The 72,089-nt window shown below is 33.3% G+C and overlaps 2 protein-coding genes across 2 annotated transcripts; one reads left to right on the top strand and one right to left on the bottom strand.

Moving 5' to 3' along the window:
• Nucleotides 1-31,084: 31,084 nt before the first annotated feature.
• On the bottom strand, nucleotides 31,085-34,171 carry LOC124354929 (GATA zinc finger domain-containing protein 1). Its single transcript, XM_046805741.1, has one exon. The coding sequence runs from the start codon at nucleotides 33,806-33,808 to the stop codon at nucleotides 33,071-33,073; it is 738 nt and encodes a 245-aa protein (XP_046661697.1). The 5' UTR covers nucleotides 33,809-34,171; the 3' UTR covers nucleotides 31,085-33,070.
• Nucleotides 34,172-48,705: 14,534 nt separating this feature from the next.
• Nucleotides 48,706-58,798, top strand: LOC124355865 (neurogenic protein mastermind-like). Its single transcript, XM_046807020.1, has 5 exons — nucleotides 48,706-48,933; nucleotides 54,593-54,785; nucleotides 55,925-56,235; nucleotides 58,029-58,204; nucleotides 58,625-58,798. Exons 2-5 carry the CDS (start codon nucleotides 54,622-54,624, stop codon nucleotides 58,796-58,798), a joined length of 825 nt encoding a protein of 274 aa, XP_046662976.1. The 5' UTR covers nucleotides 48,706-48,933; nucleotides 54,593-54,621.
• Nucleotides 58,799-72,089: the final 13,291 nt, after the last annotated feature.

The following is a 72,089-nucleotide window of genomic DNA, read 5'->3' as shown; positions in this document are numbered from 1 at the left end:
AACTTTTAGATAGTATTATTCTGAAAGAAATTGTGGAAATAAAGTACACAGACAATATTTAATTAAATTTATTTCTATTCCAAAACAGTACAAACTAAAATTAACAGAAAAAATTAATTGTATTAATTAATTCAAACAAATTTGTATGAGATTTTCAAAATTATCTCCCCCGGTTATAATGCATATTGCTGTTCGTGTAAGGATGGCTCTTATTACTTTCCTCAGTTAAACGCAAGACTTTTTTTAACCGCGTAAAAGATTTTTTTTAGTATTACGAGTATTGCAAATAAAACATTTAACTTGACTTTTAAATATATTGATTTTTTTATCTATTTTTATCTATTTGACAAATTATTGCTATTATTTTGTAAAGAAGGTTGTTTCACTACGTTCTCTCTTCCGGTGGAACGTTGCAACATGACACTGATGGAGTACTACAAGGTATACCCAATGTCATTGTCAAGGTGTTCCATCACTATCGCTATCACCTCTCAAAGTTCAACGACCATTGGATGGAAGGCCATACAAAAATGACTTACATGTTCCAAAAGTGGTTTCATGTTTAATAAAAAAATGTATTGTCTCTTCACCACATTTTATCACTGGATGTTGTATGTAATTATTAGTGCAATGAATGTCATAGGTAACATATACAAATATACTTATCATATCATAGTAACGTAACACATTATAGAATGTTTTGTACTATTTTAACAACCAGATACTTATAAAGTTTGAGACATACTAATCCATTGCTAAAAGAATTGCAAAAAATGTGTTGCTATAATGAACACTTTATCGTCTCTTATTTTAATATGATTGCATTACGGAGAGACCACTACTATCAGATAGAAAATCCTCGTTTTCCCCCTAATAATATATACGTATATACATGACGCCTCTCATATTGTTATTACATTCAAAGTTCTGAGAGCTTAGTGTAAAGATAAGGTCCTTATTTGTCATTTTGTACATAAAGTAAGAAATAATCATCCTAACCTGATTTATTGTTTAAATAATTAAATTAAATTCGTAAATATCAAGCTTGTCAGGAAATTCGTAACTGGAATTTCTTACTGGTTATAGAAACCGTTTCCAGCATTACCGAACACTGTCTTGTAAATTTATATGCTAAAAGTATAAATTAATGCTTGTTATCAAGATTTCCTCTATGAGTATTATGGAAAATCTGTTATTAAAAATTTAAATAAGGTGGCAATATGCATATATTTTTTTGGATTTTGTTCTGTATTATAAAAATAATTATTAATGATTATAGAATAATTTATTTCATACATTATAAATATTGTAACATAACAATTGTGAACTAATTACAAAAGAAATTAATTTAAACTTATTTACTTCAAGTACAAGAATGTTTAATCGGATATAACAGAAAAATTCTTACGGAACCAAGGAGGAATATTTAAGATTCACACAGAATACAATCAACCGCTAAATTATTGGTTCTAACTGAAATATTCATTAAAACGCTTTCATAAAAAGGAATATCTTTTCAAAAACTAGACGCTTACGAACTAGTAATTTGATCACGGAAATAAATTACATAATCTTTGTTGGTTTATGCAATTTTGAAGGTTATTACTTACTACAACGTTTGATAATAGAAGTTTGCGTGAACTTGTCGATGTGAAATGAAATGAAATGAAAATTTGTTTATTTAAACAGGCAAAGTTAGGGCCTCATGGCCCTTTCTTACACTTAACCTGTCTGATAAATAAGCAGAACAATAAACAACATGACAAATATTAACCAAATTAATATTGACACTAATATACCTTACTAAATACATTAAATCAAACATTAATCTAAACACTAAAAAAATTATAAATATGATACTTCTAAATAAAAATAAATAAAAATATAAGTATACAATCATGACACAAAATAATACTACAACTTCCATCTTTAATAATAACCAAAAAAACTATAATTAATACCTAATAACAATAATTTTATAAATATATAATAAGAATATTTTTGAAATAAATAATATATATGCGGTTTGCCTTACTCACACTCCTCACACACAATGCCAGCACCACACCCAAAGACCCCTAGGACGGACCCGCCCCGACCAACCGTTCATGGTACAAACGTTTCAGTGCCGCCACAACCGCCGATCTTCCTCAATGGAAGTGATTTCTTGGGGGAGGGAGTTCCACAGACGACAACCCATCACTTGAAAAAGATCTATCAAATACTACAGTCCTGTGTTGGGGCATTCTTAAGGTACGAGAACCAGAGCGAGTGCTTCTTACACTATCATGAGATATAAATTGGAAATAGTTTGAAAAATATTTTGGAAATCCAGATTGTAAAATTGAATGAACTAAATTTAGTATTTTGATTGATCGTTGTTCTTTTTAATTTCAAAATATTTCCCTGAATATAGTACGGTGTAATGTGTTGGTCTCGTCTCACATCATAAACGTAACGTAAACAGTAGTTTTCAGTCCTTTGCAGCTTCTCACTAAGTGCTACCGTCATGTCATTCATCACAGAGTTGCAGTAATTGAAGTGTGGAAGTACTAGTGATTTTGTCAACAGTAGTTTGATCCGTTCAGGTAGAAATCTTTGTAAGCGTTTCAGTGAGTGGACAGATGCGAAGACTTTTTTACATATATCCCTCACCGCTTCCGTCCAAGTCAAATTCGAGTTAAATGTCAAACCAAGATTTTTCACTGTTTCGTAGTATGGTAGAGTAGTTCCGTCAATAATTAAGGATTCAATAGTGTTCGGGTCCAGAAAGTTCCGTAAACGTGTGTGGCATATAAGTATTGGTTTGGTTTTTGCATGGTTTAGTGTAAGCCCATGGTTTCCACACACCATAAAACAATATTTTTAATGTCGTCATTCATCCTGTTGATGCAGTCATTAATGGAGTTAACGTCGAAGTGCAAGTAGATTTTGTAGGTCATCAGCGTACATGTGATACCTGCAGTATTTGAGAACTCTGTGAATGTCATTTACATACAGTACAAAGAGTAGGGGGACCCAGGATAGAACCCTGAGGCACCCCACAAGTAACACACACCCCCCAGTCCGAAGTCACGTCAGTGTACACAAAGGAAGAAAGTTATTGTGCTTGTTGGAATTTAATTAAATAAGTAGGAGACAGTCATTTCCGGAAAAGAAAAATGCGAAAATGTTTTTGTCTTTGTGAGTTACACCCAAGGGGAAAATGTGTTATTCTAGAGTTAATCACAATTTGAAATAAAATATGTAATTCTAATTAAAAAACCCATTTATATTTACCCGACATTTCCGGTATCAACATATTCAAATTTGCCGTTTACTTGTTTTAGCAGCTACCCAAACCTTGCACTTTTTATTGAATAACAGATATTTCGTATGCACAACGCGTTTGAAAATAGCGTTATGAAAACTCCTAAATTGTTGAGTAGAAATTTCAGCCTCCTGATTTCACTTCATCTAAGTACTAATGTTTAGATGTGCTGCAGTAGGAGAGTGAAACAGTATTTATGAGATGAATGCCAATGAAATACACAAATTTGCGTTTAACAGCCTATAGTTTTTGAACGAATAGCTCAAAAAACTCAGTAATAATTGAAATGTGCTAGTTAAAATTTGAGGAGTCAATTCGTCTAAGTAATTTTATTAAAAGCAGTTCCATTTAGAAAATGGTGCCTTGTAGTATCATTTGCTTCGAAAATAAATTTGTATAAACGTAAATTATTACTGTTTGGATTGGTAAGAGATTGTAAAAATGAAAAAAATTGCCATTGATTCTTATTTCATGTGTTGTTTGAAATAACTTGTGGTTTTTAAAAATCAATAAAAGTTTCACTCAACAGTAGAGATAGCCTTCTTGCCACCACAAAAAAATTCTGTCTTGGAATACCAATGCCAGGAAGTCTCTACTATTGGTACTTGTGATCCCTATACACTATATAAGATACTCCCAGTGCCCTATTAGCGTTTGCTTTATTTTCCCCATTTACAAAATATATATATACTAGAAGACCCGACAGACGTTGTCCTGTACACGTTATAAGAATTTTAATTATAGTTTAATTAAAATTACAGTATAGTATCGGAACTGGCCAACAGAATTTAATGTATCTAAAAATACTAAATAAGTATTCCGTATAAGGGTGAAGTATAATAAGTGGCCACCATCACAATCGAATTATAGATATTTCTGAATAGCCTATCTAAACTACTAAAATGACAAACTGAATTAGATTATAGTTATTTAAAGGCTGAATTATAATAAGCGGCCAACATCGCAATCAAATTATTGATATTTCTAATTAGCCTATTTAAACTACCGAATTTTATTATCTTTATATTTCTTGTGTGCGTGTGTATGGAGCTGAACTCCTCCTAAATGGGTGGACCATCTTGGAATGTTTTACATTGTATCCAGCAGAATGCGCTACGATCACAGTTTCAAATGTTTTCTATTTTAATTCCAGGTTTTCCTGACAGTTTGTGCTGCTATCAAATATGTGTGTTGCTTTGTAACATTGTGTAATTATTGTGTGAGTGCTAATTGTAATAATACATTAATAGAGATTGAAGATTGTTTGAAGTACATAAAAAACTATAGTCATTCAATGAGTTATTGAACTAATTTTGAAAATTTATTGAACGAAGTGAGTATATTGGTCGCATAACCTAAGTAGCATACAAATCAAAAAAGGTTGTTTTTCTATGTGTGAATAACTATTGTTAACAGTTTGGTCACATAAGTTCAAATTAAGTAGCATATAAATCACATGATTGAATAACAATTCGTCCTCTTCCACGAAGACGTGGCATTTTTTCTGTAAAAATAAAATTCTGTATAATAGTACACAATGAATATGAGTAACTTATTCAATATGTAATTTTAATTAAGTAACTTCTAGATAAAAAAGTATAACAACATAGACTACAGTATCTAAAATACTAAAGAAGTATTCCCTATAGGTCTGAAGTACAATAAGTGGCCACCATCACAATCAAATTATTGATATTACTGATTAATCTATCTAAACTACCGAATTACATTATAATTATTTAAAATTACAGTATAGTATCGGAACTGGCCAACAGAATTTAATTTATCTAAATAAACTAAATAAGATTCCCTATAGGTCTGAAGTACAATAAGTGGCCACCATCACAATCGAATTATTGATATATCTGAAATAGCCTATCTAAAGTACTAAAATGACGATTCCAAATTTGATTATAATTATTTAAAAGGGAGAAATATAATAAGCGGCCACCATCTCAATCGAATTGATATTTCTGAATAGCTTATCTAAACTACTAAAATGATGATTTGAATTAGATTATAGTTATTTAAAGGCTGAAGTATGTATATATATATATATATATATATATCTAATATATTAAATAAGTATTCCCTATAGGTCAGAAGTACAATAAGTGGCCACCATCACATTCAAATTATTGATATATCTGAATAGCCTATCTAAACTACTAAAATGACGATCCAAATTATAGTTATTTAAAGGCTGAAGTATAATAAGCAGCCACCATCTCAATCGAATTATTGATATTTCTGATTAGCCCTATCTAAACTACTGAATTTCATTATAGATATTTAAAATTACAGTATAGTATCAGAACTGGCCAACAGAATTTAATTTAAAAACCAATTCCTACATTATTAACAATAGTTATTGACACATGTGATTCTCTATTAATTTAATATTACAATTAGCACTCACACAATAATTACACGATGGTACAAAACAACACACAAATTCGATAGCAGCACAAACTGTCGGAAAAACCTGGAATTAAAATAGAAAAACATTTGAAACTGCGATCGTAGCGCATTCTGCTGGATCCAATTTAAAACATACCAAGATAAAAAAACAATTTATTTATAAACCAAAAATTAACTGATCAATCACTGCACACTTAATATTTACCAATTTCAGTTAAAAGTGTATTTTACTAAAAACTTCCAATTTTATATCTAGATAATCTCTATTGATATTCCTGATTAGCCTAATCTAAACTACCGAATTTCATTATAGTTATTTAAAATTACAGTATAGTATCAGAACTGGCCAACAGAATTTAATTTAAAACCAATTTCCTACACTAATAGTTATTCACACATGTGATTTGTATGCTACTTAATTTGAACTTATCTGACCAATTTTGACTGCAGATTAAAAATGTAAATTACAAACAAATTATTTGAAATCCATTAGTTTTAAAACTTGATTATCTAAAATGTCAACAATAGTTATTCACACATAGAAACACAACCTTTTTGATTTGTATGCTACTTAGGTTATTTGAGGTAATGCGACAATAATCTCTATTAATGTACTATTACAATTTTAGCACTCACAAATAATTACACAATGTTTTATTTTTTATTTTCTTCCTTTTGCCTGTTGGCTGGCCTTTATAAACTTATAACGCGGCCACGTAGTACACTTTTTATAACTTTATTCTATTATATTTTAATGTTATTTGCCGCCGTATTTACTTTTGAAACATGAACCTTACAAAACAACACACACACATTGATAGCAGCACAAACTGTCGGGAAAACCTGGAATTAAAATAGAAAAACATTTGAAACTCCGATCGTAGCGCATTCTTCCAAGATCAACACTTAATAATTTACTAAGAATTTCACTTAAAAGCTAAAACTTCCAATTTTATATCTGGATAATCTCTATCCTCCAAAGTGAGTACAGAATATATTGAAATAAGAAGTGGTGTTATTTTTATATGTTTATGCTTACTCTATGCTTTCAAGACTATAATTGATTAAAAAACGTATGGCTGTGTTGTAATATTATAATGTTTACATAGAACAACTGGTGAAAATTTAACTTTGCAATCTGCATTAGACTACTGATTCAAGCACTTCATAATAACGTAATCTAAATGTAAACAAATGTTTCTGCCTCTTTTGGTGAACTTCAGCTGAAAATATTCACAGCTGTTAAGTATCAGTTCACTTTGAATTACGTGTCGTAGCACAGTCTGTCGGATCCAATATAAAACACTCCAACATCAACAATTTATAATTAAAAATTTAATTAAATTTGACCGAATAACTATAATGAAATTCAGTAGTTTGGATAGGCTATTCAGAAATATCAATAATTCGATTGTGATGGAGGCCACTTATTATACTTCAGCCCTATTGGAAAACCATCTTATTTGTTTATGTACACTCCTGAAGGATTAACAAAAAATATTGTACATTCAATAGCATTACGATAAATTAAGTTGTAAATTAAAAAATATACTTGTTCTAAAAATTAGTAATTTAAAATTACAGTATAATGTCGGAACTGGCCAACAGAATTTAATTTAAAACCAATTCCTACACTATTTAACAATAAGTAGTTATTCACACATGTGATTTGTATGCTACTTAATTTGAACTTATGTAACCAATTCTGACTGCAGATTAAAAATGTAAATTACAACAAATTATTTTAAATCCAATTAGTTTAAAACTTGATTATCTAAACTGTTAACAATACTCACACATATAAACACAACCTTTTGATTTGTATGCTACTAAGGTTATTTGAGGTATGCGACAATATACTCACTTCAATGTGCAAAATGAGTTCAATAACTTTAATAAATAAGTATAGTTTTTTATGCACTTTAAACATCTTCAATCTCTATTAATGTATTATAAACAATTAGCACTCACACAATAATTACAGAATGTTACAAAACAACACACAAATTGATAGCAGCACAAAATGTCGGGAAAACCTGGAATTAAAATAGAAAAAAAACATTATGGCTGTGTTGTAATATTAAGCCTATAATGTTTACGTAGAACAATTGGTGAAACTTCATCTTTGCAATCTGCATTACACTACTGATCAAGCACTTTACAAATTTAAAATATTAACTTTCTAAATTTTTAATGTGAACAAATGTTCCTGCCTCTTTTGATGAACTTCAGCTGAAAATATTCACAGCTGTTAAGTATTTGTTCACTTTGTATTACGTGTCGTTCGTGGCGCAGTCTGGCGGATCCAATGTCAAACACTCCACCATCAACAACAATTTATTATTAAAAAATTAATTAAATTAATAAACTATTAAAACTTGACCGAATTATGAATCTAAACCATTCTCGGATCCAACTGAAGACACACAAAAAGTTTCATTAAAATCGGTCCAACCCGTTTAGGAGGAGTTTAGGACCATACACAACGCACACAAGAAATATATATATATAAGATATATTCGTTAGTCAGAAAAGGCAACTTTGGTTATTAAAAATATGTTTCCACCCATAGTAATTACAACAGTCCATTTTCACGGGTAGTAATAGCGTAGCTTTATTGTTCCCATCGAGAAGGTATATATATATATATATATATATATATATATATATATATACTAGAAGTAGATATGTAAATATATATGTATATATATATATATATATATATATATATATATATATATATATATATATGTTAAGTTTTCTTTATTAAAAAAGAGTGTATTTCCAGCCTATATAGTGACTATTTCCGGCCATTATAATATAACAACGCTCAAAATATTTCGGGCACCTTTTTCAGTATAGTGTATAGGTACGTTGATCCAAATTTTTACTTTTGTTAAAAATCGACTACTTCCAGTTTTTTTAATCTATTTCTAGTCTTAGATATCTAAACTGTCAGTAGTGTATTGAGAGTATAAGGGACATTCGTTTTTTATTTCGCCGTTTCGAAACCCACGAGAATTTAAATCTATAGATATTTTCTTTACTTTCATCTCCATTAAAACCCCTCATGAGTAAAATTAGTATTTTCAATTTTACTCAATTTTATTCGGAGACGTTAATATAAGTATTTACAGTTATATGGTGATGGTAAGCGGTGAGAAACAAGCCTTTTGTATAAATTCGGAATTATATCCTGAGCCCGTTATAATGTTTATTTTAACGGATTTCTTAGAAAATAAAATACACTTTAGAATTTCAAAGTTTCAAGGTTATATATGCTATATATACCACTGATACTATAAGATTTTCCTATAGCATTGCATGGATATCGGGCCTAGCACGAGTAGACAATAACGTTGGAGAGAAAATTGTTAACTTATAACGTGTTTCCAGCAGGCAATCTTATATTCCACCACAAACTCCTCAGTTTTGCACGAACATTCATATGAAGGAATAACGCAAATCATCATGGGTAAATTTTTATTACATCATAATTATGTATACTCAGATATATCAAATAATAACTGAGATATAATGAATGGTGATTTTACGTATTGTAATATACGCAAAGAAAATGAGAGCAATTGTTTTGAATATGTATATATATATATATATATATATAATATATATATATATATAATATATGTGTGTGTGTGTGTGTGTGTGTGTGTGTGTGTGTGTGTGTGTGTGTACAAGCGTAAAAAAATTAAAACTAAATGGGATTATTGGTACGCAAACGTAATAAAAAAAAACTGTGATTGGGTAATTAAAGTTTCCTTTCTGCGGTAGCTGCTATTAAAGAGAGGAGTTAAAATGCTGACTTTTTCACTTGAAATGAGCTAGAATAAGTATTCATGTGCATTATCATTAGTATAAATTAGTACATTATAGGTAGCAACGCATGATATATTTAAAGCCAAACACTAATAAAAATAATTTAAATATTAGATTAATATTATCTTTGACTTCCAGTCATACTAAAATATACATTGTCTAAGTGACATTGAGTCAAAACTGATTGAAATTTTCTCTTTTAATATTCTGATTAATTAATGACAGTAGCACTTCCATATTGTTTACATTAAATACTCCTCAACAAAACTGTAGGTATGTGTGACATACTGATACAGTATGAAATAAATAAACGTGATTTGACCTGTAACTAATTTTATCTTATATCTTTTAATCTTGTTTGTTTGTAATAAATTTAAATAATAAAATTTTATTAAATAAAATAATATAACATTTTAGTAATATTGTGTACATACTATTAAAAATCCCAAAGAATACTTCTTAAGATCTTAAAAATTCACCCTAAAAACTGTAATTCATGACTTATAACATTTTACCATTCACACAATTGACGCAGAAGAAAAATCTATGATATCTATCATGCAATACAAAATACATAAAATATATGTTGGTTTTAAGTAGTCAGTCCTGTATGATCGAAACCTGCAACGTAACTTATATTCGTGCGAGGACGTCGAAGATGTATTATCAGTGGTATAAGATGTCATACGATATATACACTTGCATATGTATTTCTGGTTTTTTTCGGCCTAGAGATCCAAGAGATACAATGACTTTTGGAAGTTTATAAAATCAACAGCCCTCAGGAATCTATGCTAGAGAAAAGCCAAATCGTTACGATATATGGGAATTTTATTTTTAAAGAGAAGGTAAATTCCCATTGAGCTTTATTCTGTCTATACTCATAGGCCACCGGACTGTGTATGGCGTATATTATGAATCAGAACATTAAATATAGTCCATTGGTAGAAGGTAATAATAAAAGGTTCCACGCTGACAGACAGGATTTGACAGTGCGCCACGTCTTATATCGTAAGCTTTTCCAAACAAAATGTCCTGCCTGTAAAATAATAATGGTCCAAAACGTTAGATTAAGTATTCATATTATAAAACTAATTTTATATATGGATTTAACATATTCACCATTAACCGTATCCCTGCCCGTTAAATAAAAATAATGGATAATTTATGAATTTTAAAACATTTTTTCGGGATAAATTTTCTATGAGTCATGAGACTCTTTAGGGTTCTTTAGGTGGGATAATTATTTGTACCATTGGTGTTTTTGACTTAGAGATCTTTATTAATTCTTGATTCTTGAATGTCAACAAAAGTATTATCCTGGTAGTCTCCATATACCTATAGGACCACAAGACTCTTAAACTTCCCAGGGTCTCAGCTACTTTAGGAGTGTAAAAGATCTTGGTTGTAAGGAACTACCTCTTTTCTGTGGTTCCTGGTCTCTGAAAAAAGTAACTATTTACAACGGGGAATCTTCCGTCTTTATTGTCAACTATAGAATATACTACTATATACAAGCTTTATGTTTACAAAATATTGTATCTTCTAAAACATCAATACCTTAATATCTTTAAAATGTTATAGTTTATAGGTATATCACCACCAGACAAATGAGCAATGATACAAAAAATTTCCCACTTGCCCGGACTAGACATTTATTTCGTGTATGCAGTTGGTATAAAATGTCAGTTCAGAACTAATAAGATATATGTAGTAATAATATGCTCGTCTCTCGCATTTCGATACGGCAAGTCTGAATGAAATCGATAAATATTTATCGTTTGTTTTGTAATTTTAATAATATTTGATGATTTGTACTGTAATTTTCTATTTATTTTATCTACTCTAACTTCATTTCAGATTTAACCTACATTTGTTCGTTATATAAGTAGGACTCTAAATAAATCTAAAGTATAATATAAAAAGTAAAAATTTTACGGCATACATTTCGTTCCCCATCATGCAAAAAACCATAAAATCCTTCATTATAGTGTAACAATTCTTATTACTTATTTATTTACCATTAATAATTCGTACATGTAGATTTTGTAGATCACTGAGAATCACAATTTCTATTTTTACTATACATCAGCCTAAAATATGACGATTCCTTTAAGCAAGCTTATTCATGAGGATAAAAAAGTAATGTGAATTTTAAGCTATATTAGTCTAATGTATGTTATGTTATCAATAGGGTTTTGCAGTTCTGTAAAGAAGGAAAAATTAATATGAAAAACAGCTTGGTTAAAAAACATTCAATATCATTAGAAATGTAGTCGTCTCAAGTCACGTGAGCAGCCTGATTGGTTTTTATTGTCAAGAACAGCCAACCTCGTGTTTCTGTGGTGAGTGAACTACCACGTGACCTCCTACTCGTGTTGCAAAATTGCGCAGCTAAATTTAGATTATTTAGGTATGTCTTTAGAATGTGTCTGTGTGGGGGTGCGCATGTACATGCGTACCTGTAGTATTTAAAATATATAAATAGTTAGATTAAATTTTAACTTTTCATAATCAAACAAGCAAATTTGCAATTGATCAAAACTCCACTATAATGTAAGGGAATTTATGAAAATAAAATTAAAATATTATACATAAAATAAATAAATTCATGTTCAATAAATTTGACAGTACATTTAAAAAGCACTATTATTGCAAGCATTCTTTGATGTAGCCACTGAGTGTTGGATAGAAAATGAACTAATAATAAAGAAAACTCTAAATAGGCTGAAGCCACGTAGCTGAGGAAAATGAATATATATATATATATATATATATATATATATATATATATATATATATAATTATATATAAATATATATGTATATATATGAATAAATTTTATTCAAGTAAATTATGCATTTCTGAGGCCCCGCCTAAGTAAAAAATACTAAATCCGTGAGTGTTGTTCCGTGGTGTGTGTTCGTTTTCCCGTGTGATGGACTACGGAAATATATACACCACGCTACTCTAGAACGCAGTGCTTCCAGAATTGCGCGAAGAGTCAACTGATACTAATAAGAAGATGATACGCCTTTACACGCTGGTTGAGAGTTTAGTAGTAAAAACTTCTTTAGCATTCGACTCCTACACTGACACAACATTTAACATAGCAATTGTAACTGCGTATAAGAATAAATTTTTAAAAATATTCTTATTTATAAAGTTTTAATTAATAATATTATAACATTTTGATATTCATTAAACATGAATATGTTTTAAGCAAACGTGTCAGTATATTTACAGTTATTTATTTAAAAAAAAACCATTAAATCAGAAAATTGGTCTTTTATAGTTCCTTGAAGGCGAAATCAGTATTGGTTCTTTCAAAAACAGCGATGGAATTCAATTATTATCAGGTGAACTAGTTTTCCTGATAATATAAATTTTATTTCATAAAATAATTATATAAATATATTACATATTACCTGTTTTAATGGTTATCAAATACGTTTTAATATCTCAAAAACTAAGTGATATTTACTAGGCTCAAGTTTAGTTATATGGTCCCTTTGGCTGGTATATCACCCTTATGAATGTAATCACTGACTCATTTGACACACTGTATATACTTTTGTATGCAGTAAACAAACACACAAACACAAACACACACACACACACACACACACACACACACACACATACACACACACACACAATACTTTTGGTTATAATGCGTAAACATCTAATTATAATGTCAAAGGACGGATTGTCATATATGCAGTTGTCTAATTAAAATCAAATCCTGGTTTTTGGATTGATTTCATTTTTTTAGTATTGTATTTTTATTATTCTCCTAAACAAAATGCGTCTAAATTACCTACTAAAAATCATCAATGGAGATCAGAAAAGCTGACATGAACAAGCATAGGATATAATAATTGTATAAATACAGTTCAATTCAATTGTATTAAATTGCCTGCAACAGTGTTCTTTAACAGGTAGATTATAATGGTTCAGTAAATCCTTATTGTAGTACATAATTGTAAAGTTTATGTCGAGAATAAAGCCGTAAGATGTTTCGTACTTTTTTATTTTTTATTAATGATAGTAGTTAAGTATACCACCATATTGCTAAAAGTTGTAAGATATTCATGTAAAAACATTAAATCTATGATTAGAAACTCTTGGTAGTATAAATATTTTAATGTATTTGTCATAACTGGATGCTGCTAAGTAGTGATCAACTTAGCAGTGCTTAAATGTATGTTATTTTGCAAGTGTATTAACATTTCTGGTTTTAATTCATAACTTTTAAAACGGCCAAGCTGAGTCTGCCTTATTACAATGATAAGTCTCGGAACCTCACCTGTTTTTTCTGTTTAACTAAATTTACTTGAACTTTGGGTTGAATTGTGAGGAAACACTATAGCTTCTGGTTTTGTGGTAGTAGTAGTGCACCAAATATACGTTAGTTGTTTTTTGCGGTTACCAAAAATTTTCCATATCTCGAGTCTAATACTAAGCGATGTTTACTAGATACGTGTTTTGGCTATTTTTGGTTAATCCGTGACTGGTCTATCCTCCTTTGACTATTATCGTTTATTTATTGTACACCCGAAATATGTCTCGGCTAATTTTGATTAGCCGCTTGGTTCCCGATTTCATTTCGGTATAGCGTTCTCTTAGAATAAAACAATTACAACTCCGTCATTTATAAACACACATAAAAAACTAAAACATTTAAAATATTTAAATAACAATTTGTAAATTTATTTGCTCTCTTGAACCTTTAGAGAGATAATATTTAAATGTAAATCCTACAAAGACTGTTATATAACTAAGAACTATTAATTGGATTAAATTGATTCTAAAATATAACTTTTATACGATTTAACTACATTTCTTGGTCAGCTTTGTATGCAATTTATTACAATATGGTAGTATTTTAAACTTAATAAATGTATTACTGTATTGACCATGGTCTAGGTGAGAGACTTCAGTATCAAGGAGATATTATTGGACGTTTCCACTTTCATAAATTGAGGATGAAACTTTTTTTATAGGCAATATTAAATAATATATGAAACAATGAAAATAACATTTAATTTACATATTCATTTGTAAAAGTTGTTTTTTTATCATATTTTATGAACATATTTAATAACAAAAAGGTGTTTAATTAGAGTACGCTGGGACAATAAAGACAACTGTTTTTTTATCGAAAGATAACACACACCAGGAAAATATTTAAATTATCAATCCAACCATCAAAAATCTGTCAAAGAAGGAGTAGCCTACTCGTTGTTTGATAGAGCAAAGAGCTTGTGCTCAGATAAAGATGGACTAAAAGAAGAATTTAAGAAAATTGAATCGGATCTCAGAAGCAATGGATACCCTCAATTAGTAATAAATAAGTGCAAACGAACCAGAAGAATCATTCCTGAGTCAGAAAAACAGAATTGTGATAAATTTGCGTTTATGTCAATCCCTTATGTGCCGGGATTATCGAAGAAAATTAGAAGAGTAGTTAGAAAGTACAACATTAGAACCGCGTTTTAAAACACACAACACTCTTAGACAAAGAATACATAGGCGAGACAAAAAGAACACTAAACTTAAGGATAAAAGAGCACAAACAAAACACGAGAAAGGGACTCACAGAAAAGTCAAAAATTGCACACCATTGTTACGTACTGCCCCTTCCAAAATAACTAGAGCTATTACTCACCCTTCGCAGGCTTCCAGGGGTCAGCTGGGGGATGGGGCTGCTTGGCTGTGAGAGGGAGAATCCCACGAATAAAACTCTATCACTTAATAACTTACTTTATTTAAAAACAATCTCGGTAACCCTGACCTACAATGCCCGTAGCAGTGAAAACCGCCCGCCGCGACACGCACCTTGCCGGCTGGACACCACCGCGCGCCCGCTGTCTTCTCGACGTGGCTATCGCGCGCTCCGCACCTCGACGATGACCCGACTGCACTCGACACTGCACTGCCCTGAATGACCCAGAGGTGACACTCGCTGACCTCTCCCCTCTACTCCAGACGGCGGGAGATGGGCCCCGTCGTCACACACACCCCCTTCCTGAAGGGATGCTACGGTCAAGCACCCCCTTCTTTGGTCCTGTGGTAGTTGTGCCAGGAACGCCATCCTGTAGATTCCCTCTGAAGTCGGTCTGGGCAAGGCGCTGACTCGTCTCGGTCATCTTTGGCACCATCCACGTAAAAACTCCTCACTCAGTTTTCTTCACTCAGACTCCTTTACAAGGTGCTTTCACAGTAGAAATCCAGTATTTACAATGTCCAATTCTTGTCCAGAACCGTAGCTTCATCACTAGTGTGTAGCGTTATTGTACGTCTCATTTGGCATGAGACCAGAAGAGTCCTTAATCATCCTTTTACTTTATCTATATAGGCGCCACAGTTTTACAATTAAAGTTCACACTTCCAGGCTTTATGGCTCAGTACGGGACACGAACGAACGGAAGGCGAATGCTACGGACAATGTCCCTATCTAAATACATAATTAGGGGTTAGTAACATGTTGATCTTCCCCATTGAGATGACTTACTGTCTTTAGATATTGATACACACGATTAAATTCAAATAATAGATAAAAATGAATATAACCTAAATTAAAACAGTTTATAAAGCAATAACAATTCGGGGAAGCCTATCGGAGCCTACTCTATCCTGACTCTAATCATTGGATACAATTTTTTTTTTTACATTTCGTAAGATGTTAGTCGTACATCATTAAAATCAAAATTTGAATTTACAATATATTTGTCGTATCTAGTAAACATCTATTTCTTAAGTTCAGTTATCACGAAAAGACATATATAAAATACAAATAAGTCTAAATCTAACCCATTCCTTAAGTCTACTACAAATGGGGAATACATTAATTTTTATCAGAAATAATTAAAAAACCATTAAAATTATACAATCATAAGTTCTCTTTGTGCACACGTGTAGTGTACATTATAGGTACAAAGTTTTGTAGCTGGAACTGTGCACAACCAGAGAAGCTGCGTGGCAAAAGCAGCAATGGTCAGCAGTAGACATCCTGCCTCATGCCTTGCTCAGCTCCCTTCAGGTCACCAACCCATGGCCTGGTCTGCCTCGGTCCTCCTGGTGCTACACAGTACCTCATGTCTTTGTTGGAAACAATAAATACAAACAATCTAATTCTATTTCCCCCCCATAAAAATATTTGGATACATCGAACAATAATTATTCAACAAATTGTTTTAAAATAGGTGATTCACATTTCTACTACAGATAATTAGTCTCTTTACATAAACTCACAATAATTACATACTTTATCAAACACTTATTTTCTATCAAAAATACAAAAAATATTTTACAAAACAGTTACCTAATTAGTCACATAGTCTTAATAATTCTAAATCAATACCATTAAATACTACAACCGTTGTACAAATACATTCAACTATTAATCTTATATTATTACACATTTCACAATGTACTTTATTATCAATCCTTAAAAGAAAACTTTACTTGTTTTGTCTACAAGTAACATATTAAATTTTTTTCACACATACAGTAAGAACACATTTTGACAGATTACATTTATATTTATGTGTTACATAAACATCTGGTTACATTTAAATTTGTCTATCAGTTAACCATGTACCTACATAAATAACCTATACATTTCGTTTTCATTTTTGTTTCATACACTTTACAGTACAATCTTAACTTTAAATTTACCTTTTTTCGCATGCAAATATATACTATCGGTTCATTTGACAAGTAAATTTTTTACACAGCAACCAACCAACATTTCATATAACACTTCGCATGTTATTTTACATCTTAGCACTAACACATACACACACATTTATACTGGGATTGAGTGGCCACTCATTTTAGATTCGCTCTACCTTTTCACACTCAACATGATTACTCTCTCATCATGACCTGAATTTACTTTTTCAAGTCGGAAATTGCGAAACTAATTTAATAAACCTTGATTATACTATAATATAAACTTACATCCACCTTTTCATTCTTACCCACCAGAATAACGTTATTCCTGTAACGTTTACTTAGTCACCTGTACCTAACGTTACTTTTTAAGTCATAAATTGCGAAACTAATTTAATAAACCTTGATTATACTAAAATATAAACTTACATCCACCTTTTCATTCTTACCCACATGAGAACCGTTATTCCTGTAATGTTTAACTTAGTCACCTGTACCTAACGTATCGGTAACCTCGGCTGCACCATTCTCCTCGATAGTAATCCTCAATTCCTTGCCATGAAGTGTGGCTAGAGGAATCGCAAGCGGTCTCTCGCCAACGCCTGGTTCTTTGTTCCCCTTAGTAACAACATACCGTTGACTGCTCCGCCTACGCCACAGCCAGACAACGCTTCGCCACATTATGTACATAAACAGAGTAATACACCAGGTTAGACACAATACATAAATTGGTTCAATAGACTCCTCACTATTTTCGTCTAGTGCTATCACAGGTCTTACACACCCAATGTTGTAAGGATAAATAAGGATTTCTCACAATTATTACAATAACTAAAATATTTTACGTGACAACGTCTTTTTCTCGGTAGAATATTTATTGATATGAATATTATTAAATTGCGCAATAGGAACAAGGAATTGAATGAAAATAAGAATTGCACAAATTTTAACTATAGAAATATATTTTGTTTACTAAAATATTGTACATAATTTGAAATTAATTAAAATTTGTTATTGTAAATGTTAAAGTTGAATAAAACATTTACTAAAATTGGAATTTGAAATTCTTACTAAACACAGTTAAATTCTAACTTCGCGCGTGGTGATTGGTCGGTTTAGTTCGTTTGTTTGGTCGCACTGTTATGACAGGTTAGAGGTTATAAATTTTGTTATTTTAAAATGTTTGACTAGCAATACGCGCTGTTTCTTCTCAATAGACTGAAATTTACGATTGATTGCAGAGTGATTTTAAACTAATAATTTACTTAACACTATCAACATTTGTCAATAGTATGACATAAACCTATAAACTCAGTTTCTCAACTTTTGTGTCAATCTAACAATTAATCAATCAATCATAGTTTACGATAATGAAATATCAGTGTACAATTATTTACCTTTATTGGTGTAGTTGTTGTAAATGACGAATCTAAGCACTCCACATTTTCACGAATAATTAACATAGTTATCTGCTTTATCCCGTGCGGCGGACCCACAGTTATCTGCTTTATCCCGTGCGGATTCCCGTGCGGCGGACCCACTGGACGGGCATCGTAAACGATTACCGGGCGTTACACTTTTTCATGAGTGACTCCGAGCCGCAACCTAATTTAAGATGTTGTCACGTCAAAAATAAAACAATTCCATTTTAAAACAGCTGACAACGATGGCAAATGGTTCTCGGGACCTCGGGTCAATTCTTGGTATCTGAAAATCTTTCGTTACGGTTACCTGAAAAAGACACATATTAAATGAGAAACTTTGGTTCGGCCAATCGAAATCTAAGCATTCTGTAAAGTTTTTCAATGTTTGTTGATGTGGGAGGGGGGGGGGGGGGGTGGGGGGGGGGGGGGGTGGGGGGGGGGGGGGGTGGGGGGGGGGGGGGGTGGGGGGGGGGGGGGGTGGGGGGGGGGGGGGGTACATTTAGTTTTGAGGATTTAAATCTGCCCATACCATTTGTATTATACTGGCATTATTTTTTATAAGAATACGAGGGCAGTTCAAAAATTATCGGACGTTCTGTCCTCCCACTTAAACGAATGAAGTGCTGGCGGCTAAGCTTTGTGGAGGTGTGAAAGGGACTGTCATGAACTGTTTCGTATCATGACAAAGCTTAAGTCGCAGCCAGTCAGTCTAGTAGTGTAGACTTCTCTATTGTGTTCGGCAGTTTATATCCAAGTTATAAAATAGCAGAAAAACTTGAGCAGCATTACTGCATTAAATTGTGCCAAAAGCTTAGCGATTCGCAAGTGAAAACAATTTGCAAGATTCACAGGCTTTTGGGAAGTCTGCCATGAGCAGTACTTGATTAAAAGAGTTGCACAATCGATTCAAAAATGGTCAAACTTTAGTGGAAAGTGGATCGCGTTCAGGTAGCACATTGACAAGCTAGAATGAGATTGTTATTGAACAAGTGTGAAATTTAGTCACCGAGGACCATCATCTTATAGTCCGAGAACTAGAAGAAAATGGGGTCAGCATTGGGTCAGTACATTCAATTTTAACTGAGAATTTGAAAATGAGAAGAGTGTCTGCAAAATTTGTTCTAAAGTTGCTGCCAATGGAGCAAAAACAACTTTGCCTTTAAATTGCATAAAACATGCTGGATATTGCACACAGTAACCCCGAACACAGTAATCACTGGTGATAAATCTTGGATTTATCTGGAAACCAAGATGCAATCATTGCAGTGGAAACACATGTCATCTACAAGACCAAAAAAAGCACGGCAAATCTGCAGCCAAGTCAATGTCATGTTGACAGTCTTCTTTGATTCCAGTGGAATGGTGCATCATGAGTATACACCACACGGCCAAACCATCACAAAATAATACTATCTTGAGGTTCTTAGTCACCTATGTGATGCTGTGTGGTGCAAACGACCAAAACTGTTTGTAACAAAAACTTGGCAGCTCCATCACGACAATGCACTTGCCCATATCTAATTCAGAGTTTTCTCACTAAAAACAACATACCTCTGGTTCGCCAAGCTCCGTATTCGCCCGACATGGTTCCCTGCGACTTCTGGCTATTTCCTAAACTGAAAATGACCCTGAAAAAATGTTAAGAAAAAGAAGACATTAAACAAAATACGACAGCCAAGTTTAACAGCATTCCAAAAGATGCTTCCAGAAATGTTTTGAACAGTGGCAGAAGCACTGGAAGAAGTGTGTGCATTACCAAGGAGACTACTTTGAAGGGGATTAGAAGTTTTGAGCTCTAGTTCAATAAATGCACTTTTAAGTAACAAAAGTCCGAAACTTTTTGAACAGCCTTCATATTTCAGAATAAAGGCAAGATAAGGAAGGATTGAATGGCTCAGAGGTAAGTTTTAAACAAAGGTTCATTACTGCTGACTGGACTGTCAGTCAACTGGAACCTCAGCAGGAATGGATTGTGTAAGCTTCTCCTGGCCATTTAGATGCGAGAAGAGATGCAGAACCTGAAAGTTAGCAATTTTATATAGTCCAAGACTTATTAGGCACTTTAGTTGCATCACAAAAGAAAACAAGCCGGTATGTGATATAAGCTTAGTCAAAGAAATAAAATTGTAATTGCAGTAGGCCTATAACAAAATAAAAGCAAAGATTGCACAATAAATTTTTATTTTGAGAAATATACTATACAACTTATTACAACACATTTTTGTACATAATTATTTGCAAAGTAGCAGTTACCCATGGTTTTCCACGCAATTCCAAAGCCGAAGTCCTTATACTATTTAATAATAGCACTTTTGATTCAATATGGTATAGCCCTATGACAATTTTCAAATGTAAAAAGCATACACCAGGTATATATTATATTAGTGTCCATAGTTAAGAGTATCAGAGTTTAACCTGATTCTTATATCATATTTCCCACATGTAGCAGCATTTCTCGTTTGAACATCGTCACATAGACCCATATTGAGAGCTGCCGTTTATTCAGTGTTTGTATTTTTGCCTCTTCACTGAGAACCTAAACTTGGACTATGTCTTATCACAGTAAATTTGCCCTAATCAGCTTTTTATTATTTGATTTAAATTTGATTAGATTCAAGTCTGATTAGATTTGTAATCAAATCCTCCAAAAAATGTTATTCTTGTAATTCTTGAGAAAAATTGCAGGTTCTTAAGATATTCAAGTTTAAAAGTTTTAATGGCCACCATCTTGAAAATGTAAAGTTAATTTCATGATATATTTTACAGAAACTGGCCTTGTTATCATAAACATTTGAGCCAAATTTTGTATAATCCTACTAATATTATAAATGTGAAAATTTGAATGTTTGGGTGTCCTTCGAATCACCCTGAAACTGCTATACGGATTGTGCTGAAATTTGGAACAGGTATAGCTTTTGGTCTGAATTAACATTCAGAGTGCTTTTTACCACCCATAACACATTCATTTCACCAAATATAGTCGAATTCAAATTGAAAAATTAGTTTGTTTACATTCGAATGTTATGATAAGAACGAAACGTAATAACATTTCATAATTCAAATTAAACTGGCACTAGACAGCTGTTGACAGCTATAATTCGACAAACTTTCTGAAACATCTGTTTACATTTAAATTTTATCAATAATAAGTAAACCGTGTTTGATCGGTAGTGTAATGCAGATAGTAAATAAAACATTAATATATAAATTTTACTCCAGATTGCGCCAGTGATGAATTAAAATCATCTAATGCATTAAATACTGTTATAAAACTAACCTTAATGAACAAATTTATGAATGTTTTTACATAAGTTACTTTAAACTGGTGGGCTTCCTTGACATTATTATGATATTACATTTTAACAATGGCTTACGGAAAAAACAGAGAAATGAATACTAACATACCTTAGCGATTCATTCTTTCCCTGGCTACAGTCCAAAAAACAAGTGTAACGCAAAACTTTAATAACGATTATTTTGGAATGTTGCATAACTTTAATAAGGATTCCTTATACCGGAAGTACATAAGAAGTAGGTAGGACTTCCCCCTAGGTCGTAATAGGCTTTTCAGTCCTAGCAAACTCAACTATGCCCTCACGATTTTGACCAAAATAGATTTCCGAGAACTATATAATCGAACGTATATAGTATTTTAATCGAGGCAATATGGCAAGCTAACCTGTGACATAGTAGATAAGTGAATTTAAAGTAGGCACTTTTTAACCGAAGTAGGCATCTCGGTCGTATGTAAGTATATATATTTTTTCTTCGTCAGAACAACAAGGCAAACTCTACTATGGTACTGGAAATATCTTAGACCTGAAATATATGACAAGGACTGGAAAATACGCTGACCAAAGTAAGTTTCCAAAACCTGTGTGATCCGAGATTTGTGTTTGCTTGATCGGGATTACAAGGCAGATTCAGTTGTGACGTTATGTATATAATTAATCAGAACCAGAAATGCTCCTACATGTGCCAAACATGATATAAAAATTAAGTTAAATTCTGATACTATTTACCATGAACTTAATAATATCTACCTGATGTATGCCTACTTACGTTTTAAAATGTTTGTAGGACTCCCATCATATTACATCATAATTGCTTTTTATAAGGACTTCGGTTCTAAAAATTACTTGCGAAGCCGCAGGTAACAGCTAGTTTAATTTATAATTGTTAGGATATTGATTTTTGTATAAAAACACATACAGACATATGGAATATTTTTTTAATAAGTGGCCCCCAACACAATCAAATGATGATTATAGATTTTAAATATTGATACAATTGAATACGACATTTGACCAATTCATAAATAATCATTGCCAGCTTTCTTTACTTAGACTAGTAACATCATTACCACCGTTGTTTTTTTGTTTATGTAGGAGAAGGCTAGTGATGACAAGAACAATGGCAATGAATATGCAAAAATTGGCTCAAAGTGTTTTTATAAACACTGAGCAATGTTTTCTATGGCTGCAAGAAAAAGCGATAGATAGCTTCTTAAATTAGAAGTATTCTGTTTGCAGTGAGGAAATAAAATTAGAATTAAACGTGGAAATCAAACTGTGTTTTGCTACAAAAAAAGTCAGAACAAACACGACATTGCAAAAAACGCACTTGAGAAGACTTTTTTCGAACATACTAAATTTGATATTATGAATATAGTATGAATCATGTTCTATTCTAATTGAAATCAAACTAATTATGATATTTTAATAAATATAGTTTTGACAGCATAAAACCACCAAAAATACCATTTCAGATTGGCTAAAGTAATCATAAGTACTACACTGCTCAAACAGACTTTAAGTAAAGTTTAGCTACTTTATGTAATCTGAAAGAAATACATTTCTTTTAGATATAAAAGTATAGCTTCTCTATATTCACATTTTTAAAGCCTAAAACGTAATTTGTCTCCACATTGTCATTCAACATATTTTATTCAAAGAGAAACGAGTTTGGAAATAAATTCAAAATTAAAATTATGTGTTTTGTTATTGATTAATAGCAGCAAGAACAGTGATGTACAAGTCTAATTTGTTACACAAGCAAAATCGTTTATCCTTGAAAATACATAAGGTAAGTAAATGTTATTGTTTTGTTTTAATTATGTATTATACATTAATTTCTAAGACTAAAAACTAGCCAAACCATAAATATCTATTACATTATTTGGTCTGACCTTTTGCTTTTAGTCCTTTGGATGGTCATGAATTTCGATGATTCCTTATCATTGGATAATCATCACAGATTGTGTTGGTGGCTGCTTATTATACTGCAATGGCTATAGGCCTAGATATGAATAAGCATTTCCATTTATAATTTCTTAGTTATTTGTCCACTGTTAGAATACTTACTTATTTAAAAACATTTTGTAATTTTAAAATAAATTCTGTAAATAACTTATATAGCCTACTTTTTAATTGCATATTCTTTTACAACATTTAATTTACTACAAATCATTATATTTATAGGGGATATGTATATGCATATCAAAGGTAATAAATACAAAAAATTTGCTAGTGGCTTTGCATTAGTTTCTCCACAAAAATAATTAATGTAATCTATTACAAATGCTATCTTTTGGTGTAGAAAGAACCTTTAATAAACCTGCAAAACTGGCTAGTATCACCTTGAGAGTTATCAACAAGCTGTGGCATAAAGCAGCTGGTTCTCAAAGGATTATTGTTTGTAACTTATGTCATACAAGTACTTTGGTATTATCCGGAGGCCACTATTTTTGGAAGATTTTTTTCTAACCAGGAACCTAATAAACTACATTATTATAAAGAGCAGATTTTGACTTTCTGTGAAAATTACATAACATTATGAAATCCGGTTCTTGTTTTCTGCCTCCCAAAAGGAGGCGAGAAGGCAGCCACACTGTCTCTATCTACTATTTGTTATTAGGCTGTATAAATAGGTTTAAATTAGTTTATCATAAATACATTACTAGTAGTATCAAAGTTAAAGATAAACTTAGCGAGCAATCAAATGATCTGAGCTTGAATTTTGGTATATCTATAGGGATGTTTTACTTTTTTTGCCAGAAGAGTGGAGTGGCTCTGTGCCACCAGGGGCATTTCCGATCTGTACTTTTCCAACCTCAGATCACATCCCAGATCATTCAACTTTTCCTATATCAGATCTGGCATGTATTCTAAGGTTGGGAAAGAACTGGAAATGCTCCTGGACATTAGTGCAGGCTCATATTTATAATACGTATGTATGTATTTACCTGCTTATATAGCCTTATAACAAATAGTATTGATAGATTACCTATTAGATGTTAAACAGGCCTTGTTTGCGCAGTGAACAAATTTTGCTCATCTGATCAGCGCAGACTAGTCAGTTCTGTCTGCTCCACATGTACAGTGTATACTAGTGCGGCTAAAAACATGAACTTCAGTGCTTAAAATGGACTCCGGAAGTGCTTAGGTTTTGAAAACTGTAAAAGAACTGATGAAATAATATACATTTATAAATATATGGAGACACAGTACACGAGGGTGTTATGTTAATGAGGTACAATGAAAGCCCAGATGTGCATCAGAACAATATCTGCAGTAGTGCTAGTAGTCTACTGGTTGCACCTTCCGTTCCGCTCCTCTTACCTCACCCAGCCTTTCTTCCCCTCACCTCTTCATGCACGAACCATTTCATCTCTAAATAATCTATCTGTAGATGGAGCAGAGTGGCCTCCTCACCGACATCGCATCCTTTTGGGAGGCAGAAAATAGTCATAATGATATGTAATTTTCAAAGTAAAATAAAGTTTGTTCTTTCTAATGTAGTTTATTTAGGTCCCTGGTCTTTCTAAAACTAGAGGCCTCTGAATAATACCAAAGTAACAATATACATATTCTACTTTATACTTATATGTGTCATTTATTTCAAACATGGGAAATTTAAATAAAGCAGTTGGCTTGCACTTTAGTATAGATGACTTACGTCTTATCGCTTTGACATGCCATCTAGAAATTTGATGACTGAAAACACGACAAATCTTCCATTGTCTGACACATTTCATTGTGCAATTATTTTCTAAATTGGAACATACGAACACCCTTTAACCAATTAGGCCTATGTATATGTGTGGGGGGACTATATAAATTAAAATAAGAAACCATATATACCACACAACAATATACCTTTATAGTTTTTCAACTGAAAAATATTGATATTGAATTTCTGATGAGCGTTGTGTGTTCGAGATTCAATTGGCCACATGTTGTTTCTGATCTCCAAATTCCAATCTAGGGTAATCTTAAGGTTAGAAAACAAATTTAATTTGCAAAAAATTAAAATAACAGCATGTATTGTTCCAAACTGCTATCAGAGTTGATAGTTTACATTTTATGTAAGTTTATCTAAGAAACAGATATCACAACATAACATCATTTAACTAATTATATACCTACATTATAACAGGCCTATGTTAGATGGGTCTTTCCACGCCAATTCAACCAGAAAAATAATTTTTTCACCCACCATCTCAGATTTGTATGAAACTTGGAAGCTTTTGTTCTATATGTAAAGATAAGTAAAACTACCAAATTTGGAATTTTTATCTCACTTAGTTTTTGAATTATGGCACTTTAATGTTTTTACGTATTTCAATTACCGCACTTTGGATAGCGCCAAACAAAACATGACAGAAAAGAAAATAATTTCTCAAAGAAAATAGATTGACACTCAACCTTCATGAAATTTTCAAGGCAGGTTCCTTGAGTAAATTCAATATCTCAAAAAGGGAATGAGATAATCAAGAAATATTTTTTTCTTTAATATCTGCATAATATGGGCTTTAATTTAGTAAAACAAACATTCTGTGTATTTTATTCATTTTATTTCTAAAATGCATTGCAAGTTTCAATATATTAATTACAAGTGATGTAAGGTTCTTTTAATAACAATGAATAACTATAGCTTTTAAAGGAAAGATATAAACTGCATTTTAATATTTGGAAAACTATATTTAATAGTAAGCAATGTGAATTTGAAATATATTTGAGTTCAGATATGATTTATAGGTTCAGTATTAAAATATAAAATTAATATTTACGTACAAATTAAGTATACCAAAAACTGTACTTACACACACCAAATGTACCATCATAGACCCATTTCACTGAGAAGATTGGCAAGCTAATGAACTCATTTTTTGCTTAAATATATTTTCAACTAATATGGTGATCTCTGGTGGGAAATGATAAGTCCTTTCCGTTGAGGTGTGTGGAGGCTCAACCACTGCAAGGATGTGTGGAATTGGCACATCACATACATCATCTTGCCTGGGCCAGTAAAAAGAAGGGGATGGTCCTGCTGGGTGAAGAAACTTTACTGTTACATCTCCATCTTCTTTGGCAACATTTGTTATTATTCCATAGTACCAGAGATTGTCATATATACAAGCAATGAAGCGAGAGGGATATAGAGCTTTTTCTTTAACATTTAAAGTTAATCCTCTTCTCAAGTTCAATGTTAGACTTGATTTTTCATCGCAACTGACTCGCTTTATTTTATTTTATTTCCAACAGATCAACCATTACAAAAGCAAGCATAATAATTTATAATTATAGTAATAAGTTAGCAACAATGACTAACACAAAACTAAAAAAACTAAATCCAGGCAATTAGGCACTTATGGGTATGGCCCCCTAAAGGCACCATCAAAAACCAAACACGAGCACAGGTGTGCGTGCGCGTCCACGTTTGTGCACGTGTGTGTTTTGAAATTCATAGTTGAGTGGTCAAGCACTGAGAAGCACATAGAGCTCTCTTGAAGGAAGCCAAGGAAGCGCAGAAAAAGTCCATGTGTTCTGGTAGCAAACATCCAAGTCTCTGCATCCTAATCACAGGACTGTTGGCTGCATAGGAAGTTGTCACCGAAGTTCTTGCAAAAAGGACTCTAGATCTTGTGCCAGTGGGAATTTGGAAATTTATTTTCTGTAGCAGGTCTGGGCAATCGATTCCATCACGTCTTGGATGGAGCGTCTTGTTTCAAGTGAAGGTAAGTTAAGATAAGACGAAATCTCTTGTACTGGGACATCCAGATATACATCCAGCTTTGCTTCTATAGTTCCAAAACAGTCGAGGGGTCTGTACTTGTGAAAACTTCTAGTACCTGGATGGGTATATAGATATTCAAGCGTTTTGGCAATGTTGGATTGACAAAATTGAAAAAAGGTAGTTGCAGTCAGTATTGGATTATCAAGAGGCCTTTGATGACTTGCTTTTTCGCGCCAACCGTTCCTCCAATACAGTTGCATTCTGTTTTGCTATGGCTTGTAGCGAAAAAATACTATTGGCCTTTAATTTTGAAGTCTTTTTCATGAAATGAAAGGTTCATGAAGTTGTATTTGTTCTTGTTCTGCCCTGCACAACCGTCACTGTAATAATGAACATCTGTGATGTTAGGAAAATTGTCCTTGACAAATTCTATTAGGGTTTCTTGAATTTTATAAACCACACAAACATCATGATTTAAGTCATCGGAAATGGTACAGTGGGATGAAACTATTTTTTCCTGGTCAACACACAAATTGATGATTGCTGGATGAACAGTATAAGAGTCTGAGGTCTAGTGGTAACTCTGGACCTCGTCTTGAATCATAAATGAGTAATTTTCACTAAAATCCATTGATATGATGGCTATATTTGACTCACAAGCATTTTTAAGGCTTTTAAAGTAGCTTGACTGGCTTTTGGCAATGTAAGAATGAGGGATTAACTTTTCTCCTTTGGACGTCAGTTCATCAACAAATTCATCAATAATTGATGTTTGTGTTACCACCTGCGGCCGATCTGTAGCAACCCATTGCTTGTAATCTATTCTATCATCTTCTTCATAGTTTTCAAATTTGGTTCGTAAGAATGTGGTCAGATTTTCTTTAAATGGAAATTTTTCACATCGCCTAAACATAGTTTTGATTTGAATTTTCACACAAAGCCAGTTTTTGCAGATCTTTGTAACTCTCTTCTAGTTGTGCTGTATGTATTAGAAGTATTACATTCTGATGGATAGTACATACACAGACAGAGTGAGTTCCATTAGCACCAGCCAGAACACACCATTTGGGACGAAGCGTACACAACTTAGAGAACCCTATTTTTATTTCAGGATATTCCCATTTAAAGTTTGCAAACATTTCATTCAGATTACTTAAAATTCATCTTTTCTTCTCATATTGTTTTTCCCTTTAGCTTACTACATCTTTCATACCAGGTAAAACTCTCGACTGCTCATCACTCTGATAGAAATTGACAACTAACTCAACAACCTAGGGACTCAGTTTCTTTCCTTTCCTTGCTTCGGGTTCTAACAAAAACCCTTTTTCTGCATACAATTTGTTTGCTTGTCTCACAGAGTAATCGGACACTTCAAAAGTATCTTTGATGTTTGTTCTTGACCAATTCAGTGATGCGTGAATTGTCAATAGTTGTATTTTCTTCTTTGTTGAAAGTTTGGTCAGTTCACTGTTGTTCTCAACAAGTAAGTCCATTTCTGCTGCTTTTTGCTCAGTATTTTGTTGTAATTTAGGTACTTTTGATGGCACTTCAACATCTAAAACTGTCTCAATTTTCATTTTAACATTTTTATGTAGTTTTTCTTGTTTATTTTGAGCATAACCAATTTTGGAGTTTTCATTCAATGCATGTAATTTGAAAGGTGAACACCCTTCATCCGTCAAAGAAGCATTTAAAGAATAAATAGCCTTTTCTTTTTTTAATTGTTTCAGTTTTAGTTGATATCATAAAATCATCATCTTGTGATTCTTCTTCACAGTTAATTGGAGTTAAGAATATAGTTTTATAGCAATTAGTACATAACCTTTCCCCAGGTTTTTCTTTTAGACCTTTTGTGACACAGGCCTCACTCTGCTGTAAACGTAATACCCTTAAACTATTTTTAATGGGTTTCTTTTGATTTTTATGTGATCACAGCACACCTTTTGTAGGAATTCATACTTTGTCAATAGTAAACTCTTATGATGAAAACAGATGTTTATTATTTCTTTACTATCTAATTCACTTCTTATCTTTATCAAGTTAAGCTCTTCTCCAGACAGATCACACACATTTTCCAACCCCTTTTTTGTGACATAATTGGTTTTGTGGCATTCTGTCAGTTTTAATAACCCTATACTACACTTACTGTCCATTTTACATCAAACTTTATTTCAAAACAAGTTAAATTGTTCTTCTTCATAATTGGATTATGAAAAAACAAAAATATAAGCAATTCAGCATAAAAAATTTTACTATATAAATTAACTGAAAATGTAAATTAAGAACTAATTATCTTTGTGTATTTAAATTTGTATTATGTTAAATTAACATAAATAAATTCACCCATACACTAAAGTAAGCTAAACACCACTTATAACAATGTTTACTCAAGGAGCACTAGCAATAGACTGACTCATAATCAACATTCGAGTGCAGAGTAACTGTAGCCTGTCAAGACATGAAAATTTCCTCTAGCAACTTGCTGCCTGTTGAGCCAAACTATCTGCTTGTCTATTTTTAGACTTGAATATAACATGAATGTTAACTTTTAACTTACATACTATATTCAATCAAAACTTCTAAGTGAACATAACCATTTATCATAAACATTTATATTACAAAATGTAGAATTGCTTCTTATACTATATATTGTGTTTTTCTGATTAAAATTAAAAAATATGATCAATTATTACACAAGAGTTTCTTATTAAAAACCTATTCTTCCCCAATAAATATTGAAATTTAGTAATAGCTAACCTTTCATTTAAAAGCTATAGGTATTGGGATTGAGAGAACCTCACATCACTTCTAAAAAACATATTGAAACTTGCAATGCACTTAATGAATAAAATACACAGAATAATTATTTTACTAAATAAAAGCTATACCATGCAGATAATTTAGGAAAAAAAAATTTCTTGATTTATCTCATTCCCTTTTGGAGATATTGAATTTAACGCTAAACATGTATGCATTTTTAAAACTAACCAAAAAATATAAAATGTAATTTTTTATATCATTTTAGGTTTAACTTAAGACTGTCGAGGCAATTTTTTTTTCAAATTACTTAGTACTTAAGGAACCTGCCTTGAAAATTTCATAAAGATTGAGTGTCAAATGAGGAAATGAGAAATTATTTCTTTTCTACGTCATGTTTTTTTTAGTGCTAACCAGAGTGCGGAAATTGAAAAATGTAAATACTTTAGTGCTATAACTGGAAAACTAAGCGAGATAAAAATCCAAATTTTGTAGTTTTACTTATCTTTACAATATATAGAACATAGCTACCAAGTTTCATACAAATCTGAGATGGTGGGTGAAATGGTCTGGTTGAACTGACATTTCATGAAATGAAATGAACAGGCACAAGGTATACTGAATAAAGTTAACTAACTGACGGGTGTAGAGTTTAATAGTTTTACAAAAAGCTTAAACATTGAAAAAAGCAACTTATATAAATTTAAAAACATGTACCAGAAGTATAAGAACCAAAGATAATTAGCTTCTTTGGGCTTATATGTTACCAACATAAAAACTGTCACCAGCAGTTTACAAAATATATTCCTCCTAAATAAAATAGAAGGTAAACTTAAATAAGCAGCCCACACTCATTATTCGGTTGTTTTTATCAAATGTTTCAATCTTTCTATAAAATGAGTAATTAAGTTAGATATTACAACTTACTTAAATTCAAATATGACTTTAACTTATTATTAAATTAACTTATAATAATATTTAATGTAAACATAAAAACAACAAATAACTAATATTTTTAGAATTTCAAAAAAGGCGATAAATATGAAAGTGAAAGTTCTTCTCGAACAGTTACAGAGGTTGGAGAGTAGAATACCAGCAGACTGTCTAAGAGACTATCTTTGTGGTTTATATACCGCAGAGAAATGTGCCTGTCTGGGTAAAATCCTTTCCTCCATTTCAAAAAAGCGGTTCCTCACTGCTATCCTGGCCAGCTCTGAGTATTGTAAAATATCTCGGCTGCAGTATAATAAGCGGTCACCAACATACTCATATATTAACACTCGAATGACCAAACTATCGATTAGAACGATTTAAATGCTGACAGACATGTTTACCTTATAAAGTAATTATTTAAGTACTACGCTGACTCAAACTTAGTGTCAATAAAGTTGTGTTTTTTTTATAATCTAAAATGTATATATTTCTTTTGTGTATAAAAAAATCAATAAAGTTGTGTTTTTTTATAATCTAAAATGTATATATTTTGTTTGTGTATAAAAATATAGCTTAACTCTAATATAATCTTAAAAGTCTAAAACATAAGTTCGACATTATTGCACTAAATTATTTCACAGTTAAATTTGAGGTGAGGAAAGTACTAACCAGAAATGCCCTTAGTCATCAGTGTGGGCTTTGGTGGTCACCCCGTACTTATGCCAATAAAAAAAAAACATCCCTCGAGATAGGACTCAAATTCAAGCTCAGATTAAGTGATCGCTTGTAAAGCTTACAGAAAGAAAGAAACTTTATTTCTCACATATACAAAAATAAAGGTAATAGGTAATATAATATATGTAATCTTAATAAATAATAAAGATAATAGGTAATAGGTTTATATATGTTATCTTTCATCTTTGACGCTAGAAACATGTTTATGATAAACTGATCTAAACCTACTTACAATATCGCACAATAACTTTCCATAGTGTAATATTTCCACTCCTAGTCTCATTACTTGTATGAAATGGCTGCGGGTAGAACTGTTTACTAAAACCTGTGTAACCTAAAACCAGAAAGTCGTTATGAAAACACCACATCATTCAGCCCAGCTGTTACTGAAATAATATACTGGTAATAGATTATCACTGAATAACTATTACCACTGAATAACTAGTTACTAACACTAACACTGCCCGTCTGTATTGGAACTATATTGTTATTTAAAATGCCTATTACGTACATTGATGACATTCTGTTTTCAGTACTTTCAGACAGACATGGATATCTAGGACACGATACTCATGAATACCCATGATTCGATAATCATGTTGTGGTGGCCACTTATTGTACTGCAGCCAGTATCTCTTGACATGTAAGCCTACGTTATAGTTGATTATTTATAATGCTATTTTTTAATTGCTTTTGTGATCGTAATGTGTTATTATTATTGTTAATGTACTATTATTCGTGTTATATAATTATTATATAAAAACTATGTTTGGTAATATACTAAATCGTTCAATAACAATCGAATAACGAGTCTAGTCCGCTTACAAGTCTACCCAAAATATAGGATATATTTAGGATTGTTTCATGAGATTGAGATAGTACATATATATTTAAGCACTCTGAAAAAGAATGAAAACATGTATTAAAAGTATGTAGAAATAAGATTTACTCCGACTTATCTTCCAAGGCGTCTCCAAATATACCCTGATCCTTTTGGCTGTGACAATCCTGTAGGGAAAGGGCTATTGGCTTTGAAGTAATCCGATGGAGCATGCATGACAAACTCAAAACAATCTAGATTCCTAGGCAAATCGTCATCAGGACCAGCTACGAATGTAAGTGCATCAAAGCCCTCCCTGACATATGGAGAATCATCATAGGTAGGAATAAGCCAAGTTATGGAGGCGCTCTTTTGACAATATTCATCCATCATCAATCCTTTGATCTGGCAATAGTATGTATCGCCCTCTTCATCATTCACAGAAACTATATCTCCTATTCTGTATAATGTGCCCTTATGAAGGGCCCAACTTACAGTTGTAAAACACGATTTAGATTTCTGAAGTTTTATAGGCGTTGATTTCTTGAAAACATTTCTCTTACCTTTTCCTTTAAGAGCAACTTGCTTGGGTAGAGCATTGGGATTTTGTCTAGTTTTATAATTCATAGTAGATTTAGTGCTTCTTCTTGGTGAAGCTTTGGGTTTCTCTAATGTTGCCGTTTGCTTCAATTCATCTTCTTCCACTTTTACAGTTTTGTCACTTTCATTACAATCATTACACATAATGTCCTTGTCATTCCGGTGCCACATGAGGCTTTCTGTCTTACCACACTTAAAACACTGCACCTTATCATTTTGAGACATTTTAGCACGCGCCACGATGGACATTCTAGTGGTAGATATTAATATCATCTAAAATTGGTAGGCCTACAACACAAGTAACCCAATCCAAATCATGGATTGATTCACTTTAGTAGTTCTCGTCAATGACATAGCCATTAATAAAATTAGCATTAAAAATAAAACTACATGAAGAAATAGAAAAATGAAATTGTATTTGTTTTCAAACACCACATTAAATAAATAAATATAACAAATAGCAGAAGGGCATCACTATAAAAATGACAGTAACTGTCAATTCGAAATGTTTTTTCTGTTTTTGACTTTTTTTTTTGAAAATGAAAATGAAAATTCCTTTATTTAAACAGGCAAAGTTAGGGCCTCATGGCCCTTTCTTACACTTAACCTGTCTGATCAATAATTATTATTAACAAATATTAACCAAATCCATATTACTTTGTGTTTTTTGCACGTTAGTATAAACGAAGCAGACTTTAGGATAGCCCATGTAGTTTTAAAAGTCTGGTAGAATTTACTGTTGGCTTATGTTAGTTACATTGAACATAAAAATAAACCATTATTGACCAATGGCCAGAATCACATAATGTAGTGTGGTTCAGTAATTTCAGTATATGGGATATATTTCTTCAAACTAATCTGAACACATAAATTCTTAGATGTTTGAAATATGCTATCCAGTGTTTAGATATTACAATGCAATACACCTATTATTTGAAACTCTGTTATCTCGTTTACCTACTATAATTAATGTTTTTCTTTAATTTATTTTCAACGGCAAAGCCGCTTTTTATAGAGCTTAACAAATTTAAAATAAATACACAACAAGACAAAAACAATAAATACAAATTCTAAGCATTGTAATAAATGTGAAAATAGTGTGTAATTTTTCTCTATGTGTGAGTGTGTTCCACTGCATTTGGCCCTTTAATGCACCGAAAAGAAAAAGGGAGGTAACACTGTTCCACAAATGCGTCCACAATGTGAGTCTGGAAGATTCCTAGGTTTGTTGAGGAAGATTTGCCATTCATAAAACCGTGTTGATTGTTGCAAATTAGATTGTTGACCTGGTTGATATGGTTAAGTACCAACTTTTCAAAGATGTTTTGCCAAGACAGATCAAATAGCAATAGACCAAATAGTTTCGTATGATTCCCGTGGAATCCTTTTTGTAAATTAGGACTATATGGCTGATTTTCAAGATGTTAGGAAATACGCCTTCAGATAAAGATCTGTTGAGCAGATACGCAAGCGGTGTAACAAGGGGGTCGGCACAATGTTAGACGACAGCTGGTGTGATGCAATCAGGTCCACGCCCCTTGCTGATATCAAGTGTAACAAGTATTTTATACACCTTCATATTATGGTCGAATGTGCAAGTGAAGAAAACGTCGGTTTCATATACATTTTGAGGAGGGGAATTGTTGAGCTTATTTACGTATACAGATACAAATAACTGGCCAAACATGTTACATATAGTTGTGTCATCGGAAGAAGACGTTTCATCAAGCAACAGGCTGGATGATGGCATGTTTGATTTACTAACTCAGACTTGATAAAGCTCCAGAATATCTTTGAGTTTGAATATAGAGTGTCTTGTATATGCCTAGTGTAGTTTTGTAAAAAAAGCTCTATACAGCGTGTTGCACTGCGATGACGGCAGCAAATCGTTTATAAGCCATTTGATCGTGGAAAAGCTTATACTGTTTATGTAATGTTCTTTAATATTACCAATTGTTTCAGCTCAATAGTAGACCGAATGGAGAAATAAGGCTATGTGAATACTGTAATAGGGGAGTTTCGTACCACACAGCTGCTGAAAGCAAAAGCAGAGTTCACGTCACATCTACCGACCAACTTCATAAGGTCAATATTTACAAGCTGTCTGGTAACACCACGCACGTTGTATTTTCTGCCATTATCTCAGACAGCAGAACGTCTGGGCTCCTGGATGGGAATATATACGTCCAAGACTAATGAGGGTTGGTGACTACCGTACGACACGAGAGGGTCAGGGTTGCGAGTGACTAAGGCTTCACTATTGGTAGACCAGACCAGACCCTATCACTCCACGTACGTTAGTCACATTGTTCATAAATTGCAGCCATATTAGAAACGGCTTCAGTAGAATTACATCCGAAGAGGAGGGGATTTCCTGTTGCGGACCGTAGGCATATTAAAGTTTCCAATTATGTGTACAGAGGAAAAATCACTGGATACCAAGTCTATATCTAAAACATTTGAAAATTCTAGGTAATATTCGTCTGGTTGAGCTGGCGGAAGTAAACTCCTCCTAGAAGAGCTCGGAGGTTGTTCTTTAGAGTAAATGAGAGAAGAAAAACTTCTGACTTGATAAAAAGGGAACATTCGAGGATTTAAGGCTCTGACGCTGCAATCGAAACTCCCTCTCCGCTAGCTTTTTTTGTGGAGATGGAGATTTATTTTTTCTAAAGATGTTGTAGTTGATCAATTCTAGTTCGGAAGAAGAGATACTGGGTAATAGGTTCGTTTTAGTTATAATAAGAATACCGTGTACACAATGAGATATAGAAACACTTAATTCGTCCGGTGTCCATTAACATTCTGGTAAGCAATGCTTATTTTGGCCCTGTCTGATTTTTAGGCAATTTTCCAATCTTTTGTATTTTATTAATGTATTTACTAGTACAATCCTTCTCATCCTAACTTCGATTCTTCCTAACGATCGATTTTCCAACTCATCCCTAAGGGCTGACGATATAGTGCAACCTTGGGAAATGAAGATCTCTTTTAGGTCGTTGTTTAACTCAGCAAGTTTATCAGGAGAAACCCTTTAAGAAGAACTCGTGCCGCGTCATTAGTTGGAAACGTTAGCTTGACAGGACGAGTCCGCTAACAACTTTTTCCAATCCTGAAGAAGTATTCGAGGAAAGCTGAAGATTAAAATGTTCATGAAATGTTCATTGAAAATATTCAGTAGTTAACATGTTCAAATCATGCTCTTTCTTTTCTGTATGTTAACCTCGGAATTTTCAGGAATGTTGTAGAGAATAACGTTTCCCTCTCTTCGAGATCGATCATTGAATTAAGAGAAATATCCATCTTCGGAGACATGAGAAGCGCTATTCTTCAGCTATTATTAGCCTCAGTGGCAGACGGCCGAGATTCAAGTTCAGTACGCCTTATATATAGAGCTTCGATTGATATTTTCATTTGAGAAATACTTTCAGTGTCTGTCTGCAAGTCTCTTTTTTGTATATATTTAAACTTATTTAGGTGATAATTAATTTGGCTGTTTAATAGGTGAGTCGTAATCAGCCTGATCACATTGCCATTTCTTAATGTTTAAACGTATTTCGAATAACCAAATTTGACCAGACAAAACACTCATTTTTATGCAGATTGTTCAAAACCATCTACATGTACCATCTATAACACAGTCAAATTATGTTATAAGACCAAAACACTCTATTTTCCTACTGGCTTACAACGATATGGGTGTTGCGTTGCTATAGTATTATATAGAAATACTCAAAAACTCGTTTTTTTTAAGGAAAAATGTGTTTTTAATTTGAATATACATTGCATTAAAGGAAAACTATGTTAATAAAAATTCGTGTTAAACAAATGAAGAAACAATTTATGCTGGAGGCAAGTATAATGAGATATATTACAAGATTCTTCAAATGGATTATTAACTGGTTCCGACCATTTTCTCCACATAAATTCACAAAGGTAACTGTCCAGTAATTTTAAATGATTGCCATTTTGTCGCTTGATACCTGACTTGGCCACTCTCCCACATTCTCTTTACTGTGTAGGTGTGCTCGCCCGTAGCAGGATAAATGAAGTTGAGGGTTTCGTTAAAAGAGTAATTAGTATATAGTGTTTACAGTTTTTTTTATACCATTATATGCTGGCCACTTTTGAGAAATTATAGGAGGACCTGGAGCAAAATTCTCAGCAATAATAGGTAACACTGAAACTTCAAGTCTGTTTATAACGGCAAACAAAAAACATTCATTTGTTTCCCGGCATATGCCACCTAATGCCTTTTGTACTTTCCTCTGGCGAAAACAGATTCATAGAATTCTACAGTTAGTCATGGATATTTTAGATTAAGTCATAAAACTTCGAAGGAACAGATCTTGCCAGTATCTACAAGGATAATATGACGGATGTATATCTGGCACACACGTTACCCTCACGATCGTCCTAGCTCAGACTTATATCAATGTACATTCTTTGGAACTTAGTTGATTCAGTTTCCTCTAAAAGAACATCATCCACAAATACAGCTCTGAAGACTCTTGAGTTCTAAGAGAGAAATGGATTATATTTTAATATAGATATGATTTGATTTTAAACGAATGTTAGTCAAATAATGAAAAACTTGAGTTCAATTTTACTAAAGATGTTGTTTACAAGTCGTATATCGTGCTTCCTTTGATGCAAAGAATCGTTGGCATACTGAATCACATCTCCATGCTGGGTTACTGATTTTGGTATGCAAACGTAAACTGGAAACAAAGTAAGGTAGAGATTAAATCCTTGAGTGTCGCCATAGGTAATTTTGACTTTATTTGATATTACATTAAAAATATGCACGCACTGGCCTCAATCCTTGAGATAAGAAGGAATTCACGTGTCGGCAGACCCCGTAACCCCGTAACTACTGGAACATTTTCGTAACTGATACAACAGTGTTTCATGGTGAACGCAGTATTGAACAATTCTTTGAACAGATCGAGAAAGATTCTGAGCATATGTCGCCTTCCCAAGCCATCGACAACATTTTTCAGAAATTATTTAAAGCGACGATAGCGGATTTATTTTTCTTGAAAACTAACTGTTCAGTATTTTAAAATTCATTGTTTTTGAAGAAAGCACTCAAGTCTCTCACAGAAAACCCTTTAAAAATTGTTAATAAAAGATTAAATGAGGGAAAATGCATGATACTTGCTTCTTATTTTACAACGCTCGTCATTAAAAAATCGTAATCGTTTTGCAGGCTTCAACAGGAAATGTTCCAGTTTCAAACGAAAAGTTGATTAGTTTTGAGATTGGATTCAAAATGTGTCTGAAGCAACGTTTGAGTAGCCAAACTGGCATAACATTACTATCACAATATGATTTCCTCGAGTCCAGTCTTTGTACGAGACGGGCTAACTCCTCAATGCACACAGGGGTCAGAGCAATAGATGCTAACAGTTCCCTAATACCAACTCTATAAGACTGGGATGTTGGACAACACGAATTCGTAGAGACTACAGAAGATAAATAATTATTGAGTCCATTTGCAGCCTGCCATTGCATTATTCGTTCATGTATTTTGATTGTGATTGGATTGTAGTTTCGGTTCAAGTCAAACTTTTGTGGCAATTCATTAATAATAAATTCTGTTAGATTTTTTAGAGAAGTTTGCTCAAAGATCTATTGACGTCATATACTTTGTTAATTTCTGAAATATTTTGAAGTTTTTGTTTAAGGTGTAGTGTGTGTGTGTGTGTGTGTGTGTGTGTGTGTGTGTGTGTGTGTGTGTGTGTGTGTGTGTGTGTGTGTGTGTGTGTGTGTGTGTGTGTGTGTGTGTGTGTGTGTGTGTGTGTGTGTGTGTGTGTTTATAATAACTTCTCAGAGACTGAGAATTCCTTTGATTGACCAGCGATTTCTTTGTGGGTTTGAAAATTGTTCTTTTATAGGAAATGAAAGGTGTAAATAGTGATTAAAGCGTACTCTAACAGTTTGATACAACCTATTGACATTTTTGAAACTGTCCCAAAAGTTACAGGCTTCATTTTTAACAATTCGTTCAGTTCAACTGGCATATCCTATTAAAAATAAAACACTCTAAAAAAGATGTTTGTAGAAATATTTAGAATGTAAAATTACATCACTTGACCACAACCTCTTCCCTGATCGGAGTCAGCCGTGACAAAAACAAAGGCTGTAGTGTTGGGAATTTTTTCGATGACAGAACTTATCACATCGGCCATTTGTGTTGTGGAGTTCATGGACCAATTTTGAAATAATTGAATGAATTTAGAAGGTCCGTAGCCGCTGTGTTAGGGGTCGATATGGTATTATATGGTCTTACATTACAAATAGTATAATAAGATCTCAAATTTAATAAATTCCACTAGTTTTGAGAAAAGGAAATTTATTAGGTTTCCAATTTTCAAATAAAGAGTTGACAACCCCATTGGGAGATCTATACAACCGTATCATTAACATTTTTCTGTGTGTTTGAAAGACTCTTGACACCACCGGTATAACTGCAATTAATGTGTAATATTTCATATTGCAAAGGACTTTTTACTAAAATTGTTACACCATCCCCTGGAGTGTCTTAGACAGAAGTTTATTTCAAATGCAAAAATTTGAAGAGGTGGATTGCATTAATATATAATTTATGCTCTGAAACCACAAACATAACGAGTCTGTGCTCGTCACACACTAGCCATGAATAGTAATAATATTATAGTGTATAAGTATTTATTAAGATGTCTTCAGTTGTCAATTCTTAAAACATAGTTTTTGACGAACAATTTGCTGTAAACTTTGACTTTCGTGTGCTCATCGAGTATCTAAAATTGTACTTTTCTTATACCCTTTTCTAACGCTAACCTTAAGGCCGGTATCGACAGTGCGAGGCTGCTCGCTGCAAATGCCTCGTGGCGAATGCTCGGCTTTTCCTCGGACTGTGGATACCGGGGTTGCTCGGTATGAGGCGTTCGCATCACACAATGTGAGGCGAGCCGTGTGCTTGTCGGTTTTAGAGCAGTGCTCAAAGGTGCCTCGCTCCGAGTTGTGCGTCAAGTGGATACCTGCGCTGTCTGCCTCGCACCGTACAAGATACAATTCTGCACCCCAAACCAACAAACCTCCACAACGAAACTGTCATCATGGATAATCATGAAATGATCAGACAACTAGTGAAGTGTTTTAAAACCAAACGTTTACTGTGGAATTCAAAATGCCCTGAGTATTATTATAAACACAAGAGAGAAGACTTGTGGCGCGAAATATCGCAACTGTAAATGAGTCTCCAGTAGCTAAGAATCTCAGAGTAACAGCTAATCTTTCCTTGGTGGTAATACCACTGCGCATGTACGTGTCACGTTTCTTCACGGCAGACTCTATCATTGTAATTAAGTTCAAAATCTTGCTTGGACATTAGCAAGAAATTTGGCACGTCTTCTAGGAGTCTGTTCCCGTATTCAAACCGATTTCGATCATTTTCTTTTGACTCACCACTCACCAACGAGGGTTTTAAAGGTTTAAGTCGCTTATTCTGTTGTTTTTCCCTAATAATCGTCGCTATCACAATAAAAGCAGCGGCAGACACTTGCGCATTTCTAGAAAAAAAAAACATATTGTCCCGACTGTCTTCACTACGAATGCGGGTGGTTCGCGTGCTCGCAGTGAGCATTCGTGGTTACAAACTAGCTGCTAGCTGAAGAGCTCACCATGAGGCAGATGGCACGAGGCGTTCGCAGCGAGCAGCCTCGCACTGTCGATACCGGCCTTTATGATTAATGTAATATCTTGAAAAGAGGGCAGGTATCCGTCAGCGAAACGTCACATTTCCAATATTGTAACATTAACTGAAAGCAAATTTCATAATCCCGTTATCCATTTAAATCAATAATATCCTTTAAACAGAAGTCAGACCCTTAAATTGTTGAAAGTAATTTTCAGAATTTTACGATAGAATAGTACGTTCCATTATGATCAGCGCCTGGATAGTAATATTTTGAAATAGTCATCTAGAACAAAGCAAAATCATGTTCATTTGTGTTCACCTAAAACGTGTGTTTTGGTGATTTATGCATTGTTTACGTTTTAATACGATGAAAATAAGACGAAAGCGAATATGAAAGATAGATTTTGAACATAGAGTGCACAATTGACGTAAGAAGTATGGTGGGAATGTATCTCCCACCATAATGGTGTAAGGGCATTATCTCTCTTACATTACTGCTCCTACACGCCAACCACCGTGACACACACTGTATAAAATTAAGTATAGTAATTAAAATATTATATTAACGTTTCCAAATTATAAGGGGCCGATTATTCACGTTTGTCTTCCCACGTTGTTCAATTGCTAATGTCCACAACAGTTTGTCTCTATTTGAAGAAAAATAACAACGATAGTAACATTCCGGTTAAGTCATAGACGATATGTTAAAATATTCCAGATCCTAGGTAGAGTTGAATTGCGCACACCACGAATGTTGTCTACGCGTGCAATCAATAATACCCAGTGGTGCCGGGCCGCTAGAGAGGGCGTCGCTGCACCCCTCTATTGATCGGCAACGGTGGCTATGGTCAGAGTGTGGTGAATCTGTCGTTTTCAGTCATCACGCTTATTTAATTTTTATATTTATGTATCAATTACTAACTAGTCAATAGTGGTAACGTTTATTTTTATTCAAAGATAATTACTGCATAATTTTTCAATAACAACATGTTTTGAAGCCTCAATGTAAGTACGTAGGATTTACCAATTTCACCTATAACAGCATTTTTAGAGATAATTTTCAGAGAAAGATATTCAGGTCATGCATGGTTTAGAACATACTAAAATATATCAATAGTTAAGACCTTGAAATTAAATTGATTTGTCAGATAATGCTTTCATTATATTAAACTAACCAACTTTTATTAAGTATCTTTCTTGTAAAATATTTTTAGCAAGTTTTTCGTTACAGTGAAATAAACTAAATGCACAAATCCATATCTACAGTTTGTAACTGTTGTATTTACACTCAAGCTGAACGAGGTATTTTCACCAAACACAACGTTTGATTTCATATTTGGTCACATTTAAAGAATTACACAATTCCATATAACAATATGTATTGTTTTAATGTGATACTTATAACTGTCAGGCAAAGCAATAAATAAATGTCCTGAAGGAAATGTATTTAATTGGATAGAAAATCAAATGTTTAGATGTTCTATAACTATAACCAATAGTTAGATGTTATACAACTATTGGTTATTGGAAAAGCAACTAGTAAAGCAACAGTTTGTTGACTTGCTGAGTTTTATATACTTGTTATTATGATATATAAGTTATATATACTGAGGGACAAAATAAGTGGGACACTCAATATTGTTCAATCTTTTAATGTTATAATTGATGTAAAACCAAAATCCAAATTGAAAAGTGTTCTTTACACATTTCTGCAACAAACGAAGAACAATGTACAAAGATTTATTCGTAATTACAAGTTAATTCCTAAAAAAGCTTAAAATTCAAAAAAAGGAGAAAGAAATTAAATGGTTAGAATGATTTTGTCTTGAACTTGGAGTAGTCCAAAGGCGTTTTAGTATCTTGTGTTCACACCTCGGGCTCTGATGACTGCCTGTAGTCTGCGACCGATGCTGTCAATCAAGCCCCGTATCACCTTCTGGTCCAAGTTATTCCACTCCTCCTGCAGGGCCGCACCAAGCTGTTGCAAAGAGTCTAATTCACCTCGACGATTTCTAATTGCTCTTCCCATGACATCCCAGATGTGTTCTAATGGATTAAGATCCGGGCTGTGTGCGGGCCATTCCATTACTTCGATTCCAACTTATCGTAAGTAATTTTGCTCCACCCTTGCGGTGTGTGGACGAGCATTATCTTTCATCAGCATGAATCTAGGACCCACAAATCCCGAAAAAACCACTAGTTGTTCTGACAAAACCTCTTCCACATACCTTTCAGCATTTAATGTTCCTCTATTAACAATTACAAGCTCAGTGTGAGCCTCTCTTGAAATTCCTCCCTGAACCATTATGGACTCACCGTCAAAACTGTCTCTTGGCGATATTGCACATTGAGCAAACCTCTCTCCAGCCCGTCTCCACACTCTTTCACGACCGTCTGGTGATCTCAGGGAGAACCGAGACTCATCGGTCCACAGCACTGGGCTCCACTGCTCTGCGGTCCAATTGACGTTAGTTCGAGCAAACTCAAAACGAGCTCTTCGATGGCGCGGGAGCAGCCTAGGACCTGTAGCTGGGCGATAAGCTCCAAGTCCCACCTCATGTAACCTTCTTCTAATTGTTCGTGTGGAAACATTCACTCCACGGGCTCTCATAAGCTCATTACGAACTTCAACAGAAGTTCGGAACCGATTTCGCAAACTTACTGACACAACAAAACGATCATCTCTGGCACTTGCTGTTCTGTTACGACCTGATCCCTGCCTCCTTTCATAACTTCCTGTTAATCTAAAGCGAATCACAGCTCTGCTTATGCTGGATCTAGGGAACCCTGTGATGTTTTCTACTTCTCGCAATGTTAAGCCACTATCAACACTAGAGCAACGGCTCTGGCACAATCTGTTGGCGACAGAGGCATTTTCTGTTGTCTAAGCTGGGAATGATCTGCAGTAATGGATAGACACACAGACTGAGGCTGGCAATTATCACAAAGGGTTGAAAGTTCACTTCTAAGCTGATAAGGAAGACATTATTTTAGACTCATGATAAGATTAGCAATATTAATAAAGTAAGCAAGATGTTTCAGGATAGATTTGAAGCAATCATGTAAGGAATCAACTACAGATAAGAGAAATGTAGAAATATTTAATTTTAAATAAAATATTACACAGTTAAAACAATTTAAAAGCTTGTCCCACAGTGTGTGTGTGTGTGTGTGTGTGTGTGTGTGTGTGTGTGTGTGTGTGTGTGTGTGTGTGTGTGTGTGTGTGTGTGTGTGTGTGTGTGTGTGTGTGTGTGTGTATAATTACGATAATTTTATGATTTAGATATACACATTTAAAGTACTAATCATTCGAAAAACAGTATTTGCAAAATTAGTAATAGTATTTTGAGATTTAAGACCATGCTAAATGGAAAATATATTTCCATGAAATTGGATTTAGAGTTGTAAACAGATTAATATGTTAACAATAAGCTACACTTTAGGCAAGAGACTACCTTTTATCTAAGAAGTACTATTCTGAGCCACGAAAGGGGAGCTTTAGTCATGATCTAGTTTTCTAACTTTGAATTATACTTTGTATTGCTTTCACAGTAGTAATCAAGAATAAAAAAATAATTAAGATAGAAAATAATTATACCCCTAAAATGGCTAAACATTGCCAAATATTCCAAAAAATGTTTATTGAAAGTAATTGTTCTTCATTTAATTCTAGTCAAGAAAACAAAATAATTAATGCTAAAGAATTATTTTCCTCCTTAAGAATTGATTCTATAAAGGAATGTTCTGAGTTTGATACAAGCATACCGTGCATTTTGTTATAATATTTTAACTGCGATAAAGATATTCCATATGATAGACATTTTCCTTGTAGTTTTCCCTGTAGTTCTGAAAGATTTTTACAACTTTGTGTTTCTGTTTACTCTATGATATTCTTGAAATTTTCTGAATGGAAACTGGTTTGCAAAGGTGGAAGACAACTGAACTAACAGATTAGGTCGCTTCACAGTCTAGGCCTAGCCTACAGTGTTTTTATTCTTCATTTGTAAAATAAATATTTCCAAAGTTACTCTACTGTAAATACCTGTTAAGCTATATAATAAAAAGTATCAGAGTGAAAAACCAACTAAGACTGTAAGATAGCAATTTATATAATGATATTGACAAGTTGTAGTTTCTTGCGATTATCCAAATTTGGGTTATCTTTGTTTTTTATTTTATTAATAAAAAAATGATATTTTTAATTGCTATAAAAGATGAGAGTGTTTAATATTATTACTACAAATATTTCCTAGTACACAACTAAAAATCCCATTCGTTGTCATGGTTCTATTGGAAAACATAACCAATATGTGTAATAAATATTACATTTCAAGGATTTATTTGTTTATACAATTTTTTTAAGACATTGAAAATACATATCATGTTAGCAGTGGTCATTACCTATAGAATCGTTAAAAAATCATTGTTTCCATGGAATATCAACTTGAATTGTTTCAATAAAAAAATGTATGTTTTAATTTTATCATACTTAAGCCCAACCCAAACATTATTAAAACAGTTTTAAGTTCAAAGTTTTTTATGTAGGCATTCTAAAAAATTACAAAAATAAAATAAACAGTAAGTACAAAATTATCCTTCTATAGTTTGTTTTTATAAAGAAGATCCCTGACGAATGCGGGTCCCGACGATCTCTCACACGCTAACCATCTCACTTTAAACGTATACCACATTAAAATATACTCATATATTACCTCAGAATCAATTTTCTACTACTTTTGTAGGATTTACCTATGTATTTGAGTTGAAAGAAAAATATTTTTCGTCTTTATGTGGATTGTTATAACCAAAATTATGGAGGAAAACGTAGTTTTCTGTTTAAGGTTTACGTTTCCGCCTCTTTCACACACCAATAAAAATTGCAGTAAATAACCTTATATAGCATTTTCTTTTATGTCTCTTGAAGAATGGCATACTAACAATATTAAGATATTTTAAGTTAATAATTCAGTAATTAATTTGTTGTAAACCACTGCGAAATCGGTTACCTTAATGAATTAGCTATCATTTTCAAATTTTGAAAATACTGTTTGATATACTTGTGACATTCTGCTTGTGAACACTGATTTGGATTTATACTCAATAGAATTTGTATTTATTTTTAAATCAGGCAATATATATAATAATAGTAACTGTCTATACTTGTGAGTGAGGGAGCAACTTAAGCGAGGAACAGTCACAAAACTATGAATTCTAGACATGCTGCGCCCAGCCCACGTTGCCACGAGCAAATTTCTAAGCATCACTAGCTGGACAAAACAACAACACTCCTTTTAGATATTTTACTCAGTAGCTCGTAATACATCTCACCCTCAAAAAACACATCCTATGTTTTAGTGAAAATATGCTTTCAAACCAGAAGACTAATTCTGGAAATCTCAATGTTTCAATGTCTAACTTACAGGTAAACACTGTTCCTTATGTGGGGCGGCTACTTCCATCTTAAGGTTTGCCAACACTTCTCTTTCGGAATAGATTATAACGAATCTACCACCACCAATTACAAATCTTGGTACTGATTTCGACTGCAATGAATTACTAAATTTATTTATCTTTATTGTACTCGTATATATAACACTTTTTTCTTTATAATTCACACATGAATGCCAAATAAACCCCAAGAATAGCTAAGAAATCCTTTATAAATGACTGGACTAGTTTTTGTCGTATTTTTGGTGAATAGATGTCGCTGATGATATAGTGCCTTACAATATAGTTATAGGCAATATAGTTCATACAAACTAACAAGAACCTAACGATATCTCATATACCAGAAACATACAGTTGTTATACTCATAATTACATTTAATGTTGGTAAACTAAATTTTATGATGTTGGCTTTTCACTTTGAATTAAAATCGTAATATGTTTATTTTTGAAGTAATGGTAGTTTTGTGGGAACGGTCAGTAGCGAAAAAATTGCACATAAGCCAAAGCCTAGTTATAATGTTTACTTCACATACCTCTTGAGAACGATGACGCTTAGCGAAAATTGTAGCCTGAAGAAGCAGATTGTATTCTCGGCTCAGGAAATAGCCACTGCTCATTCGTTGTAATCCCTAAAAACTCTTTTAAAATAGCTATTATTTGTGGAATGGTGTAAAATTGAATTATTACGAATTCTAATTAGTATTCTCAACCAGTACGTAGAGCATCTTATAGTATTTTAAAAATTTCAAAATAATATCTAATAACCGATTTTGTAAGGGTTTACAAAACTATAATTACGGTTATTTAATTATTAACTTAGAATTCTCAATTTTAAATATATGTAGATTTCAAGTTATACGAGAAATGGTGTATAAGAATTTTTAATATAATTCTTTTAACAATGATAAGATAAAGTAGAGAAAACTTATATCTGAAACAGAAAACTGAGTTTTTCCCATATTTTTGGATACAAAAATCCACATAAACAAGAACTATATTTTTCTTTTACTCGAATACATGGGTAAATGCTAATAGTAAAAAATTGTATCCGAGGTAATATAGGTGAATATTTTAACGTAGTACACGTTTTAAGTGAAACATTAAATTTAGCGTGTATCTGAACCCGGCTCCGTTAGTGATCTCCTTTAGAAACACAAACTGTAGGTACAGAATTCCCTTTACTCTTCCCATAGATTAAAGGATATAGTCTCGACTTTCTAACCGAGAGTTCACGGGTTTAAATTCCGGAGAAGTTCAATCATGTATAAACACGATTAACAGTGTAATTCGGAGCCGGTATAGGTAAACGGTGTGGCCTTAAAAAGAATAAAAAAAGAGTTACAACAGACCGTTTAATGTTCTTTTTTTCCTTTCACATGAATTTCTAATTCCCAGAATGTTAATCATGATGTGTTATACCTTTGTTTATAATAGTTAATAAGCGTTGATTTTGGCCTATTTCATCTTAAGAACGGGATCCACTGCAGTTTACGTGCTTTACATTTATCTGTCTTTCTATATAAGTTAAAAATTATATATATTTCTTATCAAACTCTTTGCCTTTATATTTTATTGCAATGTGAAACACCTTCCCCACCGATACAGAAGTAAATCCATCTTATCATACGGACATTACTTTTCTTATTATTGGGCTTGCCTCTTTTATTGTTTCATGATAACTTGAATACATGGAACTTTTAGGTAAACTATGGGATTAACAAATCGTTGCTTTCAAAATTTTGGAAACATGGATTAAAGATTACTTTTGTATTTACATTTAGGTGATTATTTGAGTGAGTTACAATATCCCTTCTTATTCACATATTAATTATTCAGGTATAGTAAACAGTATTAATAAAAATTAAAAATGTGTCTGATAGAGAACAGTGAAATAATGGCATGGAAATTAAAGCATACATCATAGAGTATTAAAAATGGCGTGCATTTAATCACATATAAAACAGAACAGAAGGGATAATGGAATTGGAATACAGCTTGGCGGGTTTTATAAACGGAACACTGAAACGAAACGAATGAACTGAAGTGGAATAGTGGAAAGTGGAAGTGGTAGTGGAGTGGTGTCGTTGTTTGTTGTGGTGTGTTAAAGAGTTTTAATTATTATAAATTATCCTTCTCGCATTATACTAGTTAGTTATTTCAAGTAAATAATACTTTCCCGTCAATTAGGGCTATTAAATGATTGACTCTAAAGTATCACGGGATTGCTCTAAAGTACCTCAAAAGTAGAAAAACAGTTGCAACTTCACTGGTAAGTTGTAGGCCTAGTTTGTAATAAAAATTAGTTATTTTGTTGTCATCTTCCCTTTATGATGTTTCCTCTGATATTATATTTAGTTGATAAACAGAAGAAATACAAAAAGTGTCTAGTTCAGTTTATTTGACAATCCTTTAGGTTATCTTACAGATAACCTAAGTAAATGCCTCTTTAATTAGTTAACCCTTTGATAATATTGGCTCTATACATGGATATATAAACAATATGAATATCTCGTGGGGCGATTATGCTTGGCTGTAATATAAAAAGTCCAACACAACCCTTTTAATGCCAGAGATGAAATCAAATCCATGTCAAAAAGTGCAGAGTAATTTTTTGTGTGACTGCAGAAAGTGCCAGAGGGTTTTGTATGAAACGTATCAAATTTATTTTTGATCATAAAAATCTCGTTTTTACTTCTTTTTAAAGGTAAATAAATTAAATAGCCTATCAGAAAATATTTAACATTTTAATTTTTATTTCATGTTTTAAATTAAAATATCACTAACCCTTTTAACCCCAGCCATTTTTTCCACGGACTTGCCAGAAAGCCCATGGCGATAAGGGACCGTAGTGCAGAATTGAGGAAAAATACATCTAGTTTTCTTATTTTTGAAGATAATTTTTAGGTTTTTCTTTTAAATTGTTCACAAATAAGTGTACTCTTAGATGTAATAGTTAAAAAGTACTTTTACAGAATGATTTGTTTTTTTTTAGCGTATATATACATAATTTTTTAAATATTTTTTATAGCCTAGTTTGGACATAGGCTACATAAAGGGTAGAAAAAAAATTGTAGCCCCTGAAAAATGAAGCAATTTTGTTGTACACATATTTCTTACTACACACACAAAATTTGAAGAACTTTCCTTGATAAATGCAGGAGATATATCCAATTAATTGTATTGCTGCATAAGCACTTCTTCATATATTTCCACATACACGTCAGTAGAAGTATATAGATATGTATACTTGTTTTGCACTTTTGAAATAATAACAATTGTAAAATACCACAAACTAATTGTAATGGTTTGTAAGACTAAAACTTGTTTAATTTTTCAAAAAAGTAAAAGAAATAATATTTACAATATACATTTTATATAAACAACTCAATTCATTGTCTTCAAAAATAGCACATTCACCACTAATAATAGTGTTTATCAAAGTGTTTTCATTCACTGGTAACTTTTCTATACGACGTTTACTCATGTTTTTGTACTAATAATACAATAAATCACACGAAAAACAACCGCTTTCAATCACACAAACTAATTGAGGTTATAAGTCAGCATACAACAACAATGCAACTGAAGTCGTCTGACAGCCGACATTGACAAATAAACTACGCTCAACGACGACGAAATACGATGCCAATTGGAAGGTTTATTGTTTTTGCATGTAGCCCGTTTCTTCACCAACTACTATACCGAAACTGATGGCATTTGGACATATTATTAGCCAGCTACATTAAATTCTCGAAACGTCCGGTATATCGGACGTTGGGCATTTTAGCTAGACCACCTCTGTCCGATATATCGGACGCCAGGGCTAAAAGGGTTAAACAGCAACATTTCTACAGAAACAGAATAAAAATCAAGTTTGAGGTAAATTAGTATAACTATTATACACAAATTTTATTTTGAAATTTCAATACTTTCATGGGGTAGGGTACGATAAACGGACCCGGTTTTTATATCGAAATTGGCAAACGATATTACTTAATCATAACCATCAACATAATCAATCGATACTGATTAATGGTTTTTAACAATTAACTTAAATAATCTATATCAACAGTTATAAACACTTTCAAATAATACTAATAATGTAATATTTCAATTTTATATAAGTAGCCTAACATTTGATTATTAAAAATGGCAGTAAATTTTAGAAAACTACATGACAATGTTTTGAAAGATGATAAGACATGTTCTTGAACATGTTTGACTCGTACCGAAAAACGTATTTGAAATTTGTGGGAAAGAAACAACTGTAACTGTGAGAGGAGCACATATGATCGTCTTCAGTTTTCCTAATTTTGGTTATAATAATTTGTTTGATTACTGTAAATATTAAATTCGTATTTTAATTTAAAACATATGATTGTTATTGAGGACTATAGATACTTTTATATCAATTGATAGATTGATAGTCTAGGATTTGAGATGTGAATATTAGGCCTATCGTTGATTACATTCTTCGTTATAAAAACCGGGTCCGCTTATCGTACCCTACCCCTTTCATGATAAAGATAATTTAAAAACAACCCAAAATCATGTGTAATTTAGTCTAATAATATTGTACCATAAACAAAATTGTTATAAATAGTTATTTGATAGAGATTATTTTTACTAATAGGCCTACGCAAGGTTTCAGAAAAAAATCCACTTAAAATTTATTTTTGATCATTAAAAGCTTCTTTTTAATTCGTTTTAAAGGTAAATTAATTTTACATCAGAAAATATTTAACAATAAGATGTTTATAAAATCTAAAAAATTAAAGATTACTTTAGACAGTGACTTTTGTACAGAAACAAAATCAAAATCCAGTTTAAGTTTAAATAACTAATATAAGAAATCTGTATTGTTAAATTTTAATACTTTTATGGTAAAGAACATTTAAAACACCCTAAAATGACGTGTAATAATCTAATAATATTCTACAATAAATACAATTTTAAAAATTATTCAAGGGCTAGAGTTTTCTTTTGCTAAAAGGCAGAGGGTTTTAGAAAATATTTAATTAAAGTTTATTTTTCAACATAAAAAGCTTTTTGAAAATTATTTTATAAACTTTAATACTTTAATGATAAAAGCCATTTTAAAACAATGCAAAATAATGTGTAATATAACAATAATTACTAAAACGAAACTAAAAACATAAACATAACTTTATTCAGACAATTTTCAAACTACAGTCCTCTAGTTATTTAATTATTTCCTCTAGCATTACAAAATACATATTTTATTTACAAATTTATTATTTTTGGTCATAAGGCTTCAATATTTTGTACAGTTATGTAAAATCAGATCTAAAGTTAAAATATAGAAATTACTGTGTTGTACTTTAAATTTTGTTTAAGCCTTTATGCTCTCTTTGGTCATCATGAGGAAAGCTTATTAGTTCTCCTGTCCATTACAACTGGACAAAACTAAAATGCTGAATTCTTTCCCTGCCCAGTATTGCTGGGCAACTGTGAAGTAGTAGAGGTACTTTGGGATTATACCGACCACACCAGTATGAAGAACACAAAAATATAAATTTATAGAAACAAACATGATAGAACGAAAAAACAACTATTTAATTACAAAATTACAAATTTACAACGGTTATCAATTGTTAATGGGGTCAGATTCCGTTATATGCCCCCCACGCTTAAACTTTTTTCAATGAAATTAGAACGTTATAAAACGATGTAGTTGAGTAACAGAACTAACATTCCATCAATCAACAAGCATTTCCAGGTATTGTGATCAGTATTGTTGTCGCTGTTACCTTATCTTTCTCGAGAATCTCGATTACGGCACGCCGCGCGGCATCACATGATTATTTAAGTTTTTTGCACGGTACATAATTGCTTTTCCATTACAATTCAATTTATATTTCTGATCAGCCCCTCTAGAATTTGATATTTTACTGATAGGTACTATCTCGAGGGATGTTTTTCTTTCGTTGGCATCAGCGCGGCGCAGCTGCCGAAGCCCGCGCTGATGGTCGGAGGCACTCGCATTTTGGGTGGCAGAGTGTGATCAAGAATAAAAACAATTTTTGAGTGTTTTTTTCAAGAAAGAGTTTAGTTTTTGTTTGGTAATGTTTGTTTTTGTTGAATTTTTGTGTTTGGAGAAATGTAGGGGTAAAACACGGAAGTACAACAAAGCGACGCACCAGCTGAACGGGCGGCGAGACTCTGCAATCACGTTATCTACTAGACCGCTTGACTTTGACCTCTGTCTGAGGATGGGGAGGGGTTTGCTATAAGACAATCCCTGTTTTATATTGACGAATATTGTTCTACGCTAATCTAGTAATCAGTAGAAGCAAAATGTCAAATAACGATTCATGTCTGGGTGTGGTCGGTATAATCCCAAAGTACCGTAGTAGACTTTTTACAAGGACTGCAAAAATGTTGGTTTTAGATTGTCCTGGAATTTTAAAGATATTTATTTACTTAAAAAATGTGGTAATTGTACAGGAATTTCATTATTGAAGTTGGCTTGACACCCTTTAATTATTCTTCTTCTTTAAAAGAAAAGATCAGATTAATTAATTTGACAATGAACAAAAAGTAATATACGAGAATGTTTAAAAAATAAGGGAACTATGGCAGTAACTCGAAAACTATGTAGGCTATACAACAGAATTTTGTTTATTATTGAAATTCTGTTATAAACTTTCAAAGTAATCCTCCTTTTGATATTATAAAATGATTCCAACTGTCTACCCTTTTTCAAACAATTCACAGAAGCTCTTTTATGAAGAGTTTGTTTAGAATACCTGAAAGAGCGTGATTCAACTTACTGTCTGTGATTGAAAAGGGCGTTCCTGAACCTTTTTATTACCTGTGAGAAAAGATGGAAGTCGTAGGGCGCCAGATCTGGTGAATATGGTGGAGCATGATGTCAATGCCTAGATCCTCTATGGTGAATTGTGTTATTTTTGTTCACTGAGTGGGTGTGTTGTCTTGATGCAGAATTCATTAAACTCATGTCTTCAACTGATCCTGTCAGCAATCTTTCCTATCAATCTGTGATCTTCCTGGAGTATAACATCAAGGGTGTTATATATACTTTTTATTTTTTTTGTTTGATTTTTATGGCGTGCCTAGGTGTGGCTTTCTTCTCCCCCCATAAATCTTGTGTCATTCAAAAACACATACCTGGGATGAAAATTTGTCTACATATGATTTCGGAACTATTTTCAGATTGTTGGTAGTAGGTTGTTCAAAATAACATATCTTAATTACATTAAAACATAAAACCAATATTTAATACTTTTAATAGCAAGGCCTTTTAATAGCAAGGCCTTTCGATAGCAAGGCTATCTTCGTCAGACACATCACAAAAGTAAATACAAAAAGTAAATGTGATTTTTAATAATAGTTAAACATGTGTGATTTAATATTAATTTGTCCTGTGTGGCAAATATTTAAATATTTACAATATTTAAATAAAAGTATTAAATATTGGTTTTATGTTTGAATGTAATTAAGTTAACAGTAACCAATATAAGCTCCAACAAGCTACAACACAACATCTGATCGCTGCACACTGCTGTAGCTTTAAATCCTTACTGGGTACATGAAACACATCCTTACTCAATGACTCCCTCTTATAGACTCAATACTTCCACGTAGACAGTGCTCATGTCACAGCGTTAATGATTAGATCTCTCAAGAACAACTTTCAGAGGATCAGAGCGCACATATTAAAAAAAATAAAATTAGTCCTGTTATTTTTTATACACCCTCATAGTAGGTTATATATTGTACTCATTTAAATTCAGATAACCCATTTCCATTAATGATAATTTAATATTTATAAGGTATCCCAACTGATTCATAGTTGGTGAAGTAGCCTATCATGAACTTGTAATAATGTAAAAAGGATATTGGAGAATTTAGTGTGTTTTCAAGTCTTGTATGACATTTTACAGCACAAGAGTGATAACAAATCACCATCAAAATGCATAGAAGTATAGGTAAACGCATCCGAATGGATGAACCGCCTCCTCCAGAATATGACACTAGCAATCCAATGACTCCGATGGACGGAAGCATGGCGGACTCCCAGGAGCCTTACACCCCTTACACACCTTACAGCAATCAGTCTACACCGATGCATGGAGGGTGAGTGTATTTATAATTTACTTGTACAAATAAAAGCATGATGCAATAACAGTAGTCGTGTTTGAAATAAGTAGACTTAATTATTATACCTAGATTTGTGTGATAGACGTGTGACTGTTTATTTTTAAAGTTTAATAGGCTTATAGACAAATTTTAGGAGTAAAAATTCCAAAAAAACATTTCATTACAATATTGTATTGCAGATAGGTCTGTAGGCTACCTTATATAACTGCAGCGGTTTAAACAATTGTGAGATTGGATTAGGATTAATAAATAACATGCTGATTTATTGTAATATAAAATTGTATGTTGGTTAGACCTATCAGAGTCTACTGCAGTGACTATAATTAGTAGAATATTTGTCTTGATTCAAATCTAAAGGAAAGTTGGGTCAGTATAATTAAATTATTGTTGGAAAAGATTACTGTATGTAATTGGTCATGTTTAAATAAATTATAAATGGTCAAGTTTTAGAAATCATGATTGGAAGTTACATTGTTGGGCCCTGTAATGTAATTATTGTCAGTTATAATAAACTTTTAAAGTTTAATGGTATGAAACCAACATGAGGTTAGGAGAAGAGCCCTATTTGGATCCTCACAGGTAGGTGATGAATTCAACACCAGCATTGAACAAAAGCTCTTGGATCTCTTTAAGGTACAGGAGTAGGCACGCTCTACTAACAGAACTTGGGGTGTGCAATAAGCTTAGGTGTACACATTAAGAACTTAATACCAGCATTGAACAAAAGCTCTTGGATCTCTTTAAGGTACAGGAGTAGGCACGCTCTACTAACAGAACTTGGGGTGTGCAATAAGCTTAGGTGTACACATTAAGAACTTAATACCAGCATTGAACAAAAGCTCTTGGATCTCTTTAAGGTACAGGAGTAGGCACGCTCTACTAACAGAACTTGGGGTGTGCAATAAGCTTAGGTGTACACATTAAGAACTTAACACCAGCATTGAACAAAAGCTCTTGGATCTCTTTAAGGTACAGGAGTAGGCACGCTCTACTAACAGAACTTGGGGTGTGCAATAAGCTTAGGTCTACACATTAAGAACTAACTAAGAGTTCATTATATATCCCTCTTTAATCTAATGTAATCTGATACTAAAATGATGACGGTTTTTTTACAGTGTCGATGTGTATGGTAATAATCAGCAGTATGAGCCTCAGAACAACTACGAGCAGCAACAGCAACATCTGTATGAGCAACAACAGCAGTATGAGGCTCAACAGCAGCAACAACAGTATGAGGCTCAATTGCAACAACAACAGCAACAACAACAACAGGAGATGGAACAAGAGAGCCCTCTCAGTCACCAGGCACAGGATCAGACCATGCAGGATGTGGACAACTCCGGATATGATGCTCCAGCACAATATGAGCAGCCATTGACCCCACTGAACCTGCGTGGGGGACGGATCACCAGGGCTCGGTTGAGAAGTGAGTAACATTACTATAGAGAGCATATCATATATATTCCTGAAATTTTTATGCTGTACAAGTAATCATGAAGAGTGAAAACCTCCTAACAAAGAACTTCATTATTGTTGAGGTTTAGCTAGCAAAGTACATTATAAATGTCTGTTTTGTAACTAAATTTAATAAATAATAAAAATTTTAAATGTATGATTTGCTAGTAAAGTGACAATGAAAGATATGCTTATGGGAATAACAATTTAATAGTTGAAAGTTTTTTTATGGATTTACCAGCTTTTTAAAATTTCATATGGAGGATGTAAATGTATAAATAAATAAATAAATAAATAAATATATATATATAATATATATATATATATATATATATATATATATATATATATATATATATATATATATATAGTCTCTTAGAGCAGTTTCAAAAGAAAACAACAATGTTTTCTGTTTTCGTACAATATTTCGTTGTAATTAACAACTTTTTCAAGTACACTTAATATATATATATATATATTATATTATGAACTCCACATTATAGGGTTATCTTTATGTTAGAATAATAAATCGTAAACTAAAACCCTTTTAAATTCTTTTATTTCAGACACGTGTTTCGGTATAAAAACCATCTTCATCATCATCAATATCAAACACAGAATCTTAATCAAAATTAAAACTGTGTCATATAAGTTTAACATCTGTTTTAAATAGTCGACAGGTGTATATTTATTTGTTTTGTTTATAATTTAATTAGAGGTTAATGTTCACACTGAAGATGGGTTTATACCGAAACACGTGTCTGAAATAAAAGAATTTAAAAGGGTTTTAGTTTACGATTTATTATTCTAATATATATATATATATATATATATATATATATATATATATGTATATAAATTATCTTTAGATATATCTAGATTCCCTATCAGTATTGTGTCAACAGTTAATTGTAAGACTCCTTTATATTTTTGATGATTGTAACTTCCACTTCCCAAAACTATTGTTAGCACGATTCCATAAAATATTTGCATATTATATATAACTAGTCTTTTGGAGATAATTAGTTTATCCAAGTGTTTAAAACTGATAACATTTCAGCTGGTTTACAGTGGTGTGTATTTAATCTGTTTCCAACAGATTGTGGCTATTAAAATGTTTGAAACCATTTGCAATAAAAAAGTGTTTGTATCATGAATAATATGTCTTTGAAATGGCAACTATTTATAGTTGTAAAAATATAGGCTAATGATGTATACCATTATGGTTATGTCAAAATGGGTCTACAATTCAATATACTCCCTCTTATCCTTGAATGGTCCGGGTGGCTGAATGTCAGAAATTTTGAGTCTTTTGAACAGTTTATGGGACTAATCAACAGAAATCAACTGACCTGTTTAGTTTCAGGTTATTTGTGAATGAAAGAAAAGATGAGTAAAAAAGTAGATAACTACAAATTTTTCATGTAAATAATTGTTATTAAAGTGTTTATTAAACCATCTTAATAGTTTACAGAACACGTCCAAGATAAGATGTAATATCGTTATGCAAGACCATTTTGCAGTCAGATTGAGGTCCAGTCCTAAGGTGGGGAGTCTAGTGATTTACAAAATTGCCTCTAAATGTTTTGATACTTATTTATGGAATTTAATGGTGAATACAGAAGTTCGCAATAACAAAAATGTAACACAAACATTTAATCTGGAGTTCATATCTGAAATAAACTTTTCTTCCTAAAAATATATATTGCTTAGCTTTCAATGACCAGTTCTAATAAAAATCATTAATAATGTTTTGTTTGTCAGATGCAAACCAACAGAATAATCCACCACCACCTCCTGCTACACCTGCTAGGAAGGTAGCCACTGAAGAGAGGACTACTACGAGACGAAAGGGAGTCAAGCGGTCATATGCAGAAACAATCAATGATGAGGACTCGAGTCTGTATATAATTGTCCGCAACGGCCGTGTCACATTGCCTGTAAGTACAATCATTGCTAATTTTAGTAATGTGGGGGGGGGTGGGGGGGGGGGGGGGTGGGGGGGGGGGGGGGTGGGGGGGGGGGGGGGTGGGGGGGGGGGGGGGTGGGGGGGGGGGGGGGTGGGGGGGGGGGACCCCCACATAGGCTCCACGGAAGCCTGCCTGGTTCTTTAGTGACGTGGGTTGGGTGCGAGCCTTTAAATGTAACATAATATAATGTACAATATTGAGGAGGTTCAAATTAAAAATGACATTTTTTGGTCTGGTACATTATGACGAGTATGGAGTATTTTCATTGGTAATAATTGGGTGAGAGGAATCCAAAATTTAATATAAAAAAGAAAAAAAGGAAAGTCTGTAATATAAAATAAAACAAAAAAATGCATGTTGTGGTTATGGACATAATTCTGCTCCAACGAGAGAGCCAGCCCGACGAGAAAACGCGTTCCAGTACGACCGACGCACACACATCCGCGAAACCGGGCCACCGCCAGCGACCACCCGCCCCGGCCCAACGACGACCGCTGTTCATCAACACCAGCGGTCTGTGATTTGGGCAAACCGTCCAGCAGTCACCGCCGGGCCCAACAATAGCCACCCGCGAAGGCCCAACAACCCTTAATCACAAAAGGCGCGCCAACCGCCGGAGGATGTGATTAACTGTAAGATAACGGATAGTGGACTGTTTGTCAAGGTCAGTGAAGAGGTCAAGGTAGCTTATCTGTATCCCGAGACTATGACGCTTTCGGCCGCGTCTTTGCCAATACTAAGTATCCAGCCATGCACTCTCTTTTTATAAGAGCTTACAGAACATCCTCCAGAGTTTCTCAAATAGCTCGGAATATTCCTATATAATATATGCGCAATATAAAATGGACTTGTTGTTGAAAAAGACCTGCCTTAGCTGCAGTGGCTGTATTCCTATCGATTCTGCGGTTCGTGTAGAGTATGTATGGGATACATTGTTAAATATTAATCTCGGTTGTTTGAATATGTAGAGTAAGATGGTTTTTACATAAAGCTGTCTTATGCTGAGAACTTCAAAAATATTAAATAGATCATGTGTCGGAAACCTAGTACCAACTCCAATTGCGGCCTTTAAAATTGATTTTTGGACTATATATAATGGTTCCAAAGTTGTTCTGAGCGCTCCACCCCAAGCAACAATACCCCCCAAAAACAAAGACTGACAGTACGCAAAATAGGACAAGTTTTTATTTCAGAAAATGTTAATATTCCGTGTAATTGTTTGAATCCAAATATGTATTTCCGAATTTTGTTTTTTAAATATTCAATATGGGCAGTCCACTTCATTCTCGTATCACATATTACACCTAAATACTTGTATTTCTCCACTTTTTCAATCTTTTCGCATTTGCAAGTTGTATTAATGCAGCTGCCGCAAGTGTGCAGAGTAAGAGAATTAAAATGTGGGTCTGATATCTGTGTTAGTGAGATTGGCATGAATTTCGTTTTTGAAACATTTCAGAGATAAAATATTTTGATCAAACCACTTTTTAAGAACAGACAAATCATGTAACGCATTGTTATAGACATCGTCCCAGTTTTTACCCCGACATAAGACCACAGTTGTCGTCGGCAAATAAAAAACACTGGCCGGATATATTTAGCTTGACAACATTGTTTATATAAACAAGAAAGAGAATTGGTCCAAGGGTACTTCCCTGAATTACACTGTAATCAATGGCCCTCTCCCCACTGTCTACCCCACAAACCGTGACAAACTGTTTGCGATCAGAGAGGAAACTTCGGAACCAAGATAGGGATAGCCTTCGACAACCTATGGATTCCAGTTTGTGTAATAGTTTACTTCTGTCTACGGAATCAAAACGCTTTTGCAAGGTCCAGGAAGACTAACAAACAACGATTCATTGCAAGTGATAGCATCATTAATGTTTTTTGATAAAGCAAACAAAGCGTCTGAAATGTTTTTTTTCCTTTCTAAATCCATACTGGAAATCGTTAAGAATAGATTTTTGATTCAAAATACTGAACAAACTGACCTTTTACAACTTTTTCAATTATTTTAGAAAAAATACTGAGCAATGAAATTGGAACGAAAATTATTTTTGCACGTGACATCATTAGACTTTATGAAGAGGAATGACTTTAGCTGTTTTAAATTCGTTTGGAAAAATTCCTGATGTAATGCTTAAGTTAACAATGTGCAATAGTGGTTTTACAAAAATATGTACATTTTCCTTTAACAGAGAAGCAGACACGCCATCATCGCCCGGGGCAGAGCCACCTCGTAGACTGTTTAACAGTATTCAGTATGTCAGTTTCAGTAACCGTGTGCATTACAAAGTCAGTGTCAGTAGTAAAGTCGCTGTCGTTCACTAATGGAGTCCCACTGTCGTCAATGGCTGAGGCCAGCTGCGATCCAACCTCGGAGAAAAACGCGTTAAAACTCGTCGGCCACTCCCTTCACTTTATTTAGGTTCAACTCTCCCTCAAAGTTTTTCAAATATTTTGTGATAGGGAAGGAATCTTTCTTTGTTCGTCTGCCAGCAATTTCGTTGACTGTTTCCCAAAAAAAACTCTAGGATTGTTTGACGATGAGTTAAATTTTCTCTCTGTAGTACCGTTTCCTTGCACTTTTTATTAGATGATTTAAATTATTGCGATTTTTTGAAAAATAGCGTTTCAAATCGGTATTAAAGGGCTGTTTTTTAATTTGTTTACTCAATTTGTCGCGTTTTCTTATTGACGTGATGAGGCCTTCCGTTATCCAGGGTTTAATTTTTTTCTTTTTGGATGAACATTTGTTTGGAGATTTTTTAGAATTTTCAAACGATAGAAGAAACAATTCCCCGAAAACACCGAGAACTCTCCAACACATCGTTCGTCCCAGTCACAGAATCCCATTTCTGTTCGCGGAGGGAGAGCGGTAAATTTGTTCTTATCTACGAACCCACGACTAACTGTAGGATCGCAGCGAGCCTCAACCCCATTTTCCACAACCTGTATAGTTAGTAAAAGTACTTGAGTGGTCAGTGATGTCAGTGCGCCAAACCCCGGGCCCTTACCTTATCAAAGTCGTTATGGTCCACAAAACACGTGATCAATACAAGTCCGGCTGTCGTCAGTCACTCTGGTCGGCAAGTTTATACAGTTTACAAACCCATGTCCACACAAAGTATTCAAGTATCGGTCTACATGCAAGTTGTTTTGTAATATGTCTATATTAATATCTCCAAGAAAAATGTATGTTTTATCTTTCGTTTTTCTTTCGTAAAAATCTGTCCAGTTCTTCAATGAATATGTCTTTGTTACTGTCATGTGTCCCTGTATACCGCCAGTAAGCTAAATATAGTTTTGTGAAAAGAAAAGTCAACAGTCAATCCAAAAACGTCACCAATCACCACCTCCGTTACAGTAGCTGATAGTCCCTTTTTCACGTATATAAGTGTCCCATCGTTCCTGTTTAGTTTCTGTATCGTAACCGTCTAAATCAAAGCAGAAAGCGTCCTCGCCCAGCCAGGTCTCCGTCAAAATGATGATGTCAAACTGAAAAGTTTGAGTGCCTCGAGTGACACTAATAAATTATTGAAATTTTTAAAATAACTCCTTATATTTAAATGAAGGAGTTTCAATCTATTGATATCTTCAAAAAGTACATGATTACAGACATCACGTGAATCTTCAAACTCCTGTCGCACCCAACCCCATCATAAACATTTGCATCACCTTCATTTACTTTCATTAATAGTAAGTTACTTAATCAAAATAGTACAAAGATAAATGATATTACAATTGAAATGAAATGGAAAACTATAACTATCTCCTCTGATCAAACACCAGGCTATTTACGTCCTACCCAAAACAATAACTCTGTGGTAAAAAGATCTATCTTATCAATGAATTAACCATAATGACGTCATGTTAACATAGTTACAAGGAATAAATACATTTAAAAAAAACTGTTTAATTTTAAGCCCATCGTGCAGAAAAAAAATGGTTATAATGTGTGAGTGAAAACATATCCAACTATCAATAAAATATTGAATATGCAGTTTCGAGTAAAATACATTCATGGTGTTTGATCAATGAAAATCAACTACAACTATTTAGCATGATAATTTTAGTGTTATACATATCAATTATAATTAATGAAAAATAAGTTAAATGTTGGTAAACCAAAGTTATTTTTGGAATGTTAGATCATGAATTAGCTGTGCTGTTATTATTTCGGAAACATTGATTTGAAATACCTGTATATTGAAGTCTTGTAACTATGGGACAATACATATAAGCTTGTAATTGTTTAAAAAAAAAGAAAAAAGAAAAACAGCTGCAATTCATACACAACAACTTAAAAATGTTCTGATACTTTTTATTCAAGCTAAACAAAACCAAAAATTTTAAAATAAAAAAAAATCTTATCTTGGGGTTTTTAAACTTGTTTAAAATAAAATTATATCAAATGTTTTATCACTAGGCGTACTGCACCAGTTTGGTTACTTGAAACAGTATTCACTTAGACAGTTGGAAAAAACATTATTTTGCATTGCTTTAATAATCATTAAACTATTCCACTATAACTTAACATATTAATTACGAAATTTACATCCTCAGATAAAAAAAAAGAATAACAAGATTCAGTTTTACATTCAATTTCAATTCAATTCAAAAAAGATTTATTTCCAAAAATTTACAAAATAAAACTTTACAAACATTCAAGGAAATTGACACCCACATAGGCTGAAGCCTGTGCGTGGGTGCGAGCCGTTAATGTAACATAATATAATATACAATATTGAGGAGGTTCAAATTAAAATGACATTTTTTGGTCTGGTACATTATGACGAGTATGGAGTATTTGCATTGGTAATTAATTGGGTGAGAGGAGTCCAAAATTTAATAATAAAAATAAGGGAAAGTCTGTAATATAAAATAAACAAAAAAATGGCATGTTGTGGTTATGGACATAATTCTGCTCTAACGAGAGAGCCAGCCCGACGAGAAACCGCGTTCCAGTACGACCGACGCACCACATCCGCGAACCGGGCCACCGCCAGCGACCACCGCCCCGGCCCAACGACGACTGCTGTTCATCAACACCAGCGGTCTGTGATTTGGCAAACCGTCCAGCAGTCACCGCCGGGCCCAACAATAGCCACCCGCGAAGGCCCAACCAACCCTTAATCACACAAGGCGCGCCAACCGCCGGGAGGATGTGATTAACTGTAAGATAACGGATAGTGGATTGTTTGTCAAGGTCAGTAAAGAGGTCAAGGTAGGCTTATCTGTATCCCCGAGGACTATGATGCTTTCGGCCGCGTCTTTGCCAATACTAAAGTATCCAGCCATGCACTCTCTTTTTATAAGAGCTTACAGAACATCCTCCAGAGTTTCTCAAATAGCTCGGAATATTCCTATATAATATATGCGCAATATAAAATGGACTTGTTGTTGAAAAAAGACCTGTTTAGCTGCAGTGGCTGTATTCCTATCGATTCTGCGGTTCGTGTAGAGTATGTATGGGATACATTGTTAAAAATTAATCTCGGTTGTTTGAATATGTAGAGTAAGATGGTTTTTACATAAAGCTGTCTTATGCTGAGAACTTCAAAAATATTAAATAGATCATGTGTCGGAAACCCAGTAACCAAACTCCATATCGCGGCCTTTAAAATTGATTTTTGGACTATATATAATGGTTCCAAAGTTGTTCTGAGCGCTTCCACCCCAAGCAACAATACCCCCCAAAAACAAAGACTGACAGTACGCAAAAATAGACAAGTTTTATTTCAGAAAATGTTAGTATTCCGTGTAATTGTTTGAATCCAAATATGTATTTCCGAATTTTGTTTTTTAAATATTCAACATGGGCAGTCCACTTCATTCTCGTATCAAATATTACACCTAAATACTTGTTATTTCTCCACTTTTTCAATCTGTTCGCATTTGCAAGTTGTATTAATGCAGCTGCCGCAAGTGTGAAGAGTAAGAGAATTAAAATGTGGGTCTGATCTCTGTGTTAGTGAGATTGGCATGAATTTAGTTTTTGAAAACATTCAGAGATAAAATATTTTGATCAAACCACTTTTTAAGAACAGACAAAATCATGTAACGCATTGTTATAGACATCGTCCCAGTTTTTCCCCCGACATAAAACCACAGTGTCGTCGGCAAATAAAAAACACTGGCCGGATATATTTAAATTGACAACATTGTTTATATAAACAAGAAAGAGAATTGGTCCAAGGGTACTTCCCTGAATAACACCGTAATCAATGGCCCTCTCCCCACTGTCTACCCCACAAACCGTGACAAACTGTTTGCGATCAGAGAGGAAAACTTCGGAACCAAGATAGGGATAGCCCTCGACAACCTATGGATTCCAGTTTGTGTAATAGTTTACTTCTGTCTACGGAAATCAAACGCTTTTGCAAGGTCCAGGAAGACTAACAAACAACGATCATTGCAAGTGATAGCATCATTAATGTTTTTTGATAAAGCAAACAAAGCGTCCTGAAATGTTTTTTTCCTTTCTAAATCCATACTGGAAATCGTTAAGAATAGATTTTTGATTCAAATACTGAACAAAACTGACCTTTTACAACTTTTTCAATTATTTTAGAAAAAATTACTGAGCAATGAAATTGGACGAAAATTATTTTTGCACGTGACATCATTAGACTTATGAAGAGGAATGACTTTAGCTGTTTTAAATTCGTTCGGAAAAATTCCTGATGTAATGCTTAAGTTAACAATGTGCAATAATGGTTTTACAAAAATATGTACATTTTCCTTTAACAGAGAAGCAGACACGCCATCATAGCCCGGGGCAGAGCCACCTCGTAGACTGTTCACAGTATTCAGTATGTCAGCTTCAGTAACCGTGTGCATTACAAAGTCAGTGTCAGTAGTAAAGTCGCTGTCGTTCACTAATGGAGTCCCACTGTCGTCAATGGCCGAGGCCAGCTGCGATCCAACCTCGGAGAAAAACGCGTTAAACTCGTCGGCCACTCCCTTCACTTTATTTAGGTTCAACTCTCCCTCAAAGTTTTTCAATATTTTGTGATAGGGAAGGAATCTTTCTTTGTTCGTCTGCCAGCAATTTTCGTTGACTGTTTCCCAAAAAAACTCTAGGATTGTTTGACGATGAGTTAATTTTCTCTCTGTAGTACCGTTTCCTTGCACTTTTTATTAGATGATTTAAATTATTGCGATAATTTGAAAAAATAGCGTTTCAAATCGGTATTAAAGGGCTGTTTTTTAATTTGTTTACTCAATTTGTCGCGTTTTCTTATTGACGTGATGAGGCCTTCCGTTATCCAGGGTTTAATTTTTTTCTTTTTGGATGAACATTTGTTTGGAGATTTTTTAGAATTTTCAACGATAGAAGAAACAATTTCCCGAAAACACCGAGAGCTCTCTATCACATCGTTCGTCCCAGTCACAGAATCCCATTTCTGTTCGCGGAGGAGGAGCGGTAAATTTGTTCTTATCTACGAACCCACGACTAACTGTAGGATCGCAGCGAGCCTCAACCCCACCTTCCACAACCTGTATAGTTAGTAAAGTACTTGAGTGGTCAGTGATGTCAGTGCGCCAAACCCCGGCCCTTACCTTATCAAAGTCGTCATGGTCCACAAACACGCGATCAATACAAGTCCGGCTGTCGTCAGTCACTCTGGTCGGCAAGTTTATACAGTTTACAAACCCATGTCCACACAAAGTATTCAAGTATCGGTCTACATGCAAAGTTGTTTTGTAATATGTCTATATTAATATCTCCAAGAAAAATGTATGTTTTATCTTTTCGTTTTCCTTTCGTAAAATCTGTCCAGTTCTTCAATGAATATGTCATTTGTTACTGTCATGTGTCCTGTATACCGCCAGTAAGCTAAATATAGTTTTGTGAAAAGTAAAGTCAACAGTCAATCCGAAAACGTCACCAATCACCACCTCCGTTACAATAGCTGATAGTCCCTTTTTCACGTATATAAGTGTCCCATCGTTCCTGTTTAGTTTCTGTATCGTGCGTGCAACATCGTAACCGTCTAAATCAAAGCAAAAAGCGTCCCCCGCCCAGCCAGGTCTCCGTCAAAAATGATGATGTCAAAACTGAAAGTTGAGTGCCACGAGTGACACTAATAAATTATTGAAAATTTTTAAAATAACTCCTTATATTTAAATGAAGGAGTTTCAATCTATTGATATCTTCAAAAAGTACATGATTACAGACATCACGTGATTCTTCAAACTCCTCGCACCCAACCCCATCATAAAACATTTGCATCACCTTCATTTACTACCATTAATAGTAAGTTACTTAATCAAAATAGTACAAAGATAAATAATATTACAATTGAAATGAAATGGAAAACTATAACTATCCTCCTCTGATCAAACACCAGCTATTTACGTCCTACCCAAAACAATAACTCTGTGGTAAAAAGATCTATCTTTATCAATGAATTTAACATAATGACATCATGTTGACAATAGTTACAAGGAATAAATTACATTAAAAAAAACTGATTAATTTTAAGCCCATCGTGCAGAAAAAAAAAATGGTTATAATGTGTGAGTGAAAATATATCCAACTACCAATAAAATATTGAATATGCAGTTTCGAGTAAAATACATTCATGGTGTTTGATCAATGAAAATCAACTACAAACTATTTAGCATGATAATTTTAGTGTTATACATATCAGTTATAATTAATGAAAAATAAGTTGGTAAACCAAAGTTATTTTTTGGAATGTTAGATCATAAATTAGCTGTGCTGTTATTATTTCGGAAACATTGATTTGAATTACCTGTATATTGAAGTCTTGTAACTATGGGACCAATAAATATAAGCTTGTAATTGTTAAAAAAAAGAAAAAAGAAAAACAGCTGCAATTCATACACAACAACTTAAAATGTTTCTGATACTTTTTATTCAAGCTAAACAAAACTAAAAATTTTTAAAATGAAAATATATCAAATGTTTTATCACTAGGCGTACTGCACCCAGTTTTGGTTTCTTGAAACAGTATTCACTTAGACAGTTGGAAAAAAACATTATTTGCATTGCTTTAATAATCATTCAACTATTCACTTTTAACTTAACATATTAATTTCGAAATTTACATCCTCAGATAAAAAAAAAGAATAACAAGATTCAGTTTTACATTACTTTAGGCCTACTTATAATTTGCTACTCAGAGCATCGGGACGATTTTAAATAGTACTCAGCGCCCATACGAATAAAAAATATTGGAGCCTAGGATATATGACTTAATTTAAATCTAATTTATTGGATATCTAATTGTAAAATGAAAAATAAAGCACTTGAAAAAAAGAAACTGCCATCTTATTCCTAAACTACAGCTACAAAAGTGTACATATGTGATTTTACGATTTGATATTATGTTCCTAAGCACAATGAAAAATGAAAAAACTCTTTAACAACATTCAAATAAGCATACAAATTCCAAATAAAAATTAGGATATAACACTTGATCTTTAAGCTGATGAGAAAACAAGATAAAATTTAAGTTCTCATGACTTACAGTTCTATTACTTCAGAAGCGAGCAGTTTATCCAAGTCCGAGTGGCCACTTATTCTGACGGCCGGAGCTCCATCCACTTTTCGCACCAGCAGCTTATTGTTTGACACCCATGCGTACGCCAGTCGTCCTTCCTTCACCTGGGCTCTGCACTGGGCGAGTAGCGCCTTTCATGTACACCGTCAAGTGTTCATTGATGTAAATGGCAGATTGGCTTGAATTTATGATGGATATTTGAAGCGCAGATCCGCCTTTTAACAGCTCGTGCCGCAGTTAACCATACGTCTCTGGTTCTTCTGGAGACAAATTTTGGCGACAATTGATGGGTACAGCGTGCGTTTTAGATGACATTACTTTAGGCCTACTTATAATTTGCTACTCAGAGCATCGGGACGATTTAAATAGTACTCAGCGCCCATACGAATAAAAATATTGGAGCCTAGGATATATGACTTAATTTAAATCTAATTTATTGGATATCTAATTGCAAAATGAAAAATAAAGCACTTGAAAAAAGAAACTGCCATCTTATTCCTAAACTACAGCTACAAAAGTGTACATATGTGATTTTACGGTTTGATATTGTGTTCCTAAGCACAATGAAAAATGAAAAACTCTTTAACAACATTCAAATAAGCATCCAAATTCCAAATAAAAATTAGGATATAACACTTGATCTTTAAGCTGATGAGAAAACAAGATAAAATTTAAGTTCTCATGACTTACAGTTCTATTACTCAGAAGCGAGCAGTTTATCCAAGTCCGAGTGACCACTTATTCTGACGGCCGGAGCTCCATCCACTTTTCGCACCAGCAGCTTGTTGTTTGACACCCATGCGTACGCCAGTCGTCCTTCCTTCACCTGGGCTCTGCACTGGGCGAGTAGCGCCTTCATGTACACCGTCAAGTGTTCATTGATGTAAATGGCAGATGGCTTGAATTTTTGATGGATATTTGAAGCGCAGATCCGCCTTTTAACAGCTCGTGCAGCAGTTAACCATACGTCTCTGGTTCTTCTGGAGGCAAATTTGGCGACAATTGATGGGTACAGCGTGCGTTTAGATGACTGGAGACGATGAGCGATAGCGATATCTCCGTCGTGGAATGGGACCGACAACACCCTCGCCACCTGCGCCATAATCTCGTAGACATTCTCACCCTGCGTCACAGGAACACCGGTAATTTCCAAATTGTCGTTCCGGGAGTATTGTTCGAGTTCATGAATTTTAGAGTTCAATTGTGACACATCCAACTTAATCTCGTTATTAATTGCTTTTAGCAACGCCACACTCCTGTTTAAGGGTCACATTTTCAGCTTTCACAGAGTCCAAGGATTCACTTAGTTGGCAGAAATCACTCCTTAGTTCTGATATCGACGACTGCATATCTGAGAATTTCGTATCCATTTTAGCGCTGAGGGCGGCAATCGCTTTCAGAATAGCACCTTTGTCCTCGCCGCTCTCAGAGCCTGTCAGAGACGGCCGCATCGTCCTTACACGCGTCACATCTCCAAGCTGTCTTATCCCGAAGTCTTGGAAATTTCCGATCGCCACCTTTTATACACGATGCATGATAACACAATTTCACAAGCACAACACTTTGCCACTTCTGCGTCGTTTATTAATTGTTTGCACTTGAAACACTGGGCCGACATGATTAAAAATGGATGAAGTGAACACACTCAGCTTGTAAACGATAAAATGCTATCGTAAAAATTTATTAAAAAGTCGATTATGCTAGTCACGTAATATAGACTGAAAAAGCACGATCTAACATGAAACGCGTAATGGGCAGGACGCGCCTCGCAGATCAGATAACGAGACCCTCACTCATCGGAGGTCTGATAACGACTCAAATATAACCTTATTGCTGATTTTTATACTGACTTATTTATACCTAATATTTCTGTGATATGGTAGATACTTTAAATAAATAAATTAAACAGTTAATATGACGGAATAACAACGTACATATCTAATTAATAATTCTCAGATATCTAAATTACATAACGTAATGTAATGCACCTATAATCTGACGAAATAACAAGCACTAAATATTTGCAATGATAATGATATAGATAAATATATTCTAATACATTCAAAAAAATATTGCTCATAAAACAGTGTACTTATAATGCACAATGTATTGAAGAAGTATATTGTACTTCTGTAGTACTTTATAATCTGCCTTTGTTCTGTCGTTAATTAGAAATTCAAAGATATTCCAAACCTTGAGATTAATGAATATTTAACGAAAGTCCTCTTTCAAGATGAAACAATTAGGAGCGAACGACGTATCAACAAAGTTGTTAACAGCTTAAAACGTTATATATTCATAGAATATACATAAGTAAAGAAAGAACAGTAAGAATATACGTTTTTAAACGACGTAATGTAAATGGAAAGATAAGATATGTATAACTACGAAATACGTATTATTATATAGTTTACAAGTTGGAGATGGGTACAATACGGTTACCATAGGTTAGGCGTAATAATTTAAAAGTTAATACATATAACATATTTTTCAACATATTAACACAGAGAAAAAATGCGATTTATTAAATAATATTATACTCATCAATATTATTTACACACACGCGCCGCGCGAGCACGGGCGTATATGTAAAACACCCCTGTATTGTTTCAAGCCTTGCATATTAGAAAGATTATGTAAGAAACTTTTTATATAAAAGGTCTCAGCAGTAAGAATTTGAAAAATTAATCAAATTGAACAATTCAGTTAATTAATATTTCACAAAAACTCCTTGAAACGAGGCCAAATAACACTAAACCTTCATAATATTTTGTACCAAACACTCTACCATTTAAATTTAATGTTGAAAAAATTTCAAATCATGGATCATAATATATGCCAAGCTTTTATGGATTATTTTTGAGAAAAATCTACATAAAAATATAAATTTCCTTCTTTGTTGTCGCTTATATGATGGAAGATCTTTTGTAAATTTGCGTCGTGCATTTATTAATGTTTATTATTTCCTTGACAACTTAAAAAAACTGAATATCTAAAACTTTGACTAAAATATTAATTACACAATCAAAAACTTTTTAAATACTTGTTTACAGAAAGTCTAGTTCTTAAAACGGAAAACACAAGTTAATGATACTAAAAAAGAGATTATTTACATTACATTAGCGGCCATCTCCGTAAATCATGTAAAAATCAATACTAAATCTGTCATTAGTGCCAAACCCTTATGTACAAATACTTCATATTTTAAAATTAAACAAAAGCAAACTTACCAACCCTCTTATTAGTCTCATAACGCTCTTGTTTCTCAGTGCTTATTATGAGTCTTAATGCTTGCAACAATTAAAAACTGACGCAGCAGTAGACAGATATACATGGTGCTTTTGTTATTAAACCCTTTTTACAAAATAAATTATGACTGCTCCACTACGGTTATTTTGAAACATATTCAATGTTCTTCTTCATAGATCTGCTCATTTTGGGAATACTATTAAAATTGTGCTTGTGTCAAAAGTAAAACCACTCCGTTTAAAATGTAAGTGTATCTGTTTCTACAATTTCCACGTTGATCAAAGCAATCGCATTTAGAGATTCAAAGAAAAATCTACAACGATATTTACACCGTGATTTGAAATTTATTTATAAAAATTAGCAGTACACAAAAACTCAAACTTGGTGATTAATTAAACTCAATCAGCTGAATTATGTGTTATTTATGTAAAAGGCTATTGCACCTAATAAAACATGGAAAACATTATCAGGATTTATAATTTCTAATGAAGCTCATGGTAATGTGAACACGCAAGTTTTTAGTAAGTGGTGACGGAGAATCCTAATGCAATCCATTAAGGACCTATTCATATTTAAAAAAGTGACAATATGGTGGTTTTGTTAAAGGTTTTAGTGTTTAATTAGTATTATACTTTAGATAATAAAAAAGGTGAAATAGTTACTGTTAATAAAGAACGGTACATTGAACACAATTCGAAACTTCTAAGATCAACAAATGCAGTTGGCTGACAGAGGACGCGCGTATTTATATGCTGTAGTATTTTAGATGTATTGTAGCATTACATAAAAAATAATTAATTAATTTCTACTGAAATTTGACTTAGACATGTTTAGAGTCCCTGATTCACAAATAAGCCCCATCCCATTTAGAAAATTCCTTTTTCATCAAATATGTCAAATATTATGTCAAATATTACCTAAATTCGCCGGACGTATTCTATTAACTATATTAAATTTAATATGTGTAGGAAAGATAGTATAGTTATTTCACGATTACCTAAAATAACTGTTTCACTACCTAGATCTCTAAAGGTTTATTTAAAATGAAATCTAAAATTGATCGGTAG

Source organism: Homalodisca vitripennis, chromosome 2, assembly GCF_021130785.1.
Source record: "Homalodisca vitripennis isolate AUS2020 chromosome 2, UT_GWSS_2.1, whole genome shotgun sequence".
NCBI classification, from domain to species: domain Eukaryota; kingdom Metazoa; phylum Arthropoda; class Insecta; order Hemiptera; family Cicadellidae; genus Homalodisca; species Homalodisca vitripennis.
Note: the sequence above shows the minus strand (reverse complement) of the source record. Positions and strands in the feature narration are given on the sequence as shown.

Coding starts and splice junctions, on each gene's coding strand:
- LOC124354929 (XM_046805741.1), bottom strand. CDS start 33,808: ATGATATTAATATCTACCACTAGAATGTCCATCGTGGCGCGTGCTAAA.
- LOC124355865 (XM_046807020.1), top strand. CDS start 54,622: ATGCATAGAAGTATAGGTAAACGCATCCGAATGGATGAACCGCCTCCT. Junction 56,236..58,028: donor CACCAGGGCTCGGTTGAGAA/GTGAGTAACATT, acceptor TTTGTTTGTCAG/ATGCAAACCAACAGAATAAT. Junction 58,205..58,624: donor ACGGCCGTGTCACATTGCCT/GTAAGTACAATC, acceptor TGCTCCAACGAG/AGAGCCAGCCCGACGAGAAA.